Here is a 60,948-nt window from a genome sequence, read left to right as displayed (position 1 = left end):
TTAGTTTTACTTGCATTTTAAAGCAGTTAGAGGCCATGGAAGGAGTGTTGTATGGCACTGAAGTTCATTTGGAGGTTTGCTAACACAGTGTCCAAAGAAGGGCCAGATGTATACAGAATGGTGTCGTCTGCATAGAGGTGGATCAGATAATCACCAGCAGCAAGAGTGACATCATTGATAAATACAGAGAAAAGAGTCGGCCTGAGAATTTAACCCTGTGGCACCCCCATAGAGACTGTCAGAGGTCCGGACAACAGGCCCTCCGATTTGACACACTGAACTCCGAGTTAACGGTGAAGACCGCTAGCAGTGGCTAACTGACAACTAGCTAGTAGCTAGTTAGCTGGCTAGCTTCTGATGGGGGTTCCAGTTCTAAAGTACACTGCTCAAAAAAATAAAGGGAACACTTAAACAACACAATGTAACTTCAAGTCAATCACACTTCTGTGAAATCAAACTGTCCACTTAGGAAGCAACACTGATTGACAATAAATTTCACATGCTGTTGTGCAAATGGAATAGACAACAGGTGGAAATTATAGGCCAGACCAGACCACTTCTCAGTTCCTATGCTTCCTGGCTGTTTTGGTCACTTTTGAATGCTGGCGGTGCTTTCACTCTAGTGGTAGCATGAGACGGAGTCTACAACCCACACAAGTGGCTCAGGTAGTGCAGCTCATCCAGGATGGCACATCAATGCGAGCTGTGGCAAGAAGGCTTGCTGTGTCTGTCAGCGTAGTGTCCAGAGAATGGAGGCGCTACCAGGAGACAGGCCAGTACATCAGGAGACGTGGAGGAGGCCGTAGGAGGGCAACAACCCAGCAGCAGGACCGCTACCTCTGCCTTTCTGCAAAGAGGAGCAGGAGGAGCAAAGAATGACCTCCAGCAGGCCACAAATGTGCATGTGTCTGCTCAAACGGTCAGAAACAGACTCCATGAGGGTGGTATGAGGGCCCGACGTGCTTACAGCCCAACACCGTGCAGAACGTTTGGCATTTGCCAGAGAACACCAAGATTGGCAAATTCGCCACTGGCGCCCTGTGCTCTTCACAGATGAAAGCAGGTTCACACTGAGCACATGTGACAGACGTGACAGTCTGGAGACGCCGTGGAGAACGTTCTGCTGCCTGCAACATCCTCCAGCATGACCGGTTTGGCCGTGGCTCAGTCATGGTGTGGGGTGGCATTTCTTTGGGGGGCCGCACAGCCCTCCATGTGCTCGCCAGAGGTAACCTGACTGCCATTGGGTACTGAGATGAGATCCTCAGACCCCTTGTGAGACCATATGCTGGTGCGGTTGGCCCTGGGTTCCTCCTAATGCAAGACAATGCTAGACCTCATGTGGCTGGAGTGTGTCAGCAGTTCCTGCAAGAGGAAGGCATTGATGCTATGGACTGGCCCGCCCGTTCCCCAAACCTGAATCCAATTGAGCACATCTGGGACATCATGTCTCGCTCCATCCGGCAACGCCACGTTGCACCACAGACTGTCCAGGAGTTGGCGGATGCTTTAGTCCAGGTCTGGGAGGAGATCCCTCAGGAGACCATCAGCCACCTCATCAGGAGCATGCCCAGGCATTGTAGGGAGATCATACAGGCACGTGGAGGCCACACACACTACTGAGCCTCATTTTGACTTGTTTTAAGGACATTACATCAAAGTTGGATCAGCCTGTAGTGTGGTTTTCCACTTTAATTTTGAGTGTGACTCCAAATCCAGACCTCCATGGGTTGATAAATTTGATTTCCACTGATCATTTTTGTGTGCTTTTGTTGTCAGCACATTCAACTATGTAAAGAAAAAAGTATTTAATAAGAATATTTCATTCATTCAGATCTAGGATGTGTTATTTTTGTGTTTTAGTGTATTTTAGTGTATTTTTTTGAGCAGTGTATAAAAATAGCAGATCCGTACCACATTTTGGTGAGGTGGGTTGCAGGAGAGTATATTCAGTCCCTAGATGGAAAGTGAGATTGAAATATATACGAAAAAAAACAGAGGAAAACGATATTTACACAGGACAGGCCGGGACAAGACAAAACACACGTCCGACTGCTAAGCCATCTTGGAACACAACTAACACACAGAAATATTAATATTCCACTTTGCATGAAGCCTCAGTTCATTAATAGCCTAACCACTGATCAAGCAACATTGTGGACTCAACATTCAAATCCTGTTGCTGCAGGATTATTTTGCTGCGACAATAAAGGTCAAATTAAGGTCCTACATCTGTAACTGCACCTGCTTGCTACCTTCATACTATTTACCTCTTTCACATATCCTCTTTCTCATGCTCCCAAGACATATTCATAATGCCTCTCTCTACCTCCCTCTCTCATTGAATTGTATTCTAATATGATGTTTGTTTAAACCTGGATGGCTCAGAATAATGCAATCAGCCTATCACTATGTGTGTCCTGATTGACTGTGACTTTCTCCCCACCACTGCCCTGCTCTGGTTGGGCCGTGGCCTGCAGTGATCCTCTGGACCAACATGGGTTCCCCAAGCCCCCCCAGAGCCCCACCGTGCTCCCCGCAGTGACGTCACGTGTCCTGCTCCACCAGCAGCTGATGCGGGACCAGCTTCAGGAGCAGGACCAGCGGGAACAGAGAGAACAGAGAGAGAGGAGCACCAGGCACCCCTCACACCATCTCCTGCACCCCAGCTGCCCCCAGACCCCTCCCATCAATGTCACGCTGCCCTCCAACCTGCCCACTGTGACCCATGTGCCCATGGAAGTCCTCAAGGTAAGCCGTCTACAGTGCCAGGCAGGTAATTTTGGACACTCTCGTTCACCCCTCACTAGAGGAGCTGCCAGAAGGTAGGGGTTCTCATCTGAAACTTTTACTGATAGATTCCTAGGTACATGGGTTCCTATTGTTAGTGCTGCAGTGGAATTGTCTTTCAGTGCCCAGTTTTTCTGAATTTAATTTAGATCCTTGATTAAACGTGATTACAAACAGATTACAGTTTATAGCATTTTGTTTCGATTGTTAATTTAACTAGGTTATGCTACAGAAATTCTGGTGACGGTGCCACTTTAAAACAAAAAATTACAGCTCTTTAAGACTGAACTGTGTTAAATCCATAGCGGGGATTATCTCCTGAAAGAATTCCTCTGTTTCCAGACATTCAACATGTTTAATCCTATTTGCTCCACTACATTGACGTATTTTCATTGCTTTGATTTCTGGTATGTCCGAGTGGATTCTAAAAACTGATATTATGTTTCTGTAATGAGACAGAGGATGTTACTGATGTAGAAACCAATGTTTTCCCAAGCCAACTCTTAGGAATCAACAACGGGTAAGATTTGATATTCTCTACATTGCATGTATTCGTTGTTTTATTTGACTGTCACTAATCGTCGTGATAAATGGTTTTACAAAGATGATCCGTGTAGATTTACAACCCATTGTTATTTGATGCCAAATTCTCCTGATCAAACGAACCTACTGCATGGAGAATGTACAGTATGTGATTGTTATAAACAGGAAAGGGGGTCAAGCAGCAACTCTCTGCGTTTTAAATGTGTCAAATCATAACATCCTAGCAGAATAAGATTGGCTCAGTATTGGAGACTAATAGCATGCATTTGTCTGCCATTAGTCTAAGTAGTTATAAACTGTATGTTTATTTTTGCTTATGCTGGTTGACTGATTGTTTGGCAGCGTTTCCTCTTCTACTAAATGCTCCACCAGAGACGAATATTCATATGCATGTGCTGCAGTTGTGGCTAATAAGATATTTGAGTAAAGAATCTAGCAATGTTATACAGATGTAGGATCTTAATTTGACCTATATTGTCACAGCTAAATAATCCTGCAGCAACAGGATTTGAATATTTACTCCATAATGTTGCTTGAGCGGTGGTTAGGCTATTAGCTGGACAAAAGTAGGCTACAAGAAAAGTGCAATACTGTTAATATAGCTGTGTGTTGGTGTGTGTTTTCAGTAAATCACAAAGCTCATCTGCATTTCTCAGCAACGAAAGAGTGATCAAATTAAGATCCCACATCTATAGGTGTTCTGATCGAGATGCTATTGGTAAACAATGAGAGATCTACTGTATGTGAGCAAAGTATCCGCTCCTAACTGCACACGTGGCACACAATCGTTTTTAGGAGAAATTATATGCAAGTTTTTGATCTGGAAGTATTTCTTTTTACATTTTTATATTCTACTTACATTCTGATTATCAGAGTAGTCTGAGTAGTGACCAACAGAATTTGTCCACATTTGATAGCCTTGTATCTCCATTCTGCTGCAGACTTATCAGACGTCTTATTTCTATTTGAGTCACACAGTGGTTGTGGCCCCACCCTTCTACAACCTTGCAAAACACGTTGGTTCATGTTTTGTTTTGATAAATGTTGTTTTTTTCAAGTTTCTTTGGTTTTAAGATGGTTGTAATATATTCAGAAAATATTATACATTTTACATTCAATAACGTTAAAACTGAGCTGTGAGGCTTTACTGGAGCATCAAACTGTTTCCAGGAAAGCTTTGGGGTTACTAACTGGAAAAATAATTAACATTAAAGAGGTTCTTAGATGTGTAGGGTTTTCTTTCATTGTAGAAATTACAACCAGAATCTAAAGACCTTGGTAAATGCATTGTGGCAGTTTGAACTTGACCTGGCTATGCTTAGATTAACAGGGTCCCACCAAAGCTATGCAGGCAGGCAAAATTAGCTTAGAGAGGTACCAGGCAGAGCCGCTGGGCCATGAAAGTGAAAACATTAAGCTCAGATGAGTTTGTCTAAAGACCGAGGAGACCCTTAATTAGCAAAGTTACCTCTGACCCCGCAAGAAACTAGTAAGAACCCAGTTCAGGGATCAAGACAATGGCAGGCACAGAGTTTTACCACACACAGAACACTAAGTCAGCAAAGAATGCTCGTAATTAGGCCCAATACTTTCATTCTTGAGCTTGTTTAAGAAGAAAAAACTACTGCATTGAAATAATGATCATAGGTTAGTATCCAATGAGCTCAAAATTGTCAGACACATTATCACAGTTAATGTTTGAAATTTCAGGTAGCACATACCAAAAATACAATTTCCTAGTTACTATATGAGTGACCCTTAATAAAATTGTTAATGTCATGAAAACCTGGTGTTTCATAAGTCCTCTCCCCAAGGCTGCGTTTAAGCAGCCAGCCCAATTCTGATATTTTTTCTATTAATTTGTCTTTTGACCGATAACATCTGATCTTTTCACATCAGATATTGTCTTTCTTCACAAAAATATTAGAATTGGGCAGCCTGTCTAAACACAGACCAAGAAGACTAGAATCCTACTTATTGGATTCCAAGTGAATATTACAGGAGTCTTAAAAACACAACTGCTCACTAGCCACTATAAATACAATATTTCATAGGTACATATAGCCATTTGTGTACAGACTTACAATAAAGTCTAGCTTAACCTCGCTACTGTATACAGTACATTTGCTTGTTGATTCTCAGTGGTTAATGTGATTTTCAAACTTATCTGGTGTTGGGTACTCAAGAAAACACTTCAGTTGTTATTTGGTGTGAACGTATTTTATTTATGGCAGGGGTCCCCAATTACATTGAGCCACGGGCCGATTTCTTTAGTGAGCGGATGGTCGGGGGGCCGGAACACAATTATAAATAATTTGTAAACTGCAAATTGACCGCAAGATACCCAAACAGATATAGTATTTGACAAAAATCTAACAATTTCGAACCGTGATTACATTGGGATACGAGCACATAATGCACCTCTCTCTATTTAGGCATGGAAATACTTGGGAACATATTTCCTAAATTAAAATAATGTGTATGTGTATATATATATATGTGTGTATGCATATACACATATATACATACATATATACACTGCTCAAAAAAATAAAGGGAACACTTAAACAACACAATGTAACTCCAAGTCGATCACACTTCTGTGAAATCAAACTGTCCACTCAGGAAGCAACACTGATTGACAATACATTTCACATGCTGTTGTGCAAATGGAATAGACAACAGGTGGAAATTATAGGCAATTAGCAAGACACCCCCAATAAAGGAGTGGTTCTGCAGGTGGTGACCAGACCACTTCTCAGTTCCTATGCTTCCTGGCTGTTTTGGTCACTTTTGAATGCTGGCGGTGCTTTCACTCTAGTGGTAGCATGAGACGGAGTCTACAACCCACACAAGTGGCTCAGGTAGTGCAGCTCATCCAGGATGGCACATCAATGCGAGCTGTGGCAAGAAGGTTTGCTGTGTCTGTCAGAGTAGTGTCCAGAGCATGGAGGCGCTAGCAGGAGACAGGCCAGTACATCAGGAGACATGGAGGAGGCCGTAGGAGGGCAACAACCCAGCAGCAGGACCGCTACCTCCGCCTTTGTGCAAGGAGGAGCACTGCCAGAGCCCTGCAAAATGACCTCCAGCAGGCCAAAAATGTGCATGTGTCTGCTCAAACGGTCAGAAACAGACTCCATGAGGGTGGTATGAGGGCCCGACGTCCACAGGTGGGGGGTGTGCTTACAGCCCAACACCATGCAGGACGTTTGGCATTTGCCAAAGAACACCAAGATTGGCAAATTCGCCACTGGCGCCCTGTGCTCTTCACAGATGAAAGCAGGTTCACACTGAGCACATGTGACAGACGTGACAGAGTCTGGAGACGCCGTGGAGAACGTTCTGCTGCCTGCAACATCCTCCAGCATGACCGGTTTGGCGGTGGGTCAGCCATGGTGTGGGGTGGGATTTCTTTGGGGGCCACCATGTGCTCGCCAGAGGTAGCCTGACTGCCATTAGGTACCGAGATGAGATCCTCAGACCCCTTGTGAGACCATATGCTGGTGCGGTTGGCCCTGGGTTCCTCCTAATGCAAGACAATGCTAGACCTCATGTGGCTGGAGTGTGTCAGCAGTTCCTGCAAGAGGAAGGCATTGATGCTATGGACTGGCCCGCCCGTTCCCCAGACCTGAATCCAATTGAGCACATCTGGGACATCATGTCTCGCTCCATCCACCAACGCCACGTTGCACCACAGACTGTCCAGGAGTTGGCAGATGCTTTAGTCCAGGTCTGGGAGGAGATCCCTCAGGAGACCATCCGCCCCTTCATCAGGAGCATGCCCAGGCGTTGTAGGGAGGTCATACAGGCACGTGGAGGCCACACACACTACTGAGCCTCATTTTGACTTGTTTTAAGGACATTACATCAAAGTTGGATCAGCCTGTAGTGTGGTTTTCCACTTTAATTTTGAGTGTGACTCCAAATCCAGACCTCCATGGGTTGATAAATTTGATTTCCATTGATAATTTGTGTGTGATTTTGTTGTCAGCACATTCAACTATGTAAAGAAAAAAGTATTTAATAAGAATATTTCATTCATTCAGATCTAGGATGTGTTATTTTAGTGTTCCCTTTATTTTTTTGAGCAGTGTATATATACACAGTACCAGTCAAAAGTTTGGACACCAACTCATTCAAGGGTTTTCCTTTATTTGCACTATGTTCTACATTGAGGAATAATATTGAAGACATGAAAACTATGAAATAACACATGGAATCCTGTAACAACCAAAAAAGTGTTAAACAAATCAAATAGATTTTAGATTTTACAAAGTAGCCACCCCTTTGCCTTGATGACAGCTTTGCACACTCTTGGCATTCTCTCAACCAGCTTCACCTGGAATGTTTTTCCAACAGTCTTGAAGGAGTTCCCATATATGCTGAGCACTTGTTGGCTGCTTTTCATTCACTCTGTGGCCAACTCATCCAAAATTGGGTTGAGGTCGGGTGATTGTGGAGGCCAGGTCATCTGATGCAGCACTCCATCACTCTCCTTCTTGGTCAAATAGCTCTTACACAGCCTGGCGGTATGTTGGGTCATTGTCCTGTTGAAAAACAAATGATAGTCCCACTAAGCGCAAACCAGATTTGCTGACAGACAGTGTCACCAGCAAAGCACACCCACACCATCACACCTCCTCCTTGCAGAGATAATCCGTTCACCTAATCTGCGTCTCACAAAGACACGGCAGTTGGACCAAAGGACATATTTCTACAGGTCAAAGGTCCTTTGCTCATGTTTCTTGGGCCAAGCTAGTCTCTTCTTATTATTGGTGTCCTTTAGTAATGGTTTATTTTCAGCAATTCGACCATGAAAGCCTGATTCACACAGTATTCTCTGAACAGTTGATGTTAAGATGTGTCTGTTACTTGAACTTTGTGAAGCATTTATTTGGGCTGCAATCTGAGGCTGGTAATTCTAATGAACGTATCCTCAGCAGCAGAGGTAAATCTGGGTCTTCCTTTCTTGTGGCGGTCCTCATTAGAGCCAGTTTCATCAAAGCACTTGATGGTTTTTGCGACTGCACTTGAAGAAACTTGAAAAGTTCTTTGAATGTTCCGGATTGACTGACCTTCATGTCTTAAAGTAACAATGGACTGTTGTTTCTCTTTGGTTATTTGAGCTGTTCTTGCCATAAAATAGACTTGGTATTTTACCAAATAGGGATATCTTCTGTATACCACCCCTACCTGGTCACAACACAACAGAATGACTCAAACGCATTAAAAGGAAAGAAATTCCACAAATGAACTTTTAAGAAGGCACACCTGTTAATTGAAATGCATTCCAGATGACTACCTCATGAAGCTGGTTGAGAGAAGGCCAAGCGGGTGCGAAGCTGTTATCAAGGCAAAGGGTGGCTACTTTGAAGAATCTCAAATATAAAATATATTTAGATTTGTTTTACACTTTTTTGGTTACTACGTGATTCCATATGTGTTATTTCATAATGTTATTCTACAATGTAGAAAATAGTAAAAATAAATAAAAACCCTTGAATGTGAAGGTGTGTCCAAACGTTGGACCGGTACTGTATATAGAGTGCATTCGGAAACTATTCAGACCCCTTCCCTTTTTCCACGTTTTGTTACGTTACAGCCTTATTCTAAAATGGACTAAATACATGTTTTTCCTCATCAATCTACACACAATACTTCATAATGACAAAGCAAAAACTGGATTTTAGAAATGTGTGCAAATTTATTTCAAATAAAAACAGAAATGCCTTATTTACATAAGTATTCAGACCCTTTGCTATGAGACTCAAAATTGAGCTCAGGTGCATACTGTTTCCATTGATCATCCTTGAGATGTTTCTACGACTTGATTGGATTCCACCTGTGGCAAATTAAATTGATTGGACATGATTTAGAAAGGCACACACCTATCTATGTAAGGTCCCACAGTTGACAGTGCATGTCAGAGCAAAAACCAAGCCATGAGGTCAAAAGAATTGTCCATAGAACTCCGATAGATATGTCGAGGCACCAATCTAGGGAAGGATACCAAAACATTTCTGCAGCATTGAAGGTCCCCAAGAAGACATTGGCCTCCATCATTCTTAAATGGAAGACGTTTGGAACCACCAAGACTCTTCTTAGAGCTGGCTGCCCGGCCAAACTGAGCAATTGGGGGAGAAGGGCCTTGGTCAGGGAAGTGACCAATAACCCAATGGTCACTCTGACAGAACTCCAGAGTTCCTCTGTGGAGATGGGAGAACCTTCCAGAAGGACAACCATCTCTGCAGCACTCCACCAATCAGGCCTTTATAGTAGAGGCCAAACGGAAGACACTCCTCAGTAAAAGGCACATGACAGCCCACCTGAAATTTGCCAAAAGGCCCCTAAAGGACTCTCAGAACATGATAAACAAGATTATCTTTGGCCAGAATGCCAAGCGTCACGTCTGGAGGAAACCTGGCACCATCAGTATGGTGAAGCATAGTGGTGGCAGCATCATGATGTGGGGATATTTTTCAGTGGCAGTTACTGGGAGACTCGTCAGGATCGAGGGAAACATGAATGGAGCAAAGTAGAGAGAGATCCTTGATGAAAACCTGCTCCAGAGCTCTCAGGCTGGGGCGAAGGTTCACCTTCCAAGAGGACAATGACCACAAGAACACACCCAAGATAACACATGAGTGGCTTCGGGACAAGCCTCTGAATGTCCTTGAGTGGCCCAGACAGATTACAGACTTGAACCCGATCTAACATCTCTGGAGAGACCTGAAAGTAGCTGTGCAGCGACGCTCCCCATCCAACCTGACAGAACTTGAGAGGATATGCAGAGAAGAATGGGAGAAACTCCCCAAATACAGGTGTGCCAAGCTTGTAGCGTCATATCCAAGAAGACTCAAGGCTGTAATTACTGCCAAAGGTGCTTCAACAAAGTACTGAGTAAAGCGTCTGAATACTTAAGTTAATGTGATATTTCAGTTGTTTATTTTTAATAATTGTGCAACATTTTCATAAAAACTGCTTTTGCTTTGTCATTATGGGGTATTGCGTGTAGATTGATTAGGGGGAAAAACAATTCAATACATTTTAGAATAAGGCTGTAACGTAAAAAATGTGTAAAAAGTCAGAGGGCTCTGAATACTTTTAGAATGCATTGTATATACACTACATGACCAAACGTATATGGACACCTGCTCGTCGAACATCTCATTTCATAATCATGGGCATTAATATGGTGTTGGTCCTCCTTTGCTGCTATAACATCTGTGAAAGCTTTCCTCTAGTTGTTTGAACATTGCTGCATGGACTTGCTTCCATTCAGCCACAAGAACATTAGTGAGGTCAGGCAATGACGTTGGGCTATTAGGCCTAGCTCGCAGTCTGCATTCCAATTCATCCCAAAGGTGTTCAATGGAGTAGAGGTAAGGGCTCTGTGCAGGCCAGTCATGTTCTTCCACACCTATCTCGACAAGCCATTTCTGTATGGACCTTGCTTTGTGCACAGCAACATTGTCATGCTGAAACAGGAAAGGGCCTTCCCCAGACTGTTGCCACAAAATTGGAAGCACAGAATCGTCTAGATTGTCATTGTATGCTGTAGTGTTAAGATTTTCCTTTGCAGGAACTAAATGGCCTAGCCCGAAGCATGAAAAACAACCCCAGACCATTATCCCTCCTCCACCAAACTTTACAGTTGCATTCGCCAGGTAGCGTTCTCCTGGCATCCGCCAAACCCAGATTACTCCATCGGACTGCCAGAGGGTGAAGCATGATTCATCACTCCAGAGAATGCTTTTCCACTGCGCCAGAGTCCAATGGTGGCGAGCTTTACACCACAAACCAACTCTTGGCATTGAGCATATTGATCTTAGGCTTGTGTGTGGCTGCTCGGCCATGGAAACCATTTCCTCAAGCTCTCGAGGAACAGTTATTGTGCTGACATTGCTTCCAGAGGAAGTTTGGAACTCGGTAGTGAGTGTTGTAACTGAGGAAAAACTATTTTTACGCGCTACGCACTTCAGCACTCAGTGGTCCTGTTCTGTGAGCTTGTGTGGCCTACTCCTTCGCGACTGAGCCGTTGTTGCTCCTAGACATTCCACTTCACAATAACAGCACTTACAGTTGACGGGGAAGCTCTAGCAGCAAATTTGACAAACTGACTTGTTGGAAAGGTGGCATCCTATAAGGTTGGCATGTTGAATGTCACTGAGCTCTTCAGTAAGGCTGTTCTACTGCCAATGTTTGTCTATAGCGATTGCATGGCTGTGTGCTTGATTTCATACGCCTGTTAACAACGGGTGTGGCTGAAATAAGGGGTGTCCACATACTTTTGTATATATAGTGTATGTATATATATATTATCCTATTGGGGAACCCAGATGTATGGTGTCCACTCAGCTCCTCAATTAATGTAAGCCCATTCAGAAAAAACATCTACTCTTGTCTTTTTTCAAATCAGTTATCGGGCAAAAGGGAACATTCTCATTTCTTTCATACACAAAAGCAAGTGTAAGTACTGTGAGTTACTAGTTAAATTAGGAGAATCACTTGAAAGTAGAACAGACAAATGAGAAAAAAACTAAAAGCAACAATTGTTCTTATAGACATTATCTGTGTTCCAAGGGATCTTCTACAGAATGTTCAATCAAACCTGTGCTGCAGTTATACAGACTGAGGAAAGATCACATTGTTCATGTGGGCTGAATATGTAAACTTTTGTACAATAACAATAACAATGTGTACAATAACAATGGGGGTTTTATTAGGGCTTATCACTTGAGAGTCATATTTTCTGTTTGGTTCTGACCTGTAGAGGCTATGGTAGTGCTGTGGTGGTTAGTGGTGGGTAGTGGCAGGTAGTGCAGAATTAGGATTAGGGGCTTTTAGGATGATTATCACAGCTTGACATCAATAAGGTATTTTGTAACCATTGAGCTCAACAAAGCTTCACCTGGGTGGGCACAGTAGGAGTCGTAGAGGGCTGAACTGGAAGGGGACTCAGTCTAAATAATCTAAATTCATAAATAATCTAAATTCATAAACTGTATTGATTAGATATCAGATAAAGTTGGCCAGACTGCACTAAGTGGAGATGCTTTCCATACAGTTGACTTTTAAATACCATCAGATTTAGCTCCACGTGCAGAGTAGACTTGCTGTCTTTTCCCTCCCTCTGATAGTTGGTAGTCGGGTTGAACTTTGGAAATGTTCAGCTCGGGGCCTAGTATGGAGCTGCATAATGCTTTATCATTGTGCTCCTCATTTTGGTGATCCCAGCTCTGAGGCTTAATGCTTTGTCAAAATCCAGCAATGTGAAAAAGGTCTTTGTTTCAACATAGTTCAGTAAGAAGACCAACATAACTCTGGATTTCTGAGGACTTTCTTCCTACAGATTTTGGATCTTAATTTGATCACTCTTTGTTGCTGAGAATTTTCCTGCACCACAGGAAATGCAGATGGACTTCGAGATTTACATAAATTCGCTGAAAACCTGCACTAGCACAAGGTTATATTAACAATATTTTAGCCTACTTTTGTCCAGCTAATAGCTTTCCCACCGACCAAGCAACATTATAGACTAAACATTTAAATCCTGATGCTCCAGGATTATTTTGCTAAAACAATACTGGTCAAATTAAGATCCTACATACAGTATGTCGGATCTTAATTTGGTCCCTTTTGTTTCAGGAGGAAAATAATCAGTGCCATTTATTCATGGAGGCTAAAGGAAGCCAGGCTTCCCAAAAATTTGACCAATGCATTTAAAAAAATTATAAAACCATTTCTCTTTCATCTCTCTGTGTTTTCATAATTTTCCTTCAATTAGCAATTGGGTGTATCTATCCCACAGGATAAATCATCAGAGCGAGTGAAACAGCGCCCAAAAGTCTCAGTATGTGTAGCCCATGTATCTGATGCTGTCTGGACAAAAAGAGTATGACATGTTGCCGCTGTCGCATTTGATGGATGGATGCCAGCGAGCATTTGGCTTCCATTGATAAAACATTTATAAACAATTTAACCATTCAGCGTTGCATTGAGCTAAACTGTGGGTGATCTTGGTGAAGCAAAACGTCCCCCAAGGGAGGCCTGTTTGGATTTAGCATCACACCAATCAAATCACATCAAAAGCATATGTTTCTGGTAGCATTTGATGTGTTGATGTCCTGCTGTAGCTAGCTAGCTAAATCTTTCTTTTCCTAAACCATGAATGGAGATGGGTATTTGGACTTAGTGTTTTTGCTTAATTCTCTGTACAGGCCAATGATTATGATAGCCTGACCTGAGACGATTGAAGTGTAATATGTAGCTTAGATGTAGTAGGTACACGTTAACTAGCTAGCTATCTAACTTAGCTGGTTTTTGCCCATGCAAGGAAGTTAGGCTAGCAAACATTTTGGCATGGGACTAGTATTACTATATAACGTCGGTTATGTAATTATTATCCCAGCATATTCCTTTTTCCAGTGGACTATTCGGAAGGGATTAGTTTTACCAAACTAACCCTGTAATATTGTTTTTTTCCTCATTCAAAATTGATCATTATGATGAAGCATGGAGGCTCTTTATTTTTATTTAACTTTTATTTAACCAGGTAGGCCAGTTGAGAACAAGTTCTCATTTACAACTGCGACCTGGCCAAGATAAAGCAAAGTAGTGCGACAAAAACAACAACACAAGAGTTACACATTGGATAAACAAACATACAGTCAATAACACAATAGAAAAATCTGTATACAGCGTGTGCAAATGAAGTAAGGAAGTAAGGCAATAAATAGGCCAATAGTGGCAAAGTAATTACAATTTAGCAATTTACACTGGAGTGATATATATGCAAATGTGGATGTGCAAGTAGAAATACTGGTGTGCAAAAGAGCAGAAAAACAAAAACAAATATGGGGATGCGGTAGGTAGTTGGTTGGATGGGCTATTTACAGATGGGCTGTATACAGCTGCAGCGATCGGTAAGCTGCTCTGACAGCTGACGCTTAAAGTTAGTGAGGCAGATATAAGTCTCCAACTTCAGTGATTTTTGCAATTCGTTCCAGTCATTGGCAGCAGACAACTGGAAGGAAAGGCAGCCAAAGGAGGTGTTGGCTTTGGGGATGTCCATTGAAATATACCTGCTGGAGCGCGTGCTACGGGTGGGTGATGCTATGATGACCTGTGAGCTGAGATAAGGCAGAGCTTTACCTAGCAAAGATTATAGATGACCTGAAGCCAGTGGGTTTGGTGACAAATATGTAGCAAGGACCAGCCAACAAGAGCATACAGGTCACAGTGGTGGGTAGTATATGGGGCTTTGGTGACAAAACGGATGGAACTGTGATAGACTGCATCCAATTTGCTGAGTAGAGTGTCGGAGGCTATTTTATAAATGATATCGCCGAAGTCAAGGATCGGTCGGATAGTCAGTTTTATGAGGGTATGTTTGGTAGCATGAGTGAAGGGGACTTTGTTGTAAAATAGGAAGCCGATTCTAGATTTAACTTTGGATTGGAGATGCATAATGTGAGTCTGGAAGGAGAGTTTACTGTCTAGCCAGACACCTAGGTATTTATAGTTGTACACATATTCTAAGTCAGAACCGTCCAAGTAGTGATGTCAGGCGGGCGGGTGTGGGCAGAGATTGGTTGAAGAGCATGCATCTCGTTTTACTAGCGTTTAAGAGCAGTTGGAGGCCACGGAAGGAGTGTTGTATGGTGTTGAAGCTTGTTTGGAGGTTTGTTAACACGGTGTCCAAAGAAGGGCCAGATGTATACAGAATGGTGTCATCTACTTAGAGGTGGATCAAAGAATCACCCGCAGCAAGAGCGACATCATTGATAGATACAGAGAAAAGAGTCGGCCCGAGAATTGAACCCTGTGGCACCCCCATAGAGACTGCCAGAGGTCCGGACAACAGGCCCTCTGATTTGACACACTGAACTCTATCTGAGAAGTAGTTAGTGAACCAGGCGAGGCAGTCATTAGAGAAACCAAGGCTGTTGAGTGTGCCGATAAGAATACGGTGATTGACAAAGTTGAAAGCCTTGACCAGGTCGATGAAGACGTCAGCACAGTACTGTCGTTTATCGATGGCGGTTATGATATCGTTTAGGACCATGAGCGTCGCTGAGGTGCACCCGTGACCAGCTCGGAAACCAGATTGCATAGCGGAGAACGTATGGTGGGATTCGAAATTGTCGGTGATCTGTTTGTTCACTTGGCTTTAGAAAGGCAGGGAAGGATGGATATAGGTCTGTAACAGTTGGGTTGGGTCTAGAGTGTCTCCCCCTTTGAAGGAATCTTTGGGAATCTCAGATGATACGAAAGAGAGAGGTTGAACAGACTAGTAATAGGGGTTGCATCCAGATTTTGCAGCTTTTTCAGAATATCAGCTGTCTGGATTTGGGTGAAGGAGAAGCGGGGGGGGGCTTGGGCCAGTTTCAGTGGGGGGTGCAGAACTGTTATCCGGGGTTGGGGTAGCCAGGTGGAAAGCATGGCCAGCCATAGGGAAATGCTTATTGAAATTCTCGATTATCATGGATTTATCAGTGGTGACAGTGTTTCCTAGTCTCAGTGCAGTGGGCAGCTGGGAGGAGGTACTCTTATTCTCCATAAGAGAATACAGTGTCCCAAAACTTTTTGGCATTAGTGCTGCAGGATGCAAATTTATGTTTGAAAAGCTAGCCTTTGCTTTCCTAACTGACTGTGTGTATTAGTTCCTGACTTCCCTGAAAAGTTGCATATCGCGGGGACTATTCGAAGCTAGTGCAGTAGGCCACAGGGTGTTTTTGTGCTGGTCAAGGGCAGTCAAGTCTGGAGTGAACCTAGGGCTATATCTGTTCTTAGTTCAAAATTTTTTGAAAGGGCCATGCTTATTTAAGATGGTGAGGAAAGCACTTTTAAAGAACAACCAGGCATCCTCTACTGACGATATGAGTCCAAAATCCTTCCAGTATACCCGGGCCAGGTCGATTAGAAAGGCCTGCTCGCAGAAGTGTTTTAGGGAGCATTTGACAGTGATGAGGGGTGGTCGTTTGACCTCGGACCCATAACGGACGCAGGCAATGAGGCGGTGATCGCTGAAATCCTGGTTGAAAACAGCAACAACATGTTTATGGATTTGGGGTTGTACCTGGTAGGTTACTTGATAATTTGTGTGAGATTGAGGGCATCTTGCTTAGATTGTACGACTGCCAGGGTTTTAAGCATATCCCAATTTAGGTCACCTAGCAGTACGAACTCTGACGATAGATGTGGGGCAATCAATTCACATATGGTGTCCAGGGCACAGCTGGGAGCTGAGGGCGGTCTATAACAAGCGTCAACAGTGAAGGATTTTTTTCTGGAGAGATGGATCTTTAAAAGTAGAAGCTTGAATTGTTTGGGTAGACCTGGATAGTAGGACAGAACTCTGCATGCTACTTCTACAGTAGATTGCAATTCCACCCCCTTTAGCAGTTCTGTCTTAAGCCAGGATTCAGACACGGCTAGGACATCAGGGTTGGCGGAGTGTGTTAAAGCTGTGAATAAAGCAAACTTAGGGAGGAGGCTTCTGATGTTAACATGCATGAACCCAAGGCTTTTACGGTTGCAGAGGAGTAGGATGAGGAACAGAGGAGTAGGATGAAGGTACGGCTAAATGCTATAGGAACTGGTCGTCTAGTGCTTTGGGAACAGAGAATAAAAGGAGCATATTTCTGGACATGGTAGGATAGATTCAGGGCATTGTGTACAGACAAGGGTATGGTAGGGTGCGAGTACAGTGGGGGTAAACCTGGGTATTGAGTGACGATGAGAGAGGTTGCATCTGTGGAGGCGCCACTTAAGCTAGGTGCGGTCTCCCCATGTGTGGGGGGTGGGACAAGGGAGCTATCTGAGGCATGTTGAGCAGGACTATGGGCTCCACAGTAAAATAAAACAATGAGAGCTGCCCTAAACCACAGTATATTAGAGAAAGTAGAAAGGCGTAAGGCAATCACAGGTGTTGATTGGGAGAGCTAAGACAACAAAGGATGAGACAACAACTGGTAAACAGCTAGAGGACAACAACAACTGGTAAATGGCGATGAATGGACAGAGAGGGTCAGATAGCTACACACAGGGCCTGAGTTCGAGGCTGGGGCAGACAGATAAACAAAATGAAGTACCATGTTAATGAACAGTACAGCAGGCATCAGCTGTGTAGCCGAGTGGTCATTGGGTCCTTCTAGGCGTAAAGATATTTAAAATGTCTAGTGAAAGCCTAATATTGGACTAATGACCTTCAGTTTGGAGAAAGTCAAAATAATAATCCATATCAATAAGAACCATGAACTGTAACCATCTAATTCAAATTAAATCAAATTGTATTTGTCACAAAGCCAAATACAACAAGAGTATACCTTACAGTGAAATGCTTAACCAACAATGCAGTTAAGAAAAATAAGGATTAATAAAGTATTTACAAAAATAAACTGAAGTAAAAAATAAATAAATAAAATAAAAAATAAGAAAAATTGAACAATAACAAATAATTAAGGAGTAACAATAAAATAACAGTAGCTAGGCTTTTGATTAGCTGTTCTTATGGCTTGGGGGTAGAAGCTGTTAAGAAGCCTTTTGGACCTAGACTTGGCACTCCGGTACAGCTTGCCGTACAGTAGTAGAAAGAAAGGTCTATGACTAGGGTGGCTGGAGTCTGGCAATTTTTAGGGCCTTCCTCTGACACCGCCTGGTATAGAGGTCCTGGATGGCAGGAAGCTTGGCCCCAGTGATGTACTGGGCTGTACGCACTACCCTCTGTAGTGCCTTTTTGGTATCTTTAAGTATGTTTTCACCGTATTAGACCGTATCACCGTAATGTAGATTTGGTGTTTAAATGTTTAAGTTGAAATGGTGCTGGAATAGCTGAGGAAAGACCTTAGGTTATGTATAATTTGTCTAAAAAAAGGGTACGAGCATCCACACTGGAGGAAAGTTTATTGTTCTACAGTAGGCCTACATCTGTCAATCGACTGATGGCCCAAATCAGTTCATCAACTCAGCCAGGGAAACACAAACAGTAGGCTAGCCAATTATAGGTTTTCACACCTTGCATTATGTGGATAGGCTAACGGGTAGCCTACAGAATGTAGCCTATTGGAATATAATCAATTAAAAAGGGCCTATTGCAACCACTGATGACACTAGATTTGATATCTCATTAAACAATCAATAGCGCTAAATTGACCTGCACAACTTTTCTCAATTGCAACCATTATTGGTCACCTCATTACTGCTCCAGATGATGTCAGTGTTACCTTAACATTAGTCCTGCTTTCAACCATTCTTTCAACATATGTTCACCCTCTGGTATTGTAATCGGAACAACTGAGTCCTTTTTTAACTATGGGTGATTTATCTACTTGCCAAGCATTCCATACAATATAAATAAACTATTTCCTTGTTTATCATGGCAATGTGTAAATAAATCAAGGGGATTGAGGTATTCATGCCATAAGGATGTTGGCTGGAATCTAACCCACACCAGGCCTGTATGTGCAGGATGTAGGCAGTGGCCCCAATCACTAGACCACCCCAGGTCACAATTGAACAGAATATTGACCATAGCAAACACTTGACACTTGTATGTCATAGCCTAATATAAACCAAAATATATCTTGTGTTATTAAGCTTCATAAAATGATGGTTGTTGAGAGTATGGCTGCATTTCAGATGTATTTTTGTACATTTGAATGTATCAGTAGGAGCTATGTTTAGCGTTTGAGCAAGAGAGAACATTATTTTGATTGCAAGCACTGATCCCAATGACTCAGCTGCTCTCACATGGAGAGAAAGAGAACTGCTCATTTTCAGGGACTCACAAGGCTCATTGAATTTCCTAATGCAGCAGGAAAATTCTCTGCCACAAAAGAGTGATCAAGTTCAAATACGACATCTGAACCTCTGTTTTCATATCATTTTAAGGGCATTACATATGAGGGTATACAGTTGAAGTCGGAAGTTTACATACACCTCAGCCAAATACATTTAAACTCGGTTTTTCACAATTCCTGACATTTAAAATTCCCTGTCTTAGGTCAGTTAGGATCACCACTTTATTTTAAGAATGTGAAATGTTAGAATAATGGTAGAGAGAATTATTTATTTCAGCAATTATTTCTTTAATCACATTCCCAGAAGTTTACATTCACTCAATTAGTATTTGGTAGCATTGCCATTTAATTGTTAAACTTGGGTCAAACATTTCGGGTAGCCTTCCACAAGCTTCCCACAATAAGTTGAGTGAATTTTGGCCCATTCCTCCTGACAGAGCTGGTGTAACTGCGTCAGGTTTGTAGGCCTCCTTGCACATTCTTTTTCAGTTCTGCCCAGAGATTTTCTATAGGATTGAGGTCAGGGCTTTGTGATGACCACTCCAATACCTTGACCTTGTTGTCCTTAAGCCATTTTGCCACAAATTTGGAAGTATGCTTGGGGTCATTGTCCATTTGGAAGACCCATTTGCGACCAAGTTTTAACTTCCTGACTGATGTCTTGAGATGTTGCTTCAATATATCCACGTAATTTTCCTTCCTTATAAAGCCATCTATTTTCTGAAGTGCACCAGTCCCTCCTGCAGCAAAGCACCCCAATACATGATGCTGCCACCCCCGTGCTTCACGATTGGGATGGTGTTCTTCAGCTTGCAAGCCTCCCCTTTTTCCTATAAACATAACGATGGTCATTATGGCCAAAAAGTTAAATTTTTGTTTCATCAGACCAGAGGACATTTCTCCAAAAAGTATGATCTTTGTCCCCATGTGCAGTTGCAAACCGTTGTCTGGATTTTTTATGGTGGTTTTGGAGAAGTGGCTTATTCCTTGCTGAGTGGCCTTTCAGGTTATGTCGATATAGAACTTGTGTTACTGTGGATATAGATACTTTTGTACCTGTTTCCTCCAGCATCTTCACAAGGTCCTTTACTGTTGTTCTGGGATTGATTTGCACTTTTCGCACCAAAGTACGTTCATCTCTAGGAGACAGAACGCGTCTCCTTCCTGAGCGATATGACGGCTGCATGGTCCCATGGTGTTTATACTTGCGTACTATTGTTTGTACAGATGAACGTGGTAACTTCAGGCATTTGGAAATTGCTCCCAAGGATGAACCAGACTTGTAGAGGTCTACAATTTTTTTTCTGAGGTCTTGGCTGATTTCTTTTGATTTGCCCATGATGTCAAACAAAGAGGCACTGAGTTTGAAGGTAGGCCCTTGAAATAGATCCACAGGTACACTGCCAATTGACTCAAATAATGTCAATTAGCCTATCAGAAGCTGCTAAAGCCATGACATCATTTTCTGGAATTTTTCAAGCTTTTTAAAGGCACAGTCAACTTAGTGTATGTAATTTTCTGACCCACTGGAATTGTGATACAGTGAATTATAAGTGAAGTAATCTGTCTGAAAACAATTGTTGGAAAAATTAATAGATTAAGTAGATGTCCTAACCGACTTGCCAAAACTATAGTTTGTGAAAAATAAATTTGTGGAGTGGTTGTTAAACGAGTTTCAATGGCTCCAACATAAGTGTTTGTAAACTTTCGACTTCAACCGTAACTTTGAAAGAGTCTGAGTCTGTGATTTTGTTGTAGGCAGAGCCAGAGCGCAATGGAGTAGAATTCTATTGGCGGGGGTAGCACACTAGCAATCTTTCAATCACCAGCAAGTGAATGCGCTTTTCAGATCACAGTGCACGTTTGTTTCTAGTCTTTGCTAGTTAATGAGTTATTAGTCCAGTTATAGATAAGTATAGGTCAGCAATGGGGAGTTACTGCTTCCTACAAGAGCACAAAACCTGAAGGCTACATTTCATGCTGTCTTTGAAAAGCCAGTCAGGTAAAAAGCTTATGTCTTAATTAAAGAGGCAGTTTTATATTTTGAGACAGACTTGAATTTGCAAATAAGCTAATAGGCAGATTTTCTGTATGGTAATAATAATACATTTTATTTTGTAAAGTGATTTCTTGCATCATACAACACAATGCAATTTACAGTCCCCTAGTTGGCCCATGGTGTTACAGACCAAGTAAAAAATTATGAATTAATGTCAAGCCCTTCATAATGTAAAAACGTTTTTAAAAAGTATCATGCAATGTAGACCTGCAATGAACACCACATATCCATAATATCCACATATCCATATTCATATATACCACCAATCCTCGACTTTGGCGATGTCATTTACAAAATAGCCTCCAATACCCTACTCAACAAATTGGATTCAGTCTATCACAGTGCAATCCGTTTTATCACCAAAGCCCCATATACTACCCACCATTGCGACCTGTACGCTCTCGTTGGCTGGCCCTCGCTTCATACTCGTCGCCAAACCCACTGGCTCCATGTCATCTACAAGACCCTGCTAGGTAAAGTCCCCCCTTATCTCAGCTCGCTGGTCACCATAGCATCTCCCACCTGTAGCACACACTCCAGCAGGTATATCTCTCTAGTCACCCCCAAAACCAATTCTTTCTTTGGCCACCTCTCCTTCCAGTTCTCTGCTGCCAATGACTGGAACGAACTACAAAAATCTCTGAAACTGGAAACACTTATCTCCCTCACTAGCTTTAAGCACCAACTGTCAGAGCAGCTCACAGATTACTGCACCTGTACATAGCCCACCTATAATTTAGCCCAAACAACTACCTCTTTCCCAACTGTATTTAATTTTTATTTATTTATTTATTTTGCTCCTTTGCACCCCATTATTTTTATTTCTACTTTGCACATTCTTCCATTGCAAAACTACCATTCCAGTGTTTTACTTGCTATATTGTATTTACTTTGCCACCATGGCCTTTTTTGCCTTTACCTCCCTTCTCACCTCATTTGCTCACATTGTATATAGACTTGTTTATACTGTATTATTGACTGTATGTTTGTTTTACTCCATGTGTAACTCTGTGTCATTGTATCTGTCAAACTGCTTTCCTTTATCTTGGCCAGGTCGCAATTGTAAATGAGAACTTGTTCTCAACTTGCCTACCTGGTTAAATAAAGGTAAAATAAAATAAATAAATAAATATAGGCTACTGTAGGCTATATTGTAAAAATCTAAAGCTATTTCCATTTGAAAATGTTATGGGATTTGCTCCATTGGTTTTGTTGGTAGGCCAACATTATACTCAAATAGCCACAATAGCCTATTGGCTACTGTCTAAAACTGTAAGGGTACAGCTCCAATGTTCACTGTAAACGCGCCGGAAGTTGCACAAAATTCTCTCAAGTTTCCGACCACAAGGCCTACAATTTGCTCAGTGCCCCCAAAAATTAGAGGGAACATTGCTCAAAATATATGCCATTTATCAGACACAATTTTACAGTCATGCGTGCATGCGTTTTACGTATGGGTGGTCCTAGGAATTTAACCCAAAATCTTGGCATTGCACGTGCCATTCTCTACCAACTGAGTCACAGAGGACCAGCTGTGGTGTGATGGGGGATATGGTTTCAGATTTGATAAATGCATTGCGGCCTCCACTTTTGATTCACCGAGTAGTTTAAAATATACAGTGGGACAAAAAAGTATTTAGTCAGCCACAAATTGTGCAAGTTCTCCCACTTAAAAAGATGAGAGAGGCCTGTAATTTTCTTCATAGGTACACTTCAACTATAAAAGACAACATGAGGGGAAAAAATCCAGAAAATCACATTGTAGGATTTTTTATGAATTTATTTGCAAATTATGGTGGAAAATAAGGCCTCTCTCATCTTTTTAAGTGGGAGAACTTGCACAATTGGTGGCTGACTAAATACTTTTTTGCCCCACTGTATATATGTTAGACACACTGAACAAATGTTCTGCCTTTTGCATTCATTAGTATTTTTAGTGTTAGTGCTATACAGTACATCGCTGAACTCATGACACATTTATAGATTCTGCGCCTCTTGACCCTACGGCAGGATGTACAGTATCAGACCTCCCTTGTTTAATGGACTTACATTGTCATATCAAGTTTATCTGAGATCTCATAGTCCCATACCAGGCTATGATAAACCAGCTCTGTGGGTTTACGCGGCTGCACACATAAGCTCTTTTGTTCATAATTTAGGCAAGTGCATTTTCTTAATCCCTCATAAATTGGACAATGTTTGCCATTCTGGGCAGAGAAGGGTTACATTCTTGTTAACTTCTCTTGCCACAGGCCCAATAGCACACAGCACAACCCCTGGTCTAAGTAGAAGACGCCTCTTTGTCCGTTTGCCATCCTCTTAGCTGAGCAGCCCATGTCATCACAGCAGCTCCCAAGCCTGCAATGTCAGAGGCTTGTAACTATGGGCTGGAAGGCTAGAGAGCAAGACCCAGTGCCTTGGGGCTTTGATGGAACCCAACACATAGCGGTCAATTAAACACTCACAAAGTCTCTCTTGTTTTCAACGAAGAGCTGTCTTTCACAGATATGCATTCAGTGTTTTGTCTGGTCTCAACAGCTTCCACGCTGTATCTCTCTGCCACTCTGTTCACCAAATCTCTACCTCCTTGACACATATCTTAACCCTGCATCTAAGAAATCAAAGTCCAAGGGAAGAAGGGGTGAATAAGAGTGTATACATCCCATCTGTGAAATGGTTTAAAGGCACAATCTATAAGGCTTTCTGCTGTTTTTTATGAATGTAATTTATACAGCACATGACTTATGAGCTTAGTACTTAGCTGTTTCTATGAATGTGAGATAAGCTTGGGTTTCCCCTGCCCCATCCCTCAACTGACCAAACAAGCTGGCAGTTGCAGGCGGTTTAAAATTCAGATTGGTCCTAAAAATGATTTAATAGTCACCTGTATGCATTTCGTTCTTTGTGGCTCAGTTGGTAGAGCATGGTTATTGCAATGCCAGGGTTGTGGGTTCGACTCCCACGGGGGACAAGTATGAGAAATGTATGCACGCTCTACTGTAAGTTACTCTGGATAAGAGCGTCTGCTAAATGACTAAAATGGAAATAGTTTGCATTTACTTTTTTTTCTACCCCAACAACAGTATAACATTACCGTTCTTATGATCACAATGTACAGACCACAACTTCAGCATAAAGTATTTAAAGAATGTGTCACGTCTGCTCCTGCTCCTCCCCTCCGGTGTACGCCGTCGCCAGAGTACTAACCACCGGTCCTGGGATTCATCATTACGCACACCACACCTGGACTCCATTACCTTCATCATTTCCTCCCCTTTATACACTGCTCAAAAAAATAAAGGGAACACTAAAATAACACATCCTAGATCTGAATGAATGAAATATTCTTATTAAATACTTTTTTCTTTACATAGGTGAATGTGCTGACATCAAAATCACACAAAAATGATCAATGGAAATCAAATGTATCAACCCATGGAGGTCTGGATTTGGAGTCACACTCAAAATTAAAGTGGAAAACCACACTACAGGCTGATCCAACTTTGATGTAATGTCCTTAAAACAAGTCAAAATGAGGCTCAGTAGTGTGTGTGGCCTCCATGTGCTTGTATGACCTCCCTACAACGCCTGGGCATGCTCCTGATGAGATGGCGGATGGTCTCCTGAGGGATCTCCTCCCAGACCTGGACTAAAGCATCCGCCAACTCCTGGACAGTCTGTGGTGCAACGTGGCGTTGGTGGATGGACCGAGACATGATGTCCCAGATGTGCTCAATTGGATTCAGGTCTGGGGAATGGGCGGGCCAGTCCATAGCATCAATGCCTTCCTCTTGCAGTAACTGCTGACACACTCCAGCCACATGAGGTCTAGCATTGTCTTGCATTAGGAGGAACCCAGGGCCAACCTCACCAGCATATGGTCTCACAAGGGGTCTGAGGATCTCATCTCGGTACCTAATGGCAGTCAGGCTACCTCTGGCGAGCACATGGAGGCCCCCAAAGAAATGCCACCCCACACCATGGCTGACCCACCGCCAAACCGGTCATGCTGGAGGATGTTGCAGGCAGCAGAACGTTCTCCACGGCGTCTCCAGACTCTGTCACATCTGTCACATGTGCTCAGTGTGCCCTGCTTTCATCTGTGAAGAGCACAGGGCGCCAGTGGCGAATTTGCCAATATTGGTGTTCTCTGGCAAATGCCAAACGTCCTGCACGGTGTTGGGTTGTAAGCACAACCCCCACCTGTGGACGTCGGGCCCTCATACCACCCTCATGGAGTCTGTTTTAGAACATTTCAGCATACACATGCACATTTGTGGCCTGCTGGAGGTCATTTTGCAGGGCTCTGGCAGTGCTCCTCCTGCTCCTCCTTGCATAAAGGCGGAGGTAGCGGTCCTGCTGCTGGGTTGTTGCCCTCCTACGGCCTCCTACACATCTCCTGATGTACTGGCCTGTCTCCTGGTAGCGCCTCCATGCTCTGGACACTACGCTGACAGACACAGCAAACCTTCTTGCCACAGCTCGCATTAATGTGCCATCCTGGATGAGCTGCACTACCTGAGCCACTTGTGTGGGTTGTAGACTCTGTCTCATGCTACCACTAGAGTGAATGCACCGCCAGCATTCAAAAGTGACCAAAACATCAGCCAGGAAGCATAGGAACTGAGAAGTGGTATGTAGTCACCACCTGCAGAACGACTCCTTTATTGGGGGTGTCTTGCTAATTGCCTATAATTTCCACCTGTTGGCTATTCCATTTGCACAACAGCATGTGCAATTAATTGTCAATCAGTGTTGCTTCCTAAGTGGACAATTTGATTTCACAGAAGTGTGATTGACTTGGAGTTACATTGTGTTGTTTAAGTGTTCCCTTTATTTTTGAGCAGTGTATGTCACTCTCCCAGGTTCACTCACCAGTTGGTGTTGTTCTTGTGTATCAGCGTTATGCCTTATGTGTTAGTGTCGTGTTCTTGGTTTTGTTGTTTTATTAAAACATTTCACCTGCTTCCGACTCACCACCCCATCATTACAGAATAGTCCAAAGAAAGCAAACATATGTTTTTTGGGGGAGATAAGGTTTTGCCAGGACTGGTGATATAAAGCCTGAAGGGTCATTTAGGAATATATCATTGGGCATGAACCTCTCTTGTGTCCATTGACTGGTTTCTGGTCCAGTTTTACGCTCTAGACTGCATGGCACCAGGGCACCCTAATGTCAAATGTTCATGGAAATACAAGATTAGTGGCAGCCTGATGCATGTGAACACTTATGTCTCAAGTTAGGATAAGACCTCAGAGTATCCCATTTTAGGCAAAGGGGCTATCATCCAGACAACAGACAGTTTTAACATAGAGCAAGAAAGGGTCTGCAGGTCAATAGTAGGGCTATGATACCCTACAAAGATTTCTGAAATAAACATAATAGTTACATTGTCTCTCTGATTAGAAGAATGTGAGGTGGTAATGTATAGTAAACTATACTTTAAATTACTTTAGTTGGAGAATAACATTTGTTCAATGCAGTTTGATAAATAGTCAAGAGTTTTTCCTCAGCAGTGTGTGTACAAGTAGTTATACAGGGGCCAAGGGATCATGGCAGCCAGTGGCTATAGCCATCAATGTAAGCCCATGTGCTCTCTGCAAGTAGGTGATAAACCTCCGTCTCGCGAAGAGGCTATAAATAAAAGAGGGGTAAAGTCGCTGTGGGGAGATGAGGAATACTGCTCTTCTTCACGTATGTGTCTTAACCCAAAGGTTTGGCTGAAGGAAAAGGCCACAAAATGAGGGGACGGAACAAAGACGTCCTCTACTATGTTAGCACAAAGAGATCTTTCTCTGGGTTATTATCGGTGAAGGTTCTGCCAGGCCGTAGGGCACTTCCCCTGCATGTGCTTCACCTCTCTATCTCTATCTGGAAGGCCGTTCCTCCACTCCAAGTCACGGTTTCCAGTAATCCCAACAAAGGCATGATACTGTTTAGGAGGGAATGGTAGACCTTTACGTTAGTTAGAGCGGCTATTGACATCGCTTTATCTCGTGTGAGGATCCTCATAAATTTGGACTCACAGCTGCGCAGTTCCTTCACCAACTTGTTCACCTCCCATCCGTGGAAGGGTTCACAGAGTTGGCACTATTAGCACAGTCATTTTGCATACTTCTCTAGTCAATTAAATGAGTATGTAGTTGGGAGACATCGATGGGGAACCAGTTCAGACCAGCAGTTTAGTGTGTTGTAATGACTGGGCTTCTATCCTCATCTCTTTTTTTCAGACAGAAAAACACTTTGACCCATTCAGAACAATGTTTGTCTCTTTAACATAATGGTGTACAGCGCTGAACAGCTTAGTAAACAGAAGTTCCTATATTAGAAAGGACATTCTATGTTAAAGATATTGAGCTCCATTTTTCTTTTCAAGGGTTATTTCCAAGAATTACGTCTCGACTAGTGCAGCATATGGTGTGCATGGCTCGAAGGGCATGCAGAACTTAAAGATCCAATGCAGCTGTTTTTATCTCAATGTCAAATCATTTCTGGGTGACAACTAAGCACCTTACTGTGATTGTTTTTAGTTAAAATGTTCAAAATAAAAAAAATGCTTCTTAGCAAAGAGCAATTTCTCAAGCAACACATTTGCTATGACTGTCTAGGAGTGGTTGGAGTGGGGAGGGGAATTCGGAAAACCAGCTGTTATTGGCAGAGAGGTTTGGAACTCTTTCTTATTCTATTCTATTCTATGCTATTGGAATTATCTTTTTTATTATATTCTATTGGAACTCTTTCTTATTCTATTGGAACTCTCTTTCTTATTTCCTATTAGATAATTTTGCACCTGATGATAACACCAGGCAGGCCAAAACTCCATCCTACCAAAACAGGCAGAAATTTCAGGTGCTCTTTTTAAACAGCTCTTACACTAAAATGGCATTATTATCATTTTTTACAAATTCACAATATTTGTCACGCCCTAGTCGAAGTATTTTGTGTTTTATCTGCATTTATTTGGTCAGGCCAGGGCGTGGCATGGGTTTTTGTATGTGGTGTGTATGTATTGGGATTGTAGCTTAGTGGGGTGTTCTAGTTAAGTCTATGGCTGTCTGAAGTGGTTCTCAATCAAAGGCAGGTGTTTATCGTTGTCTCTGATTGGGAACCATATTTAGGCAGCCATATTCTTTGAGTGTTTTGTGGGTGATTGTCCTTAGTGTCTTTGTTCCTGTCTTTGTTAGTTTACACAAGTATAGGCTGTTTCGGTTTTCGTTTTGTTCATTACGTTCTTTGTTTTGTAGTGTTTGTATTGATTCGTGTTTACGTTTGTTCATTAAACATGGATCGTAATCTACACGCTGCATTTTGGTCCGACTCTCCTTCACCACAAGAGAACCGTTACAGAATCACCCACCACAACGGGACCAAGTGGCGTGGTAACAGGCAACAGCAACAGCAGGAGAAACATAATAAGGATTTCTGGACTTGGGAGGAAATCCTAAACGGAGAAGGACCCTGGGCTCAGCCTGGAGAATATCGCCGCCCCAAAGAAGAACTGGAGGCGGTGAAAGTGGAGAGGCACCGGTATGAGGAGGCAGCACGGCGACTCGGAAGGAAGCCCGAGAGTCAGCCCCAAACATTTCTTGGGTGGGGGGGGCTCAGGGAGAGTGTGGCAGAGTCAGGAGTCAGACCTGAGCCAACTCTCCCTGTTTATCGTGAGGAGCCAAGGAGGAGACCAGAACCAGAGCCGGTGTTGGAGGTGAGCGAAGCAGAGACTGTGAAGGAGTTAATGGGGAAATTGGAGGAGAGAGAAATGAGGGAGTTGCTGTGTTGGTGCCTTTTGCATGGAATTCGCCCGACGGAACGTGTCGGGGATTTGATGGCACCTGGGTCAGTGCTCCATACTCGTCCTGAGGTGCGTGTTAGTCGGCTGGTGAAGTTGGTGCAAGCCTCACGCACCAGGCCTCCTGTGCACATCCTTAGCCTTGCACGTCCTGTGCCAGCACTGCTCTCAAGATCTCCAGTACGCCTTCACGGTCTAGCCCATCCTGTGCCACCTCCACACACCAGCCCTCCGGTGGCAGCTCCCCGCACCAGGCTTCCTGTGCGTTTCCTCGGTCCAGTACCACCAGTACCATCACCACGCATCAGGCCTACAGTGCGCCTCGCCTCTCCAGCGCTGTTGGAGCCTTCCTCCTCTACAGCGCTGCTGGAGTCTCCCGCCTGTTCAGCGCAGCCAGAGCTTTCCTCCTCTACAGCGCTGCTGGAGTCAGAGCTGCCAGCCTGCATGGAGCAGCCAGAGCTGTCGGTCTGCATGGAGCAGCCAGAGCTGTCAGTCTGCATGAAGCAGCCAGAGCTGTCAGTCTGCATGGAGCAGCCAGAGATGCCAGTCTGCATGGAGCAGCCAGAGCTGCCAGTCTGCATGGAGCAGCCAGAGCTGCCAGTCTGCATGGAGCAGCCAGAGCTGCCAGTCTGCATGGAGCAGCCAGAGCTGCCAGTCTGCATGGAGCAGCCAGAGCTGCCAGTCTGCATGGAGCAGCCAGAGCTGCCAGTCTGCATGAAGCAGCCAGAGCTGTCAGTCTGCATGGAGCAGCCAGAGCTGTCAGTCTGCAAGGAGCTGCCAGTCTGCAAGGAGCTGCCAGTCTGCAAGGAGCTGCCAGTCTGCAAGGAGCTGCCAGTCTGCAAGGAGCTGCCAGTCTGTAAGGAGCTGCCAGTCTGCAAGGAGCTGCCAGTCTGCACGGAACCGCCAGAGCTGCTAGTCTGTAAGAAGCCGCCAGAGCTGTCAGCCTATATGGAGCAGCCAGAGCCGCCAGTCAGCATGGAGCAGCCAGATCCGTCAGTCTGCCAGGATCCGCCAGTCAGCCAGACTCTTCCAGATCCGCCAGTCAACCAGACTCTTCCAGATCCGCCAGTCAACCAGACTCTTCCAGATCCGCCAGTCAACCAGACTCTTCCAGATCCGCCAGTCAACCAGACTCTTCCAGATCCGCCAGTCAACCAGACTCTTCCAGATCCGCCAGTCAACCAGACTCTTCCAGATCCGCCAGTCAACCAGACTCTTCCAGATCTGCCAGAACTACCAGTCGGCCAGGATCTGCCAGTCGGCCAGGATCCGCCAGTCGGCCAGGATCTGCCAGGATCCGCCAGTCAGCCAGGATCCGCCAGTCAGCCAGGATCCGCCAGTCAGCCAGGATCTGCCGAAACCACCAGCCAGCCAGGATCTGGTAGATCCATCAACCTGCCTGAGCTTCCTCTCACTCCCGAGCTTCCTCTCACTCCCGAGCTTCCTCTCACTCCCGAGCTTCCTCTCACTCCCGAGCTTCCTCTCACTCCCGAGCTTCCTCTCACTCCCGAGCTTTCTCACTCCCGAGCTTCCCCTCACTCCTCTCACTCCCGAGCTTTCTCTCACTCCCGAGCTTTCTCTCACTCCCGAGCTTCCCCTCACTCCCGAGCTTCCCCTCACTCCCGAGCTTCCCCTCACTCCCGAGCTTCCCCTCACTCCCGATCTGCTCCTCAGTCCAGTGGGGTTCTGGGTGAGGACTACTAGGCCATGGTCGGCGGCGAGGGTGGACTATCCAGAGACGCGAGGAGAGGGCACTAAGACATTGATTGAGTGGGGTCCACGTCCCGAGCCGGAGCCGCCACCATGGACAGACGCCCACCCGGACCCTCCCTATTGTTTTGAGGTGCGTTCGGGAGTCCGCACCTTAGGGGGGGGGGGGGGGGTTCTGTCACGCCCTGGTCGAAGTATTTTGTGTTTATCTTCATTTATTTGGTCAGGCCAGGGTGTGGCATGGGTTTTTGTATGTGGTGTGTATGTATTGGGATTGTAGCTTAGTGGGGTGTTCTAGTTAGGTCTATGGCTGTCTGAAGTGGTTCTCAATCAGAGGCAGGTGTTTATCGTTGTCTCTGATTGGGAACCATATTTAGGCAGCCATATTCTTTGAGTGTTTTGTGGGTGATTGTCCTTAGTGTCTTTGTTCCTGTCTTTGTTAGTTTACACAAGTATAGGCTGTTTCGGTTTTCGTTTCGTTCATAACGTTCTTTGTTTTGTAGTGTTTGTATTGATTCGTGTTTACGTTTGTTCATTAAACATGGATCGCAATCTACACGCTGCATTTTGGTCCGACTCTCCTTCACCACAAGAGAACCGTTACAATATTATTACAACCTGTGGAAATATATACAGTGGGGCAAAAAAGTATTTAGTCAGCCACCAATTGTGCATGTTCTCCCACTTAAAAATATGAGAGGCCTGTAATTTTCATCATAGGTACACTTCAACTATGACAGACAAAATGAGGAAAGAAAATCCAGAAAATCACATTGTAGGACTTTAATGAATTTATTTGCAAATTATGGTGGAAAATAAGTATTTGGTCACCTACAAACAAGCAAGATTTCTGGCTCTCACAGACCTGTAACTTATTCTTTAAGAGGCTCCTCTGTCCTCCACTCGTTACCTGTAATAATGGCACCTGTTTGAACTTGTTATCAGTATAAAAGACACCTGTCCACAACCTCAAACAGTCACACTTCAAACTCCACTATGGCCAAGACCAAAGAGCTGTCAAAGGACACCAGAAACAAAATTGTAGACCTGCACCAGGCTGGGTAGACTGAATGTGCAAAAGGTAAGCAGCTTGGTTTGAAGAAATCAACTGTGGGAGCAATTATTAGGAAATGGAAGACATACAAGATCACTGATAATCTCCCTCGATCTGGGGCTCCACGCAAGATCTCACCCCGTGGGGTTAAAATGATCACAAGAACGGTGAGCAAAAATCCCAGAACCACACGGGGGGACCTAGTGAATGACCTGCCGAGAGCTGGGACCAAAGTAACAAAGCCTACCATCAGTAACACACTACGCCGCCAGGGACTCAAATCCTGCAGTGCCAGACGTGTCCCCCTGCTTAAGCCAGTACATGTCCAGGCCCGTCTGAAGTTTGCTAGAGAGGATTTGGATGATCCAGAAGAAGATTGGGAGAATGTCATATGGTCAGATGAAACCAAAATAAAGTAAAAACTCAACTCGTCGTGTTTGGAGGACAAAGAACACCATAACTACCGTGAAGCATGGGGGTGGAAACATCATGCTTTGGGGCTGTTTTTCTGCAAAGGGACCAGGACGACTGATCCGTGTAAAGGAAAGAATGAATGGGGCCATGTATCGTGAGATTTTGAGTGAAAACCTCCTTCCATCAGCAAGGGCATTGAAGATGAAAAGTGTCTGGGTCTTTCAGCATGACAATGATCCCAAACACACCGCCCGGGCAATGAAGGAGTGGCTTCGTAAGAAGCATTTCAAGGTCCTGGAGTGGCCTAGCCAGACTCCAGATCTCAACCCCATAGAAAATCTTTGGAGGGAGTTGAAAGTCCGTGTTGCCCAGCAACAGCCCCAAAACATCACTGCTCTAGAGGAGATCTGCATGGAGGAATGGGCCAAAATACCAGCAACAGTGTGTGTAAACCTTGTGAAGACTTACAGAAAACATTTGACCTCTGTTATTGCCAACAAAGGGTATATAACAAATGATTGAGATAAACTTTTGTTATTGACCAAATACTTATTTTCCACCATAATTTGCAAATAAATTCATAAAAATCCTACAATGTGATTTTCTGGATTTTTTCTCTCTCATTTTGTCTGTCATAGTTGAAGTGTACCTATGATGAAAATGACAGGACAAGTGGGAGAACTTGCACAATTGGTGGCTGACTAAATACTTTTTTGCCCCACTGTATAAAACACAAGAAAATCACACTTTGGACTGCACTGGGCCTTTAACAAACTTGTACAATGGTTAAATAAACCTGGAACAAACATATTATTGTGTTTTTTTGGATATATCCAAGGGCCACAATGTATAAAGGACGATAAAGACAGATTAATTACTGTATAGTGCGACTGGTCAAGCATGTGCCTTGTGGAGTCTTTCTAAGTTGTATTTATGTTTTGCTAAGGGTTCCTTCTTCATTCTCAGTATACACAGTCTTTGTCAGGTAGATCTGATTGGTCAGTGGTGAGGGTGTGGTGTTAGCCTTTATTTAACTAAGGCAATAGACACTGATATGTGCACAGTCTGCACACACATGTATCTACATTCTGTGTGATATTTTAAAGAAGTACATTCAAGCAAAACAATACTTTAATGTATGACAACTGGATTACTATGACCTGTGTGAAAGCATGTATGTATAGGCATCTACTGTATGTGCTTAAGGGTGCAAGGAGTGGCAACATAATATACTGTTGACAGGTAGCTAGAGAATAACTAAATCTAATTACTAATAGTAATGTGGAGAGAGAGAGCGAGAGAGAGAGAGAGAGATGTGTGCAACATCACACGTGTTGGCTCCAGGCATGACGCCTGCTGTATAACTCTAAATTACTGTCCCGTAATAATGGGCCAGCTTTGTTAGAATAGAATGATCAGATGTGAGCTCAACATTTATGATAAAAGATTTTGGAGGAAAGGGTGTTTCTAATGAGGATTTTTGGAACGATTTGTAGATTAATTGTTTTGATTTATTTTTATTCTACAATTTATGGCTGCATATTCGTCTATACTAAAAATGAATAGTTCTATAAATTAGCAAATAATTTCTTTGTTTTTTGCATAGTGGAAATCCCAGTGGGCATATAGACTCACACTTTGCTCATAGCTTCTATACACATGCAGAGACAGGCCAAAACCAGTCAAAATGATCTTTCTATAGAAGGGTGTGAGAGTGAGAATATGCTGTTTATATGAATCTTAACTGATTCATTTATATACAGTACAGTTGCCCCTTGTGTTAGATAGAACTACTTATATTGTCGTTATTTATTTATATTTGACATGGTTTTGGAACCATGAATGGCCATGTGTCTTCTGAAAACCAGATATAACAAATGTCACTAAGCAGTGTTGAACTTTATTAGCATACAGGCCTAGTGATCTGGATCAACTATTGAACTTTGGCATAGATTAATGTTAATGTTAATGTTCCTAATTACACAGTTATATTTGTTTCTGGTAATGTCATATTCCAGAGGTTTCAAGCCAGCAGTGATTCCATTATTGTGCCATGCCTGTGGCACATTTTTTGTATTTTTAACCCTAGTGGCCTCTTAAGTGGCAGACTAAGTAGGAACTGGCTATGACTTAGTTGACTAGTGGATCCTGGCACACCATTTGCGAACCACTCAGACTAGTGCTTAAATACTTAACACCAAAAGTTGGTAGGGGGATGGACAATCTGTTTAAAACGCTGCTACATTTTGGGATTTATCTTTTCATATGCTCTGTTTGTAATGGAACAGTGGTGTCAATTGTATTCCGTGTTCTCAGAACAAATTATGTTTTATACTAGATGAGCGGAACTAAAGATGAAACGTTAGTTAGCCGTGAGCGAGTTTCAGTTTGGAGACTAGTAACCCACCAGCAGAAAGGGTCCTTTGTGAGACAGAGATGTTGACGTCAAATGAACCCTGTGAAGACATAAATTCTCAGTTTAACTAGAACAACACAACACAGGGAGGATGAGCCCTGGTATCCTCCCCCTGTCTCCTAACTTACATAACTCATGAGGGGTTTTCCTTTAATAAGTTCAACTGACCAAGTCTGTCCTCTTATTTTCATGTTAGCCCTGTGTCCACACAGTTGACTGACCAGAACAAGGGAATATCTGATACATACTATCATACAAATTACAATATGTTGGAGATGCTTGAATACAGCCATTACCAGGTGAGATGTGCTACTGAACTGTTTTTTTGGTTTGGTTTTCTATCAGGATGCAGTATTACTATATTTATAGTATATTACAATACTATGTTTGTTCTGAGAATTCAAATAATATAACAGAAATGTTCACTAATCAATGACAATGTCCTAAGTGTGTTGTATAATTGACTGTCATTGAGAAATATAAATAAAGAGGCATATAACTGGAGGTGCTGATTGAAATGATTCCGTCCATTGTTTCTGATTGTGTCACATCCATGTGTGTTGATCTTCGGGTATGCATTCTAGTCTGAAAACCAACCCACACAATGTCAAAGATCTTTATTGTGAGACAACATTTTACAAAGCCACATTTCAGTGGATAACTATGCGTTACAATAGGATAAGATGACTACCTCAATAAGGACATTGAATAAAACTGACTTCTGAAAAATGTTAATCGCCTTCCATGTCTCTCCTTTTCCCCCACCAAGGTACAGACACATCTGGAGAACCCCACCAAGTACCACATCCAGCAGGCCCAGAGGAAGCAGGTGAGGCAGTACCTGTCCACAACCCTTGGGGGTAAGCCTGGCAGCCAGGCCGGAAGCCTGCAGTGCCCCAGCCAGCCCCCGGAGCACGGGATGCCCCCCGGCCCAGGCAGCAGTGCCCCCAACAGCCCCATGGCCCTGCTGACCCTCAGCTCCAACTGCGAGAAGGAGGTAGGCATAACAGAGATGCCACAGAGATCCAATGTACCATTCACCCTGGTTTCTCATTTGGATTTCACAGTGGATTTATAACTAACTTCATGAAAATGGCAAACTGATTACAAAATACATGTAGATTTCTGGTACATCTTTCAATGTTGTTTATCAGAACATTATTTTAATACAAATCTGGTACTACTATATAGGTTGGTTTCGAATGTGTTTTCCATCATTATTACAGATGGATGATGTCATCGATGACATTATTAGCTTGGAAACAAGTTATAATGAGGATATTTTTGGACTTATGGACCCAGGACTCCAGGTTACTAATACAGTAAGTTGACATCCTTTACAATTTAAACAACTTTTCAAGTGATGAGTGCAATAGCTACAGGCCCTACAGCACATTTACTGAATAGGAACTACAGCTTTTTATGCTATAGAATATAAATATCTTTCTTACTTGTTGCATTGCAATCATTGAATGTTCTGTTCATTTCCTCAGCTCCCTGTATCTGGTAACCTTCTGGACATGTATGGAAATCAAGGGCTTCCCCCAAATGGACTTGCCATCAGTAACTCCTGCCCTGGTAGCTTATCCAACATCAAAAGGGAATTCTCAGGTTAATGTTTTTTGTCTACCGGGTATAACCCATTATAACACCCTCAGCAAAGCAGCTCCATGTTAATAATTTCAACCCTTTCAAATAAAAAAATATTTTAAGATGTTTATATTCAATTTGTGAAACCATTGTAGTGATATACTAACAGTTAAAGAAGCAAAGATGCACAAATATTGTGTACAATTTGTAAAATGCATAAATATACTGTTAGCTATACATTAAATTGATCAAATAATTTACCAATACTCCAGCTCCTGGCATGATGCACGTACTGGACAATACTGGATCCTATGGCCAGTTTGACAACTACCAAAGGCCCGAGGGCTTTCCAGTTGGTACGTTGTCACTAGATTTTCAGATTTTTAAGCCATTGTCATTTGAGTTATTTTAATAGATTTATGAAACTATTTTCATGGCAGCTCACTAATGTACCTGAACTAAAATGCCAATGGGAATTCATAATAATCTACCTCAGATTGGATCATTTGTGTATGTTATATGAAATGCAGCATTAATGGCCTCTGTGAAGTATTTTGTGCATATTGAAAAATATAACACAATATGGATCTATATACTGTCTCAGTAAAATTGTAGCAAAGATAGCTAACATGAATGGTATTTAGCCAGAAATGGGTTGTAATCATCTTGAGTATGTATGGAATAGGGCACCTTCTTTTGTCACTCAAAAGTGTTTCCCTTCCGCCCAAAAGCTGAGGTTCGAGCGATGGCCAAGGAGAGACAAAAAAAGGACAACCACAACTTAAGTGAGTTTCTATGGCAAAGAGGAGTAGTCAGTTATTTGGGATACATTGATATTTTTCAAGAGTTGATTTGCAGATCCTCACGATACTTTAACTGATTCCTAATTTTTGTCTCTTCACCCTGTAGTTGAACGAAGGAGAAGGTTCAACATCAACGATCGAATCAAAGAGCTTGGAACCCTGATTCCTAAGTCTAATGATCCGTAAGTAGCACAGTTTATACCACTTTTGGATATTCATCTTTTTTATCTACCAAAAATCTCTGGCTGCTTCCGGATGGCATAAAGGTTCATGTAGTTTAAGGATCTGCTTAGTTGCTACATGTACACTACATGTATGCACTGATTGTTGTCTCCCGCGGTCCCAAGGGACATGCGCTGGAATAAGGGCACCATTCTGAAGGCCTCAGTGGACTACATCAGGAAGCTGCAGAGGGAGCAGCAGAGAGCCAAGGAGGTAGAGCTTAGACAGAGAAGGCTGGAGCATGCCAACCGCCATCTGATGCTGCGCATACAGGTACGCCATTCCAGAGGGAGCCAGTGGGCATGGTACAGGGGCGCCTTGAGGGAAAACCTTTGTACTTCTGTACTTTAATACTCTTTGGAATGTGTACTTTAATACTCTTCGTGGGTTAATGTGTTTTCTGTGTGTGTTTTTGTGTAGGAGTTGGAGATGCAGGCGCGGGCTCATGGTCTTGCAATTCTGCCGTCGTCTTCCCTCTGCTCCTCTGAGCTGATAGCCCGAGCCATCAAGCAGGAGCCCATCTTAGGAGACTGTCCCTCAGACCTGTACCAGCAGCCAGGTCCCGACATGTCCCCTCCCACCACACTGGACCTCAACAACGGTACCATCCACTTTAACGACAGCCCTGTGGATGCAGGTGACCCAGGGGCATATGGCTCCAGCAAAGCATCCACTAAACTGAAGGACATTCTAATGGACAACACCCTGTCGCCCATATCATCCAATGACCCCCTTCTGTCCTCAGCTTCCCCAGACACCTCCAACAGCAGCAGCAGGCGTAGCAGCAGCTCAAGCATGGAGGAGAATGATCATGGTTGTTAGCACTGCCCACAAGCTCAAATCACACTGACATTTTATAAAGTAGCATTGTTATTACTGGATCCAACGCTAGGTGCTGCTATGGCCTATTCCTTGAGATAAAGACAGTGGGATTTTCCCTCCCATTGTGTTCAGAAGTCTTTTATTTTTGTTTGTTTTACAATATTGTATCTCTTTCTGGAATCAAATGTGGTTGTTCAGATTAGGCTACCCTACCTAAGGTGACTGCTGAGATTTCACTGTACTGTAGCGTTCACTTTTCATGTGAATTATTTGACAGGAAGTGCACAATAACATGGCAATAATGTATTTCATGTGTAATATTTTGATATTTTTTTCATATCATGACCATTTGTTAAATTAGTTTAAAACATTTGTTTTGTGAGATATCATAGAGAAATATATTTAGTTGAATACTTAACTGATAATAACATTTCACCAAGATTTTAAGATGAGATAAGACACATTTTTACCCTTAAATTTAGAAGCAATGGTTTGAAACCTACAATATTATTTGCGACTAGAAACAACTTTCAGGAACAATGAATACAATTTGAATGAATACAACCTGTTGATGAATTTTGTTTCCCGACGTGGTGATGTCTAAAGTGAAGATATTTGTACAAAACAACACTGTAAATATACATATTTTGTGATTTAGTTTTTTGAAGTAGGCCTTTAATTAAGTATTAAATTGAAAGTGAATTCATTTGATTTTTATTCCCTTGGCTATCTCAACCATATCATTTAGATCGTTGCTCTTACCCCATAGAAAGTTGTAATGCACATGAAGATAATATTTTGTCCAGGTCAAACCAATGACACATATTTAGCTCAGAAGGAGCATCTGCGACCATTGTTTTTGAATGTCAGACTGCTGAATTACTATCCCTAATATAACTTTATGATGACTAATATCAATTCCTAATATAACTTTCCATAAGACCACTACATGGTCCTCTGTGTATTTCATATTTTATTAGGATCCCTATTAGCTACTGCTAAAGCGGCAACTACTCTTCCTGGGATCCACACAAATCATGACATAATACATTTTTTTGATTTTTTTTATACATAACATAGGCTAACACTTTTTGCTAAACTCCGCTGACTGGAATATAGCAACCTTGTTTTGCTAAACTCCCCTGATGTGAATATAGCACCTCAGCTAACCTGTATCGCCGTTAACAGGTTAGCTGAGATTTTGTGTAACGCCTTACAGTACCACCCATGAAGGGTTAGCTGAGGTATTGTGCCAGGCTTTGGACCAGATCATGAACAAGGTTCCTGTGAATCAGATGGAGTTGTTCGGCTCCTACTCATATAGAAATGAACCAGGATCAGATGAAGTTGTTAGACTCCTACTCTTATAAAATTAACCAGGATCAGGAGTTGTTAGGCTCCTACTTATATCAAATTAACCATGATCAGATGGGAGTTTTAACTAAGGTCCTTGGATTCTGCTGTGGCTTTCAACTCAGCCACTGTGATCAGAATTAACAGACGTGATCTCAGCAACCTTGAATCGTGTAGTTTCCTCCCTCTAAAGTTTCAACTTGATGGTTTCCACCTCAGCAACTTGTCTAACATTTCCACCTTCATTCCCCCACACCAGATTCATACTCAGCAGCGTCCACCAGTACACACTTTATACACTTAAACCCAACATTCCATACATCAATAATACTTTGCTCTACTGAGGCAGGCCCTGATAACGTAATGTCACTGCACCAATGTTCTTTAAACAACCTGAGAGATTCTCACAACCTCAGTTAGTCAGTGAGCTGAGCAGAGTATCATATCATGTAGAGCATGACCGAAGTCCTTAATCTACTGGCTTTGTTTACATTATTTAAGCAGGACCTGATATCCTAATGCCAAGGGTACATCTTATCTTTAACTTGAACCCAAACACCAGATGTGCTCAGGAGGGAGATGCTACAAGCTATTTAGGTCAGAGGTGTTGTTCCGTGATTCACTGTAAAAGATAGCCCTTTAGTAAATACTGTTGGTAATGTAACCCAACACGTCATATTTAATTTAGTTTTAGTCATTTCTATGTCTATTAAGATAGTCCCCCCCAATGAAAAAATATATAATAAATAAATACTTTTTGCATCCGAAATCTGGCTTGCCTACTACTTACGTACTTTCAAGACAACTGGGAACTCGGGAAAAAACAAGGTCAAATCATGTCGGAAAGTAGGACCTCTAGAAAGATGCCCTCAACAACGATTTTTCCCGGTCGGAGCTCGTTTTTTTTTTGCGAGTTCCCAGTTGTCTTGAACGCACTGAAGTCAGAAGCCTGAGATTTCCGAGTTCTGATGGTTGTTTTGAACAATGAATTTAACTGCATAATGTGTGCTAATTGTACTATGTACTACAGTTGAAGTCGGAAGTTTACATACACCTAAGCCAAATTCATTTAAACTCAGTTTTTCACAATTCCTGCCATTTAATCCTAGTAAAAATTCCCTGTCTTAGGTCAGTTAGGATCACACTTTATTTTAAGAATGTGAAATGTCAGAATAATAGTAGACAGAATAATTTATTTCAGCTTTTGTTTCTTTCATTACATTCCCAGTAGGTCAGAAGTTTACATACACTCAATTAGTATTTGGTAGCGTTGGCTTTAAATTGTTCAACTTGGGTCAAACGTTTCGGGTAGCCTTCCACACAAAACAATTGGGTGAATTTTGGCCCATTCCTCCTGACAGAGCTGGTGTAACTGAGTCAGGTTTGTAGGCCTCCTTGCTTGCACACACTTTTTCGGTTCTGCCAACAAATTTTCTATAGGATTGAGGTCAGGGCTTTGTGATGGCCACTCCAATACCATGACTTTGTTGTCCTTAAGCCATTTTGCCACAAATTTGGAAGTATGCTTGGGGTCATTGTCCATTTGGAAGACCCATTTGCGACCAAGTTTTAACTTCCTGACAGATGTCTTGAGATGTTGCTTCAATATATCCACATCATTTTGCTCCCTCATGATGCCATCTATTTTGTGAAGTGCACCAGTCCCTCCTGCAGCAAAGCACCCCCACAACACAATGCAAATAGTCCGGGTAGCCATTTGATTACCTGTTCAGGAGTCTTATGGCTTGGGGGTAAAAACCTTTGAGAAGCCTTTTTGTCCTAGACCTGGCACTCCGGACCCGTCTTTGACCATTTTTAGGGCCTTCCTCTAACACCGCCTGGTGTAGAGGTCCTGGATGGCAGGCAGCTTAGCCCCAGTGAAGTACTGGGCCGTACGCACTACCCTCTGTAGTGCTTTGCGGTCAGAGGCAGAGCAATTGCCGTACCAGGCAGTGATGCTCTCGATGTTGCAGCTGTAGAACCTTTTGAGGATCTCAGGACCCATGCCAAATCTTTTTCATTTCCTGAGGGGGAATAGGCTTTGTCGTGCCCTCTTCACGACTGTCTTGGTGTGTTTGGACCATTCTAGTTTGTTGTTGATGTGGACACCAAGGAACTTGAAGCTCTCAACCTGCTCCCCGTCGATGAGAATGGGGTCATGCTTGGTCCTCCTTTTCCTGTAGTCCACAATCATCTCCTTAGTCTTGGTTACGTTGAAGGATAGGTTGTTATTTTGGCACCACCTGGCCAGGTCTCTGACCTCCTACCTATAGGCGGTCTCGTCGTTGTCAGTGATCAGGCCTACCACTGTTGTGTTGTCTGCAAACTTAATGATGGTGTTGGAGTCGTGCCTGGCCATGCAGTCATGGGTGAACAGGGAGTACAGGAGGGGACTGAGCACGCACCCCTGTGGAGCTCCAGTGTTGAGGATCAGCGTGGCAGATGTGTTGCTACCTACCCTCACCACCTGGGGGCGGCCCGTCAGGAAGTCCAGGATCCAGTTGCAGAGTGAGGTGTTTAGTCACAGGATCCTTAGCTTAGTGATAAGCTTTGAGGGTACTATGGTGTTGAACGCTGAGCTGTAGTCAATGAATAGCATTCTCACATAAGTGTTCCTTTTGTTCAGGTGGGAAAGGGCAGTGTGGAGTGCAATGGAGATTGCATCATCTGTGAATCTGTTTGGGTGGTATTCAAATTGGAGTGGGTCTAGGGCTTCTGGGATAATGGTATTGATGTGAGCCATTACCAACCTTTCAATGCACTTCATGGCTACAGACGTGAGTGCTATGGGTCTGTAGTCATTTAGGCAGGTTGCCTTTGTGTTCTTGGGCACAGGGACTATATGGTGGTCTGCTTGAAACATGTTGGTATTACAGACTCAATCCAGGACATGTTGAAAATGTCAGTGAAGACACCTGCCAGTTGGTCAGCACATGCCCGGTGCACACGTCCTGGTAACCCGTCTGGCCCCGCATCCTTGTGTATGTTGACCTGTTTAAAGGTCTTACTCACTTTGGCTACGGCGAGCGTGATCACACAGTCATCCGGAACAGCTGATGCTCTCATGCATACCTCAGTGTTGCTTGCCTCGAAGCGAGCATAGAAGTGATTTAGCTCCTCTGGTAGGCTCGTGCCACTGGGCACCTCGTGGCTGTGCTTCCCTTTGTAGTCTGTAATAGTCTGCAAGCCCTGCCACATAAGACGAGCGTCGGAGCCGGTGTAGTATGATTCAATCTTAGCCCTGTATTGACGCTTTGCCTGTTTGATGGTTCATCGCAGGGCATAGCAGGATTTCTTCTAAGCTTCCGGGTTAGAGTCCCGCACCTTGAAAGTGGCAGCTCTACCCTTTAGCTCAGTGTGAATGTTGCCTGTAATCCATGGCTTCTGGTTGGGGTATGTACGTACAGTCACTGTGGGGACAACGTCCTCGGTGCACTTATTGATAAAGCCAGTGACTGATGTGGTGTACTCCTCAATGCCATCGGAAGAATCCCGGAACATGTTCCAGTCTGTGATAGCAAAACAGTCCTGTAGTTTAGCATCTGCTTCATCTGACCACTTTTTTATAGACCGAGTCACTGGTGCTTCCTGCTTTAATTTTTGCTTGCAAGCAGGAATCAGGAGGATAGAGTTGTGGTCGGATTTACCAAATGGAGGGCGAGGGAGAGCTTTGTACGCGTCTCTGTGTGGAGTACAGGTGATCTAGATTTGTTTTTCCCTCTGGTTGCACATTTAACTTGTTGATAGAAATTTGGTAGAACTGTTATAAGTTTCCCTGCACTAAAGTCTCCGGCCACTAGAAGCACCGCCTCTGGGTGAGTGGTTTCCTGTTTGCTTATTTCCTTATACAGCTGACTGAGTGCGGTCTTAGTGCCAGCATCTGTCTGTGGTGGTAAATAATCAGCCACGAAAAGTATAGCCGAAAACTCTCTAGGCAAGTAGTGTGTGTGGCCTGCAATTTATCACAATATACTCTATTTCAGGCAAGCACAATCTAGAGGCTTCCTTAGGTTTCGTGCACCAGCTGTTGTTTACAAATATGCACAGAACCCCCCCCCCCATTTTACCGGAGTGTGCTGTTCTATCTTGCCGGTGCAGCGTATATCCCGCTAGCTAAATAACCATGTCGTCATTCAGCCACGATTCCGTGAAACATTGGATATTAAAGTTTTTGATGTCCCGTTGGTAGGATATTCGTGATGGTACCTCGTCTAATTTATTGTCCAATGATTGCACATTGGCGAGCTTCACATACAGTATGAACCGAAAAGGATAGTCTGTAGCCTTACTCAGTGACATTTCGTGCTCTTGTTTTGGGCTAACATCAGCTAAGTATCTAGCATTTGGAACAACGTATTTTGGAGGAAACTTGAGTATACCCTAAGCCTACGCATGTATCAATTGAAGAGTCACCTGAAGCTTGAGAGGAATGGGAGATGCAGTAGACTGAAAAGAGGAATAAAACTACTTCCTAATCATGGCCTCTAAAATGGCCATAAGGCCTCCCTGGCAGTCACCTCCTCCTTCTGGACCCTTCTGGGAAGGAGACAAGCCCACTCTGCACCTTGGGAGGATGAGGAGATGATGATCGGTGGGGTGATGGAGTGGAAAGCCCTGCATTGCCTCATCCATCACAGTATACCACTTCCAGGCTGAGGCCTCTCCTCCCTCCGTGCTGACTCCGGTGGGGGGAGCGTTCAACTCCTGGAAAATATGGAAAAGGATAGCGTTCAGCGTCAAACATACTTTCTTCTCTCCTTTATTTATCTTGGCAAATCACTTAAGAACAAATTCTTATTTACAATGACGGCCTACCAAAAGGCCTCCTACGGGGACGGGGGCTGGGATTAAAATAACAAATAAAATAAAAATATAGGACAAAACACACATCACGACAAGACACCTTTATTTAACTAGGCAAGTCAGTTAAGAACACATTCTTATTTTCAATGACGGCCTAGGAACGGTGGGTTAACTGCCTTGTTCAGGGGCAGAACAACAGATTTTTACCTTGTCAGCTCGGGGATTCAATCTTGCAACCGTACGGTTAACTAGTCCAACGCTCTAACCACCTGCTTTACATTGCACTCCATGAGGAGCCTGCCTGTTACACGAATGCAGTAAGAAGCCAAGGTAAGTTGCTAGCTAGCATTAAACTTGTCTTATAAAAAACAATCTGTCATGATAGTCGTAAGGAACGGACCAAAATGCAGCGTGGTATGTGTTCATGATGATTTTTTAATAAAAGAAAGCACTGAACACTGAATACAAACTATACAAAAACAATAAACAAATAACGACCGTGAAGCTATAAATGAGACCTGTGCTGACACAAGCAACTAACATAGATAATCACCCACAAACAAACAGTGAAACCCAGGCTACCTAACTATGATTCTCAATCAGAGACAACTAATGACACCTGCCTCTGATTGAGAACCATACTAGGCCGAAACATAGAAATCCCAAAATCATAGAAAAACAAACAGAGACTGCCCACCCCAACTCACACCCTGACCATACTAAATAACGACAAAACAAAGGAAATAAAGGTCAGAACGTGACACTATCACTCAATCAATCATAATCACTAGTTAACTACACATGGTTGATGATATTACTAGTTTATCTAGCGTGTCCTGCGTTGCATATAATCGATGCGGTGCACATTCGCGAAAAAGGACTGTCGTTGCTCCAAAGTGTACCTAACCATAAACATCCATGCCTTTCTTAAAATCAATAAACAAGTATATATTATTAAACCTGCATATTTAGTTAATATTGCCTGCTAACATGAATTTATTTTGCCTAGGGAAAATGTGTCCCTTCTCTTGCAACAGAGTCAGGGTATATGCAGCAGTTTGGGCCGCCTGGCTCGTTGCGAACTGTGAAGACTGTTTCTTCATAACAAAGTCAACAACCTTCGCCAAACGGAGGATGATTTAACAAAAGCGCATCTGCGAAAAAAGCACAATCGTTGCACGACTGTACCTAACCATAAACATCAATGCATTTCTTAACATCAATACACAGAAGTATATATTATTAAACCTGCATATTTAGCTAAAATAAATCCAGGTTTGCAGGCAATATTAACCAGGTGAAATTGTGTCACTTCTCTTGCGTTCAGTGCACGGAGAGTCAGGGTATATGCAACAGTTTGGGCCACCTGGCTCTTTGTGAACTAATTTGCCAGAATTTTACGTAATTATGACCTAAACATTGAAGGTTGTGCAATGTAACAGGAATATTTAGACTTATGGATGCCACCCATTAGATAAAATACGGAAGGGTTCCGTATTTCACTGAAAGAATAAACGTTTTGTTTTCAGGATGATAGTTTCCGGATTCTACCATATTAATGACCTAAGGCTCATATTTCTGTGTGTTATTATGTTATAATAAAGTCTATGATTTGATAGAGCAGTCTGACTGAGTGATGGTAGGCACCAGCAGGCTCGTAAGCATTCATTCAAACAGCACTTTCGTGCGTTTTGCCAACAGCTCTTCGAAATGCTTCAAGCATTGCACTGTTTATGACGGAAGCTATACTGTTACACTGGCAATACTAAATTTCCTATAAGAACATCCAATAGTCAAAGGTATATGAAATAAAAAAATCGTATAGAGAAAAATAGTCCTATAATTCCTATAACAACTACAACCTAAACTTCTTACCTGGGAATATTTAAGACTCATGTTAAAAAGGAACCACCAGCTTTCATATGTCCTCATGTTCTGAGCAAGGAACTTAAACGTTAGCTTTCTTACATGGCACATATTGCACTTTTACTTTCTTCTCCAACACTTTGTTTTTGCATTATTTAAACCAAATTGAACATGTTTCATTATTTATTTAAGGCTAAATTGATTTTATTGATGTATTATATTAAGTTAAAATAAGTGTTTATTCAGTATGTTGTAATTGTCATTATTACAAATAAATGTAAAAAAATATATATATATAAAAAAATTAAAAAAAATAATAATAATCGTCCGATTAATCAGTATCGACTTTTTCTGGTCCTCCAATAATCGGTATCGGTGTTGAAAAATCATAATTGGTCGACCTCTAGTAGCAACACAACATGTTAACATGGTAGCAACACAACATGGCAGCAGCACAACATGGTAGTAGCACAAAACATGGTTCAAACATTATTGGGCACATACAACAGCACAAATGGCAAGAAGGTAGAGACAACAATACATCATGTGAAGCAGCCACAGCTGTCAGTAAGAGTTCCATGATTGAGACTTTGAATGAAGTGATGGAGATAAAAAGGTCCAGTTTGAGTGTTTGTTGCAGCTCGTTCCAGTCGCTAGCTGCAGCAAACTGAAAAGAGGAGCGACCCAGGGATGTGTGTGCTTTGGGGACCTTTAACAGAATGTGACTGGCAGAATGGTTGTTGTATGTGGAGGATGAGGGCTGCAGTAGGTATCTCAGATAGGGGGGAGTGAGGCCTAAGAGGGTCTTAGAAATAAGCATCAACCAGTGGGTCTTGCGATGGGTATACAGAGATGACCAGTTTACAGATGAGTATAGAGTGCAGTGATGTGTCCTTTAAGGATCATTGGTGGCAAATCTGATGGCCGAATGGTAAAGAGCATCTAGCCGCTCGAGAGCACCCATATCTGCCGATCTATAAACTACGTCTCTATAATTTAGCATGTGTAGGATGGTCATTTGAATCAGGATTAGTTTGGCAGCTGGGGTGAAAGAGGAGTGATTACAATAATAGCCTGCAGATTTTATGTGTGCTGAGAGAAGGACAGTGTACTGTCTTGTCATACTCTCAAGTACTTGTATGAGGTGACTACCTTAAGCTCTAAACACTCAAGAGGTAGTAATCACACCTGTGGGGAAAGGGGCATTCTTCTTACCAAACCACATGACCTTTGTTTTGGAGGTGTTCAGAACAAGGTTAAGGGCAGAAAAAGCTTGTTGGACACTAAGAAAGCTTTGTTGTAGAGCGTTTACCACAAAATCTGGGGAGGGGCCAGCTGAATATAAGACTGCATATAAATGGATGAGAGCTCCCTACTGCCTGAGCTATGTTGTTGATGTAAATTGAGAAGAGCGTGGGGCCTATGATCTAACCTTGGGGTACTCCCTTGGTGACAGGCAGTCGCTGATACAAGTCAATAAAAACAGCAGCACATTTCTTAGAATCAAGAGCAATGGTGACATCATTTAGGACCTTTAAGGTTGCAGTGACACATCCATAACCTGCGCGGAAACCAGATTACATACCAGAGAGAATACTATAGACATCAAGAAAGGCAGTCAGTTGATTATTGACAAGTTTTTCCAACACTTTTGATAAAACAGGGCAAAATATAAATTTGCCTATAACAGTTCGGATCAGCTTTATCTCCCCCTTTAAATAAATGACGCACCATGGCTGCCTTCCAAGCAATGGGAACCTCCCCAGAGAGGAGAGACAGGTTAAAAAGGTCATCACTTGGCAATGATAGGGACAGCAACCTTAAAGAAGAAAGGGTCTTTTTTTGGGGGTCAAGTTTAAGGAGCTCCTTTAGCACCTCGGACTCAGTGACCGCCTGCAGGGGAAACTTTGTAGCGGGTTAGGGGAATAAGGCGGAGGAGCATCGGGGCTAGTCGCATTAGAAGGGGTGGGAGATTAGGAAATGTTAGACGGGCAAGGAGGCATGGCTGAGTCAAATAGGAATCCTGACTTAATGAAGTGGTGATTAAAGAGCTCAGCCATGTGCTCCTTGTTAGTAACAACCACATCATCAACATTAAAGGACATGGGCAGCTGTGAGGTTTTATTCTCCAGGTCTTTAACCGTTTTCCAGAACTTCTTGGGGTTAGACCCAAAGAGAGGGAACTGCTCCTTAAAGTAACTCACTTTGGCCTTCCGGATAGCCTGAGAGCACTTATTTCTCATTTGCCTGGCCGAGAGCCAGTATGCCGAGCCTTCCGCCAAATGCAATTCTTGAGGTAGAGTAACTTGAGGTGGGTACATGTAAAGCCCTGTAAGAGGTATTATGACAATTGCAGTACTTTTCTCTGGAATAGCTGCACCTTTCTAACATATCTTCACACATATGTAACAGTACAGCTTCCATCCCTCTCCTCGCCCCAACCCAGGGACCCTCTGCACACATCTACAACTGCCTCCCATGAAGCATCGTTAACCATCTCTCCACAAAAGCCGCAGCCCTTGCAGAGCAAGGGGAACAACTACTTCAAGGTCTCAGAGCGAGTGACGTCGCCGATTGAAACGCTATTATCGCGCACCCCGCTAACTAATGGCCCGATGAAGGATAGGATATCGATGGGAACGTGTTGTTGCTCTCAGAGAAAAGGGGACCTTTATTAGCAGCACATCAATAAATGTAATAATATTGCAGGTGACAGCTGCCCCTCCAGCTCAAACTCATTCACGGAGATCATGAAAATACATTAGAAGTACAACATTAACCATAACGTGAGCAAAGTAGAGTTACCTAGACTGCCACATACCTTATGAAATTGGTACGCCAAGGTGAAACAGTTACAAATGCAGCTTACCATTACTTTCACCAACACATGCTATGTGCAATGAAACTAGCTTGCTAGCTAACTAGTCTAATGTTAAATATGAAGTTGTCGCTCAACAGAAAGTAACCCTGTAACTAACGTTACTGTTCAAACAGTTATAACTTCTAGTCCTACTAAAGCATGTAGCTAGCTAAAGGCACAGAAGGCAGCAGGCTGAAAATCTGTTTTCAAAGATGCACGATGTCGTGAACATTTTAAACGGAACAAAAACTACTTACATTTGAACACCACCGTAGAAGCTTCACTATTCGCAATATTACACGTTGTTTTGTTGTTTTCTAGATGAGATCTAGGTATCAAAACTCGCAGCCCCCCTCCTCCAATGCAAATTCTACTAGATTAAATGCCAAAATTAGTATAACATCAAGGCATTTAAAGCATGCTCGATTTCTAAAAATGCACATACTATAAAACATTATATTTCCTCATACTGAGAATGCGTCATGCGTGATTACATTTTTTAAAACAAAATATTGGGTTATTTCGGTAGAGCATCCCCATATTCCCACAGACCATATGTTTGACACGCCTACCCCATTCTGATTTGTATCAGTGGAGCTCTGTGAACAATATATATATATTTTTTTTCACCTTTATTTAACCAGGTAGGCCAGTTGAGAACAAGTTCTCCTTTGCAACTGCGACCTGGCCAAGATAAAGCAAAGCAGTGTGACACAGACAACAACACAGGGTTACACATGGAGTAAACAATAAACAAGCCAATAAAACAGTAGAAAAAGAAAGTCTATATACAGTGTGTGCAAAAGGCATGAGGAGGTAGGCAATAAATAGGCCATAGGATCAAATAATTACAATTTAGCAGATTAACACTGGAGTGATAAATGACCATATAATGATGTGCTAGTAGATATACTGGTGTGCAAAAGACCAGAAAAGTAAATCAAATAAAAACAGTATGGGGATGAGGTAGGTAGATTGGGTGGGCAATTTACAGATGGACTATGTACAGCTGCAGTGATTAGTTAGCTGCTCAGATAGCTGATGTTTAAAGTTGGTGAGGGAAATAAAAGTCTCCAACTTCAGCGATTTTTGCAATTCGTTCCAGTCACTGGCAGCAGAGAACTGTAAGGATAGGCGGCCAAATGAGGTGTCGGCTTTGGGGATGATCAGTGAGATATACCTGCTGGAACGTGTGCTACGGGTGGGTGTTGTTAAAGTGACCAGTGAAGTGACCAGGCAGAGCTTTACCTAGCATTGATTTAGGTGCCTTTAATTTCAGAAAGATTAGTGGTTGTTTCAGGGTGTTTGTTTTCACACCAACGTAGTCCCTTTCAGACAATTTTTGTGAACACAGTGTGGTTCACTTAAATTGTTGTGCAGTGTGAACACTCCCAAGGAACTCAGCACCCTCAAAAGAGCATTTCGAGAGGTGGTCTGAGTTCGGTTCACTTGAATTCCATGGTCCAGTTCTCTTTTTAATGTGAACACAAAGCTCCCCAGGTTTGCTTGCCATTACTCCCGCACCACACACTAGACTACTTAAACACCATTTCCCGTACCATAAACCCTCTCACATTGGTGCCACAAAAGAGAGGATATGATAATCTGCAGGGAAAAACATTGTTTTTGGATAGTCCTATTGATTAGCGATTGTCAATGATGCACAGAAATTCCAAAATATGTTTTTAGTTCAGATTATTTGTTTGCAACATGTGATCTATAGGCTAAAAATGTTTCATAAACTGTTTATTCGATTGTGGGGTTTGAATAGTGTGAGAGGACGCCAACATAGGGTACAAAATCTGTTCTAGCAGTAGCCTACATTGGATGTACAATTGTCAATTACAACATTATTTAATATGCAGTTATTCTTCTGCTATTTATTCTGTTACCAATAATATTTACAGTATCTTCTGGTTACAATTATTATGTCTCATCTTTTAACTAAATGCAATCTATTAGCTTACAAAATGTAAGTAGGTATATCTAGCTGTCCGATAACACGTTCTGATAAAATGGCTTGTCCTGCACTTTGTAAAAACCCAGAGCGCACCGAGTAAATATTGGAAAAAGATCTTGGTTGCTTTTTAAATGTAGTAATGTGAATGCAAAGAGGACTGAGCACTTTTGCTAATTTTACCCCAAAATTCACTTTAAAGAGGATTGGGATCGGTTCTTTTAAAGAGGACTGAGATCGGTTCTTTTAAAGAGGACTGAGATCGGTTCTTTTAATGAGGACTATATGTGAAAACACCCTAAAAATCCATTCATTGAACCTCAATATAATTAGCATTTGGTAGCATTGCCTTTAAATTGTTTAACTTGAGTCAAACGTTTCAGGTAGCCTTCCACAAGCTTCCCACAATAAGTTGGGTGAATTTTGTCCCATTCCACCTGACAGAGCTGGTGTAACTGAGTCGGGTTTGTAGGCCTCCTTGCTCGCACACGCTTTTTCAGTTCTGCCCAGAAATGTTCTATGGGATTGAGGTCAGGGCTTTAGTAATTGTCACTCCAATACCTTGACTTTGTTGTCCTCAAGCCATTTTTTATTTATTTATTTATTTATTTTACCTTTATTTAACCAGGTAGGCAAGTTGAGAACAAGTTCTCATTTACAATTGCGACCTGGCCAAGATAAAGCAAAGCAGTTCGACAGATACAACGACACAGAGTTACACATGGAGTAAAACAAACATACAGTCAATAATACAGTATAAACAAGTCTATATACAATGTGAGCAAATGAGGTGAGAAGGGAGGTAAAGGCAAAAAAGGCCATGGTGGCAAAGTAAATACAATATAGCAAGTAAAACACTGGAATGGTAGTTTTGCAATGGAAGAATGTGCAAAGTAGAAATAAAAATAATGGGGTGCAAAGGAGCAAAATAAATAAATAAATTAAATACAGTTGGGAAAGAGGTAGTTGTTTGGGCTAAATTATAGGTGGGCTATGTACAGGTGCAGTAATCTGTGAGCTGCTCTGACAGTTGGTGCTTAAAGCTAGTGAGGGAGATAAGTGTTTCCAGTTTCAGAGATTTTTGTTGATGTCTGATGTCTTAAGATGATGCTTCAACATATCCACAACATTTCTCAGCCTCATGATGCCATCTATTTTGTGAAGTGCACCAGGTCTTGGTTGATTTCCTTTGATTTTCCCATGATGTCAAGCAAAGAGGCACTGAGTTTGAAGGTAGGCCTTGAAATACATCCACAGGTACACCTTCAATTGACTCAAATGATGTCAATTAGCCTATCAGAAGCTTCAAAAGCCATGACATCATTTTCGGGATTTTCCAAGCTGTTTAAAGGCACAGTCAACTTACTGTATGTAAACTTCTGACCCACTGGATTTGTGATACAGTGAATTATAAGTGAAATAATCTGTCTGTAAACAATTGTTGGAAAAATTCCTTGTGTCATGCACAAAGTAGATATCCTAACTGACTTTCCAAAACTATAGTTTGTTAACAAGAAATTTGTGGAGTGGTTGAAAAACGAGTTTTAATGATTCCAATCTAAGTGTATGTAAACTTCAGACTTCAACTGTATTTTGTACAATATAAAAGTGCATTGCTCCTAAATAAAGTGTTTGTAATTGTGTATTTAAAACACAAGAAGTAGTCATTTCTTAAACGATTTAATGAGAACATTTGAGACATCAAATACATCAATAGCAATACAAAGTCATCATACATAAAGTTTAGAATTTCCCTTTTTGTAATGTAGTAGTAAAACTGTGAGGGGCATGTATTGTTCAATAGGACAAGACATCGCTTGCAATTTTCTATCAAATCAAGTCAACCTGAACAATCAACAGCACCAACAAATATCAGCTACAACAACTGTTGAGCATTCTAGATATCTGTGCAAACATGTCAAGCAGAAATGCCACATCCTTGTTTTAATCATTTAAATCATTCAAAGTAAATCATCTACAGTAATGCAAAATATTTGGACTAGTTCAGGTCGCTTGGTCGCAGCTCATCACACCACTTCTCAAACGCTCTGTACAGGGTGTCATCACCTGTGTCATTATAGATCTCTACAGATGGAGAAAAAGGAGATTGTTAACACCAGCTTTGAAAATATATGCATTTTTAATCGTTGTTAATGTGCTGAACTCTAACTGAAAAATACATGTCTGTCTCTTTACCTGCATGCCCTAGGCCAATGGGTAGAGGCATCCTGACCAGCCCACCAGAGTGTTTCAGCCTCTCACAAAGTGAGTGCTGCACTAGTGCCATGGTAACGTCCTGGTGCCACACAGGCAGCTCCAGCCCCCCCATGCAGCCTATAATCCGCAGCTTCTCCTCCTCTGTCATGAGGCCCCTCTCACGGGCCACATAAACCATGTAGGACATATCGATGTTCACCGCCTCTCCGTGCAGCAAGGAAGGGAGCACCTTCTGTAATAAGAAGGTCAGCGTTCAGTACTGTATCCATGCACAACTTTCTAGAGTGCAGTATTCCTCATAGCCACACTGTTTATTGCCGCTAACTAACACAAACAGGTGTGAGTAAACCTGACACCATGCTCATCTGGCACATAGTTACACTAAAAATGGAACAGGAGGTGACAAACATGACATGATGACATATTAGTTCAAACCCGGTTACATACAGTAGCTCATGGAACTATTTGGCTTTGTGGTTATAAGGTGAAGCGGTAAAAATTGGTTGTACTGTACCATTTCCAGCTCTGGGCTGATAAGGTGACCAAAGTCTACTAGTCTGTCTAAATCGTCCTCCCACAGGTTGGGGGCCAGCTCCTCTAGCATGGCTTCTATGGCCATGCGTGTGGACACGGAGGCAGCATCTTTGTTGTCCCCCTGAAGACCGCTGTCAGACTGGAACTTGGAGTCCAACAGGAACCGGCCGTTGGTCTCCAGCAGCTCAAAGAGACCTCTGTGTTTCATCAAGGCCATCTGTAGAGCACACATCTACATTACATTTACATTAAATACCAGTACATAAAACCAGATCTACAGAGCTAAATGAGCATCAACATATTCTATAAGACTGATGATGTACTGTATATTGTTCTCTACAGTATAGTATACAGTCAAATAGTACAGCATTGTATCTTAAGTTCATGTACAGTCCAATATCTAATTCATATCTGTTGCTGTCAGGCATTGCCACTGTACCTTTAACATTTCGGCCAGCCCATTGGAGATGTGTCTTCGAGAAACAGTTTGAATGAAGGAGCGGTCTAGGAAAGCAGCCACCGGGGGTATGTAGCCACCCAGCTTATTTTTACAGTTGGCAAAGTTCACCCCAGTCTTTGCCCCCACGCTGGCGTCGACATAAGAGAGCAGGGTGGTAGGGACACGGATGTAGGGGGTGCGTCTCCTGTACAGGGATGCCGCCAAGCCCACTATGTCCAGGCAGACTCCTCCTCCGATGGCGATGATGGGCTCTGTGCGTCTGTCCAGGGAGAACTTATGGACCTCCTCCAGGATCCTCATCACCAGCTCCATGGACTTGTTCTCCTCGGTGGTGGGCAGGGGCAGGATCCTGTAGAGAACATTATGGGCCTCAAAGTAGTCTGTGAGCTGGCAGCCGTAGAGGTTGTAGACGGTCTGGTCCATGACCACGAAGCGCCTGAGGGGCTTGGTGCTGATGCTGTTCCTCAGGGCCTCCAGCTGCTGGGGGTCCCTAATGTGCCCCAGGAGCAGGGTGTCGTTGCTGGGGTCCAGCAGGCCCAGGGACTCAGTCACCTTGTAGGTGAAGATGATAGGGCTGACCACTGTCCAGGAGGTGCCTTGCTCCATGGTGCTCTCATAGCTGGAAAACATAATATATTTGTCAGATTATTTTATGTACAGTACAATATGTACAATAAATGTTTAGAGAACAAAGCTTGGGGATAAATGTAAATTCACACAATTTCACTTTCTGTGGAAAGTCTACCGTACCATCCTTGCCCGTCCAAATAAAATATTGAAATATTGATAATATTTGACTTAGACACGAGATGACAGAAAGATTCAACAATCTCAGATAAAGCATCCGAGTGAGCGAAACAGCGCCCTTCTGTCTCCTTTTGTGTGACCATGTATCTGATGCTGTCTGGACAAAAGGAGTATGGCATGTTATACGTTTTCTGTCCAGACAGCATCAGATACTAAGACACAACGGCGCTGTTGCGCTCCCTAGTTTCAGCAGAGAGGAAGAGGCCAGGTGAGAGGTCTAAATAAAATGACTTAATAAACCCAATGCATTTCTATGGGCCTAATATGCAGACCTAAGCTTGTTACCTGCATTCCCACCTTTGGGACAACGATTTGCATTGTTAGGGTGGAGACATGAGCATCTCGTCATTATACACAGATCTCTGGTTTCAGCCACTTGTGTATTAGAACGGAAAGTTGACGGGTGCACAGTCCACTGGTCGGATGCTGGCTTTCCCTAAAGTAAATTGATGTTTTGCCAAAATTATATAATTACTCCAGTCAAAATACTTTACTAGAGAGCTTGACTTAGCCATAGAGGATCATTAGATTCTTTTAAAAAATTGCTGTGGATTATTTCAAATCACAAGTGCATAGGCCTATTATGCCTATTAGGAAAGCCAGCCATTTGGGCAGAGTACGTGGCAAAAAGCCTAGCTGATTATTGAGTTGCGGATGTCAGTGAAAAGCATGTAAAATGTGAAGATAATGTGTCTTGAGTATAATTTAAAATGGGGAGGGGTGTGTGGCGAAAACATGCTTAGTAAATGTACTGTTAATCCCCGTCACAACCTGCTACACTTGTGGGAAACAAGTTTTGGTTTATTTCATAAACATAATTTAGGAGTTTTGTCAGAGAGTGCTCCATGTGAGCAATGAGCATGAGTGTGGTTTCTCTGTGCTGATAACTTTGAGGGAGAGCAAGCCAACCTGCTGAGTTGATACAATGTTGTACTTCACTAGTTATAGCTCAAGTCAAGACAGACAGAAAGGGAGACGCATAGGCATGCAATTGAAAGAACGTGCATTTTATCAGGATAGGTTCTAATGTTTTTATTTGTTGTCTTTAGGCCTATGTATTTTACTTAGATGAAGATGTAAGTTATAGGCCTAGTGCTGCATTGGCTTATAGGCTATCTCTGAGTTCCATGCACTCATTTCTTTAGCCACCAATGGATCATGGTGTAGACTATCAATGTGTCCATATGGCAAAGGCTGGTGCTCTTGCATTAGTTTAATTTTAACTTTTAGATTTTAACCATTTTAATTCATATTTGTATGATTAACCACGTGACAATAATTTTGAGAAACTAAAACGTTACGAAAATGCGCATATAAAAATATTCATAACTGGCACGCAGATAAGTAAAATTATAGGATACATTTTAAGCTTCCACAAACTTGAAACTCACCAGCTGCCTTTGGTCTTCATTATAACAGCCATTAACAAAATTCTAAATACCGGAAGTCCCATGAAAAAATGGGCCCATCCAACTGAAGTCAAATGCCTATCCAACTGATTTGTTCTTGCACCGGCCCTGGATCTCAGGCTTATGACAAAGACTGTAAAAATGGGACCAGATGAGTCTCTGCTTGGCACTCAGTATTAAGGAGATACATTGGGGGTAAGGCCCTGCGATAGACTAGTGTCATGACGTTGGCCTGGGGGTAGGTTTATGACAGTCATAAATACCTCTTCCCCCCTTTTTCCTCTCTCTACCCTACTGATGTTACATTTGCAAAACTCTTTGGTTAACATAGAGATTCTGGGAACATCAGAAGGTGGGGGGAAATGAACTATATTCTGGTAATCTGACCAATTGAACATATGCGGTGGTACTTAATGAATATGATGTCAGTTCGGTTGTCATGAGACATTCTCATCAATGATAAGATTACATAAACTCTACAGTGGAAAGTCTACACATCAGAGTTATTGGATTCACATGGAATTGTTGTTCAATTTAAATGTTTGAATATGAAATTATTCGAAATTATAAGCCCTTGACGACAATATAACCTCCTGTTCCGAGGATGTGAGGACAACAGTCCGATGTCAGAACGGTTCAGATAGTAACTACAGAACGAAGCCAACATCAGCGTGAGTTTTGTTTGCGAATGGTATGAACTTTGAACTCTTATTCACTACAGAAGTGATACCTCCTAGCCGTTGAGTTAGCAACAGCCGCTGCAAACGAGGGTTAGGAAGGGACAGACAGAGTATCCCGTCTACCACACAATGACGTTACTACAACGTATTCAATTTACCAGCAGACATTCTTCAAAGGACGAAGGACTCGGTTGGGCAACACGGCCTTCCATCTACCACGAACCTACCGAAGCGCAGCTCAGAGTAAATATTTATTGCATTTTCCTTTTCCAAATGGGCGGTAATTTAGAATGCATAAGATACTATATTTACGATAGCACAGCTTCGCTCTTTGTTCCTCAGTCTTCCTGCTCTTTCACTCAAACCCCGCCCCTTTTCTTTTGTGTAACAAGCTGTCACATCTGTTCCGCCCGCTAGGGATGTTTTCCTTTATGACGTCATTTGTAATCAAGTTATGATTGAATTATGTGTATGTGTAATTCTGTGTGATTAGTTAGGTATTTAGTAAATGTGTCCTGTGTGAATTTAAGTATGCTCTCTCTAATTCTCTCTTTCTTTCTCTCTCTCGGAGGACCTGAGCCCTTGGACCATGCCTCAGGACTACCTGGCATGATGACTCCTTGCTGTCCCCAGTCCACCTGGCCGTGCTGCTGCTCCAGTTTCAACTGTTCTGCCTGCGGCTATGGAATCCTGTCCTGTTCACCGGACGTGCTACCTGCCCCAGACCTATTATTTGACCATGCTGGTCATTTATGAACATTTGAACATCTTGGCCATGTTCTGTTATAATCTCCACCCGGCACAGCCAGAAGAGGACTGGCCACACCTCATAGCCTGGTTCCTCTCTATGTTTCTTCCTAGGTTTTGGCCTTTCTAGGGAGTTTTTCCTAGCCAACGTGCTTCAACACCTGCATTGCTTGCTGTTTGGGGTTTTAGGCTGGGTTTCTGTACAGCACTTTGAGATATCAGCTGATGTACGAAGGGCTATATAAATAAATTTGATTTGAATAGTAAATAAATAATTAAACCAAATGTTGTATTGCTGGTTCAACTTGTGAGCCAGGGTTCGTGCAGATAACCAAGAATGTACAACTTTCATATGAGACTGAATTAAGATGATGATTAATATTGACTGCTATTGATGTAAAATATTACTAGGTCTTTAAGAGTTTATTCGGAAGATAACAGCTCCATAAATATTATTTTGTGGTGCCCGACTCTCTAGTTAATTACATTTACATGATTAGCTCAATCAGGTAATATTAATTATGGATAAATTATTTTATAGAATAGCATGTCATATCACTTAATCCGGCATAGCCAAAGACACAACACTAGTGTCCTGTCCAGTTGGTGTGCTTGTACATCAAGATGCCTCACACTACAGAAACATGGGATAGGCTCCTGGTCCTATGAACCATTCCGAATCACACAAGCCAAGGCTTGTGCAAGCCCACTGGGCACAAATGTCAGTTCAACACATCTAGTTTTGATTTACATATGGTTGAGTTGTCAACTAATGTGAAAAGCAAAATAATTTCACCATGCCATTGGATTTAGCTTCAAAGTCGGTTGAAAAAATTACGAAATTCCCTTATTATTGACTTTTTGCAAATCCAATCACTTTTCCACGTTGATTACACATCATCACATTGAATATTTTTGTTTAAATGACGTGAAAACAAGTTTTTGCCGAGTGGGAGGCTACTTATTTTAGTACTTAGAGGGTCTAATAAAATAAAGCATGTTAACATCAAGAAAACGAATTTAGATGTATGACGATAATGTGCATTAACCTTGTATTTTGCATAACGTTTTAATTGATTTAGAATCAATTGCATCCCTTAATTATATTTTAACACAAGTTTTACTCACATTTTGGCAGCTGATACTCGACCCTTTATATTTTTATTCAATTTATTTCCCGATTTGCGTTTCCATGTGCCCTTGACTTGAACTAAGTGAAACTCGTTCTTCTTTATTACTGCAATATTGTTGCATTCCAGTGGCTCTTCCACATGTGTCTTCCCAGTGTTTGCATCAAGTGACATCTTGATATATTTATGTATTGGAAGCTAATGAGTGACCGATGCAGAGACAAGTAAACTAATGGAGCATAATGTTCACCTCTCATTACTCTCTGTATATATACATATATCCTCGACAGCAGATCACTTCACTTCTGCCAGGGGAGGAGCAAGTATTTCCAGTGTGCTTATGAAAGTGTAGCCAAAACCATTGTGTAGCACGTGCCCCAGCATGATCCTTACACAATTTTTGGGAGTGATGTAATGAAACTATAGAATTATGTAAAGAGGGATTCCCCCACCCCCACAATAGGCTATATAATTTATTAGCCTACATTTTTTTTATGTAAAACATATTTAGGCTACTTAATAAAACACTTCTGACTCCACATCAATAAACATGTCATAGACCATTTGTAATTGTATACACACATACTGTATGTTTATATGTCAAGTCTTTTTTTTATTTCACTCAAGAAATAAGAGCAAGATAAATACATTTGTAAAAGATACACATGTATTGCAAAGTTACATGTACAATTCTGGGATAATTGATAAGGGTTATGTATTTAGCCTACTGGGGAGCCTGCATCAGACTTGCTTCTTGTGCAGAAAATGTGCTATCAGTCACTGATGAACATGCGAAAAAGGCTTTGGATATTATATATATCAGCATTAGCCTACCCCTTTTTGTGTGTGCCAAATTGACTGTAAGAAAAAAAATGTTTTTGTTTAGTTGAATTGTGGTATGTTCAATTGCGTAGCCTCCTAGGCTACTTAACATACTGGACACAGGTATGCAACAGTTACAAGACAAAGTATTTGTTTGTGGCACTGGATGGATGTTGTCAGAGGTCAACATTCAATTGACCATTTTTCATCTGAGCACATCTGGTGAGTTCCTGGTGTTCTGTTTGAAGAGTAAATATACATGTAGCATCTTCATTTGGGGCAGCTGGTAGCCTAGTGGTTAGAATGTTGGGCCGGTAACTGAAAGGTTGATAGTTCAAATCCCTGAGCTGGTAAAGGTAAAAATATGTTGTTCTTCACAAGGCATTTAACCCACTGCTCTTAGGCTGTCATTGTAAATAGGAATTTGTTCTTAACTGACTTTCCTAGGTAAATAAAGGTAAAAAAACTAAAAACAATTTGGGCCAGTTTGCTACAGCAGGAAAATAAGCCTACAGGAAATGTGGATTATAATTAATTGCCATTTTGATAATAAAAAAAAGGGCAAATCAGGTTTGACATTTCAAAGTGGAAATTACAAACTTCAGAAGTATTTTTAAACCTCAAATGCACCAATCATTGCAGTAAAGTTGTCCAGCAACAGGGTAATCAAATTAAGATCCTACACCTGAAAATAAGAGTAATAAAACGTGCAGCTGACAAAAAAAGCAGATGTCAGTCTAGGATGAGCCAAGATGAAAGTTTAAGATCAACTTTTTTGTAGAGTAAATGTATGATAATGGGAAATATGCACATTCTTGAAGTAAAGTGATCATTCATGTCTTTGTATTGAGCTAATAATCCATTATATTTTATTTTAACAGTTGAATGATTTCACATTTTACATGGCTCATTTTAACACTTCAGCACCTCGTGACAAAAGTGTAGACATGATGGAAACAATTTGTATTTTTCTTTCATTACACAAGTGGCCTTTTTAACGTCTGGATGCCTGAGCTGGACAGATACCGTGGCGCTTGACTTGGTTGAAGGTCAGCTCCATTAGACATAGCTGTGTTATACGGTTTGCGCCCACGTGATGACAGTAAAAAGACCCGAAAAAACGTTGTCGCGAAAGGTTTACACAAAAAGTTTGACATCGATAGACAGATCTTACAGGTCAACGGACACGTGGGCGGAACTACTGTGTGGGAAACTAAGAGTTTATTTTGGGGAGTTTCGTAAGCCATCAGTAAAGATACATTTACACAACTGAAACGGGGTTAAGCTATA

The 60,948-nt window shown here is 42.4% G+C and overlaps 3 protein-coding genes across 3 annotated transcripts in view; 2 read left to right on the top strand and 1 right to left on the bottom strand.

The window, feature by feature from the left end:
- The first annotated feature begins 1,949 nt into the window (after positions 1-1,949).
- LOC109909038 (microphthalmia-associated transcription factor-like) lies at positions 1,950-39,073 on the top strand. The gene is made up of 9 exons (XM_031793607.1): positions 1,950-2,751; positions 35,346-35,573; positions 35,803-35,898; positions 36,070-36,187; positions 36,439-36,522; positions 36,898-36,951; positions 37,076-37,151; positions 37,317-37,464; positions 37,612-39,073. Exons 1-9 carry the CDS (start codon positions 2,575-2,577, stop codon positions 38,011-38,013), a joined length of 1,383 nt encoding a protein of 460 aa, XP_031649467.1. The 5' UTR covers positions 1,950-2,574; the 3' UTR covers positions 38,014-39,073.
- A 13,443-nt stretch (positions 39,074-52,516) lies between these two features.
- On the bottom strand, positions 52,517-59,109 carry eevs (2-epi-5-epi-valiolone synthase). Its single transcript, XM_031793558.1, has 5 exons — positions 58,835-59,109; positions 54,043-54,682; positions 53,584-53,820; positions 53,049-53,301; positions 52,517-52,937 (listed from the first exon to the last, which is right to left on the bottom strand). Exons 1-5 carry the CDS (start codon positions 59,008-59,010, stop codon positions 52,852-52,854), a joined length of 1,392 nt encoding a protein of 463 aa, XP_031649418.1. The 5' UTR covers positions 59,011-59,109; the 3' UTR covers positions 52,517-52,851.
- Positions 59,110-60,633: 1,524 nt separating this feature from the next.
- Positions 60,634-60,948, top strand: part of zgc:113054 (uncharacterized) — a 14,105-nt gene continuing 13,790 nt past the window's right edge. Inside the window, exon 1 of the mRNA XM_020492894.2 lies at positions 60,634-60,948. This exon is cut by the window's right edge and continues 111 nt beyond it. The gene's annotated coding sequence lies outside the window, so the exon portion shown is untranslated.

The sequence above is a fragment of the Oncorhynchus kisutch genome, linkage group LG1 (assembly GCF_002021735.2).
Source record: "Oncorhynchus kisutch isolate 150728-3 linkage group LG1, Okis_V2, whole genome shotgun sequence".
In the NCBI taxonomy this organism is placed as follows: Eukaryota; Metazoa; Chordata; class Actinopteri; order Salmoniformes; family Salmonidae; genus Oncorhynchus; species Oncorhynchus kisutch.
The sequence above is the reverse complement of the archived record's forward strand: the minus strand, read 5'-3'. Positions and strand labels throughout refer to the sequence as shown.

Coding starts and splice junctions, on each gene's coding strand:
- LOC109909038 (XM_031793607.1), top strand. CDS start 2,575: ATGCGGGACCAGCTTCAGGAGCAGGACCAGCGGGAACAGAGAGAACAG. Junction 2,752..35,345: donor TGCCCATGGAAGTCCTCAAG/GTAAGCCGTCTA, acceptor TCCCCCACCAAG/GTACAGACACATCTGGAGAA. Junction 37,465..37,611: donor ATCTGATGCTGCGCATACAG/GTACGCCATTCC, acceptor GTTTTTGTGTAG/GAGTTGGAGATGCAGGCGCG.
- eevs (XM_031793558.1), bottom strand. CDS start 59,010: ATGTCACTTGATGCAAACACTGGGAAGACACATGTGGAAGAGCCACTG. Junction 53,302..53,583: donor TCAGCCCAGAGCTGGAAATG/GTACAGTACAAC, acceptor TTCTTATTACAG/AAGGTGCTCCCTTCCTTGCT. Junction 52,938..53,048: donor CATTGGCCTAGGGCATGCAG/GTAAAGAGACAG, acceptor CTCCATCTGTAG/AGATCTATAATGACACAGGT.